This window comes from Gopherus evgoodei, chromosome 7, assembly GCF_007399415.2.
Source record: "Gopherus evgoodei ecotype Sinaloan lineage chromosome 7, rGopEvg1_v1.p, whole genome shotgun sequence".
NCBI classification, from domain to species: Eukaryota; Metazoa; Chordata; order Testudines; family Testudinidae; genus Gopherus; species Gopherus evgoodei.
The window spans coordinates 27000649-27072737 of NC_044328.1; positions in this window are offsets into that span (position 1 = coordinate 27000649).

Here is a 72089-nt window from a genome sequence, read left to right on the forward strand (position 1 = left end):
TCCAAATATGGAGAAAACATGCTCTCAGATGTTAACACTCATTTCTACATATGGATTTTAAAGTCTTTAGCGATTATATGTTCTGGGCAGGTGTCTCTTCTGATCCTCTGAGTTGGACTTCCAGAGAAGACTGGAAATGTGGGCTACTGGCTGCTGTAGTCTCTGGGCAGAGACTTCCCTCCTGGGTGCATTTAACATTCCTGAGCGGAAGGTCATTTACAGTTCCTTTGGCCCCTAACAGGCTATCTGTCAGAACACTGTACTGAGCAGAAATAAGCATAATGGGGATGACGGGAAGAAAGCACAGTCAGGGCCCTGACACAATAGTACTGCAGCCCTTTTCATTATTTCAGGATATCTTTTCTGACAGCCTGGAGTCCTGCTTCACTTGAGTGTGCAGACAAGCTGACTTTCAGAGAAAAGGAAAGCGGAGGCTGTCCTGAAGGCAAGCCACAGGGACACATGCCTGATGGTTGCCAGGGACTAGTTTCTCTCACAGCCAACTACTCAATACAACATGACATACATTAGATGCAAGATTCTTGCCAGCTCATCAATGTATCTTCCCCTCAGTCTATTTCACTGTATTGGATAGTACAAAGGACTGCATTCAGTTACCCTGTTAGTGGCTCAGAGCTGCTCTGTCATAACCCTCTATTCTATGGCATCTCTATCTAGGGCCAAGTGCACAGGTAAGAATTGAGTAGAGTTGATCAAAATTTTTCATTTAAAACTTTGTTTTCAAAAGATCAGGGAGTGGGGGGCTGATCTTCTATCACTTCTTATATTTCTTCAGTGTACCACAAGTTTCTTTTTGAATACAGCCTTTCCTTTTTCATTCACCCACAAGTTATTTAGCACTCTCCAATATATTTGTTATAAAATTGCAGTTTACCCACTCCTTCCACATGTGGTGCTCACCTCCATTACCAATTCCCCCAAATCCTTCTGTGTAGTTAGCCTGTAGTTTTTGTCATCTTATCTTTGGTGATAATCACATTGCCCACTGATTTTCTCTGTACTTTCATTATAAGAAACATGTCTAAGATGCCTTGCTGTCTTTTATTTTCCAGTGGTCTCTAGTACTTAATATAAGAACATAAGAATGGCCCTACTGGGTCAGACCAAAAGTCCATCTAGCCCAGTATCCTGTCTTCCAACAATGGCCAGTGCCCAGGGCCCCAGAGGAAATGAACAGAACAGGTAATCATCAAGTGATCCATCCCCTGTTGCTCATTCCCAGCTTCTGGCAAGCAGAGGCTAGGGACACCATTCCTGTCCATCCTGGCTAATAGCCATTGAGTAGCTATTATCCTCCATGAATTTATCTAGTTCTTTTTTTAACCCAGTTATGATCTTGGCCTTCACAACATCCTCCGGCAAGGAGTTCCACAGGTTGACTGTGCATTGTGTGAAGAAATACTTCCTTTTGTTTGTTTTAAACCTGCCTATTAATTTCATTTGGTGACCCCTAATTCTTGTGTTATGAGAAGTAGTAAACAACACTTTCTTATCTACTTTCTCTAGACCAGTCATGATTTTATAGATCTCAATCATATTTCCCCATTGTCATTTCTTTTACAAGCTGAAAAGTCCCAGTCTTACTAATCTCTCCTCATATGGAAGCTGTTCCATACCCCTAATAATTTTTGCTGCCCTTTTCTGAACCTTTTCCAATTCCAGTATATCTTTTTTGAGATGGGGCGATCACATCTGCACACAGTATTCAAGATGTGGGCGTACCATGGATTTATATAAAGGCAACATGATATTTTTTGTCCTATTATCTATTCCTTTCTTAATTATTCCCAGCATTCTTTTAGCTTTTTTGACTGCCGCTGCACATTGAGTGAATGTTGTCAGAGAACTATCCATAATGATTCCAAGATCTCTTTCTTGAGGTAACAGCTAATTTAGACCCCATCATTTTATATGTATAGTTCGGATTATGCTTTCCAATGTGCATTACTTTGCATTTATCAACATTATATTACATCTGCTTTTTGTTGCCCAGTTACCCAGTTTTGAGAGATCCTTTTGTAGCTCTTCACAGTCTGCCTGGGACTTAACTATCTTTAGTAATTTTGCCACCTCACTGTTTATTCCTTTTTGCAGATCATTTATGAATATATTGAATAGGACTGGTCCCTGAACAGAGCCCTGGAGGACACCACTATTTACCTCTCTCCATTCTGAAAACTGACCATTTATACCTACTCTTTGTTTCCTATCTTTTAACTAGTTACCAGTCCATGAGAGTACCTTCCCTCTTATCCCATGGCAGCTAACTTTGCATAAGAGCCTTTGGTGAGGAACCTTGTTAAAGGCTTTCTGAAAATCTAAATACACTATATCCACTGGATCCCTTTGGTCCACATGCTTGTTGACCCCCTCAACAAATTCTAGTAGACTGGTGAGGCATGATTTCCCTTCCCTAAAACTATGTTGACTCTTCCTCAACACATTTTGTTCATCTATATGTCTGACTATATTGTTCTTTATTATAGTTTCAACCAGTGTGCTTGGTACTGAAGTGAGGCTTATAGGCCTGTAATTGCCAGGATCACCTCTGGAGCCCTTTTTAAAAATTGGTTCACATTAGCTATCCTTCAGTTTTCTGGTACAGAAGATTATTTAAATGACGGTTGGCATTAGGTTGGCAGCCGTCTGTAAAAATTGTCCTCAAATGAATAAAGTAAATTAGGGGTATTCTAAGAAGGATGCACAGTGCCCCCATCCAAGTGTTGTGGAAAGTAAGTGAGGGCTACTGTACAACTTTTTACATGTGCATTTAAAGAAGTTAGCCCAGGAAACTAATAGCAGACTGTTAAATTGAAATGTTGGCACATTAACTGGCTGTAGCATAGTACTGAAGAGGAGGAAAGTATGGCTAGCAAGTATCCAGGAAACAAAATTGAAAGGGGTGAAGGCCAAAGAGGTTGGGGAATGATACAAATAATTTACTGAGGGGCCTCCAACTCAAGAAATGAAGTAATCATAGCTCTTGATAAAATAAAGGAACAAGTGGTGCCAGTAAGTAGAATTAGCACCAGGGTTTAGTTGGCTTTTGAATGTGGCTTACTAAACATTAGCTAGAGCATATGCACCCCAGTCTGGCTGTGACAAGGATGAGAAGACAAGTTTCTGGGAAATGTTAGACACTGCTCTTCAACAAATTCCAGGAAATGAGGACATAGTTATTGGCACTGACTTAAAAAGACATTTTGGAAGAGACAGACATGAGTATAATAGAATACATGGTGGCCAGGGCTTATGGAACTTTAAATGATGAATGAGAAAGCATATTGCAGCTAGCAAAAACTTATGACCTAGCGGTATCAAACACATTCTTTATAAAAAGAGATGAACATCGTAGTACTTACAAGAAATTAAGAAACTTTTTAAAGACACCATAATAGAGATTCAATTTAATGTATACCACAAATTAAAAAACATAGTAAGAGAACCAGAAAAGAGCCACTGTGAGTAAACAACAAAGTAAAAGAAGCAGTAAGAGGCCAAAAGGCATCCTTTAAAAAGTGGAAGTTAAATCCTAAGGAGGAAAATAGAAAGGAGCATAAACACTCATATCAAAGTTAGGCGGACTGGTCTATAATTCCATGGGTCACCTTTGCTCCCCTTTTTAAAGATAAGTACTATGTTTGTCCTTCTCCAGTCCTCACCCATCCCTCATAAATTATCAGAGTTATTCACTAATGGTTCCAAAATTGCTTCAGCTAGTTCCTTACGTACCCTAAAATAAATGTCATCAGGCCCAGATGACTTGAAGACATCTAACTTATCTAAATATTCTTTAACCTGTTCTTTTCCCTATTTTGGCTTGTGTTCCTTCCTCTTTGTTGTCAATATCAATTAACCTTTTTAATGAAGACTGAAGCAAAATTGGTATTAAACACCTCAGCCTTTTTGATATGTTATTGGTGTTCCTTCCCCGCCAAGTAGGGAACCTACCCTTTCCCTCACCTTTCTCTTGCTCCAAATGTATTTGTAGAACGTCTTAGAACCTTGTCTTATTGCCTGTTATGTCCATATTCAAATTACAACTTGTTTTGCCTATTCCTGCTGTAAAAAAACAAACCAATTTTCCTAGGCCTCACCTGCATCTGTTAACATAAGAGATGCCTGCATTTCATTGTTATATGCATTTAGAATGAAAAAACACTTAGGGCCTGATCCAAAACCCATATAAGGTTAATAGAAAGACTCCCATTGACTTCATGATCTTTGAATCAGACTCTGAGAGAGCTTTTGTGATTCAAGGTACTATGAAAATCATCACTTATGTATTCTATGCAGGAGATGGAAAAAGAGCAGTGAAAAGGATGATGAGAATACAAACAGAAGAATGAAAACTCTTGTGATGTTAGTCTGTTTTTTATTATTCTTTGCTGGTATTTGTGGTGAATGTTTAAAAAGAGTGCCACATAAAAAGGGCAATACAAGGAAAAGAGAAGAAGAGAAAAAGAGACAGTAAATGTCTGAATGAATGAAAAAAAGGGAACCAAGAATATGGAGCCAATTCTAACGTATGAGGCACTGCAAGATGCAATGCCACTCCTGAATTCAAGAGAAAAAGTAAAGAAAGTATCTCAGGCATATGAAATTAAATAACAGATCCCTGAATCACACGTCATACCGTACATCCTCAAGATTTTCCCAGCGTGTTTGAGACCGTTCATGAATAGACAGCATCTGGGGAAGTTAAAAGAAAATGGGAACATTCACACTGAATATAAAGCAATAATATTGGAAACACATAAATCAGTGTTTATGCAGTTGTGTGGTAAAAGTGTCTGTGATGCAGTAAAGGTGTTAACACTTATAAAAGGATATTTTGTTCACTGTGTATGATGTGGAGATTGGATTCAATCTCAGACAAATTGGTGACAGAATGCAAGACAAGCTTTTTGAGCCAGATTAAAAATGTCTCTGTGCCATTTTCAAGTAGTTGCACTTTTCAACAATTCTCAGATATCTAGCTGTGCCAGAAGCTAAAATAATGACCCATGCTAGTGATATGCCAGGAAGATGAACGAAACATAGACAATGGGATGCATTTCAATGGCAGGCCACAATTTATTAAATTAACAGTGAGGAAGGACATTATTCTCTCACTTCCTTCACATACTAGGCTTTTAAGTGGGTCCAGTGTGTGGTAAATGGCCTCACACCATATAACTTGGAGTAAATCCTCAACAGTCCAACACCTAGAATTCAGCCCACTTCTTAATCCTCCTGCTTTTCCCCCTGAAAGTTTGTTTGAGGGTACATAGAGACTGCAAAGGCTTAAGGCCTTCCCTTCTTACAAGAAAATCCCACTAGCAATCTCTGGGAGATGGCTGTTTTAGCCTTCATTGGCATTAGACTGCCTAATTTCTAATTAGAATTTATTAGCTTCCGGTCATTGATTCTTATTTTGCCTTTCTGTGCTAGATTAAAGAGTTCTTAATACTCAGTATTTTCTCTCCACGAAAGTACTTACACACTGTAAGTCAAGTTACCATTCAATCTTTTTGATAGACTAAGTTTTTTGGGCTAACAGAAGTTTTGGAGCATGAGCTTTCGTGGGTGAATACCCACTTCGTCAGATGCATGCACCCATGAAAGCTCATGCTCCAAAACTTCTGTTAGTCTATAAGGTACCACAGGACTCTTTGCTGCTTTTACAGATCCAGACTAACATGGCTAGCCCTCTGATATTTAAGTTTTTTTGAGTCACTTATTAAGGCATTTTCTCCAGCCTAAAATATTTTTGTGGCACTTTCAAATTTTTCAATATCCTTTTTAAAATGTGGGTGCAGAACTGCTTGCAGTATGCCAGTATTGGCCTCACCAATGCTGGATACAAAAGTAAAATCATATTTCTACTCCAGCTCACTACTACCCTGTTTATATATGCAAGGGGGAAGGAGAGCTTAATGGTTTGAGCATTGGCCTGCTAAACCCAAGGTTGTAAATTCAGTCCTTGAGGGGGCCATTTAAGGAACTGCAGTAAAAAGCTGTCTGGGGATTGGTCCCGTTTGAGCAGGGAGTTGGACTAGATGACCTTCTGAGGTCCCTTCCAATCCTAACCTTCTATGAAGATTCACGTTAGTGACTTTTACTATAGCATCAGACTGAGAGTTCATTTTCAGTTGCTTATCCACCATGACCCCAAAACCCTTCTGAGTCATTGCTCGCCAGGATACAGTCCCCTATTCTGTAGGCCTATAGTCATTGCCCCTACATGTATAACTTTGCACTAGGCTCATTTTGTTTGAATAGGCCCAGATTATCAAATGATCCAGGCTCCTCTGTATGACAATCTTGTCCTTATATCTATTTTATTATTCCACAAACCTTAGTGTCATCCACACATTTTTCAGTGGGGATTTAACAATTACTTCCAGATCATTGATGAAAATATTGAATAGTATCAGCCCTAGTACTAATCCCTGTGCAATCCCACTAGAAACATCCCTTTCAATAATGTTGAAGAATAAGTTTTTAATCCGTTTAACAAGTACTCTATTGCTATTGTATTACATTTTTTTAAATCTAAATGTACTGTGGTACTAAGTCAAATACCTTTCAAAAGTATAAGCAGATTACATCTGCATAGATCTATTTTTATATAACCATGTAGACTGGCATTAATTATAGTGTTAGACTTTAATTTTTTACTAATAGAATCCTGTATGAGCTTTTTCATTATTTTGTCTGGGATTGATGTCAGGCTAATAGTTACCTAGGTCATCCCTTTTGACCCTTTTTGATTATTGACACATCATTAGCACTCTTTCAATCTTCTGGAACTTCCTGGCCTTTCAAGATTTATTAACAATGAACATCCGTAGGCCAGAGACTTCCTCAGCCAAGTATTTTAGGACTCTTGTGCAAGTCATCCAACCCAGCCAATTTAAAAATGTTTTTCCTAAGAGATGTGTAACATCCTCCTTAGTTAATAAAGGACCGGAAAGAACTTCATTTTCATATGATAGGAAACCATCCTATTTCTTTTAAAATACAGAGAAAATATTTATTGAACACTTTTTTTCTTTTATGCATCATTATTAATAATTTTACCACTTCCTTTTAGTAATGGGCCTATGCCAATAATAGGATTTTTGTTTCTAATGTAATTAAACTCTTCCTTAATTTCCTTAGCTCTGCAAGCCATGGATTTTCCCCTGATGTCCTTAGATTTCCTTTTCAGTTTTCTCTATTTCATAACTTCTAATATATAGCAATAGCTATTTCCCCCTTTTTCCATGTTATAAATTGTTGGGTTTTTTTATTTCTACTTGCTGCCTTCCTTTTGCTACTGAACCAGGATGGGCTTTGGGCCAAAGTTGTAATCTTTCTTGATTGTGGGTTTGGGGTTTGCTGGCCACCTAAGAAACTCTTTAAAAAAAAGCCTTCCAATTTTCATTCACATTTTTGTCTAATATTTTCCTCCCAATTAATTTTGCTTATAATTTCCCTCAATTTAGGGTAATTAGCCCCTTGAAGCATGAGTCCTCTATTTGCCAATATTTAATGTAATCAGATCATGAACACTAGTCTCTAGGCAACCACCAATCTCCAGTCCAATGATTAATTGATCTTTATTAATCCAAATAGAGATCCAAAGTAGTTACCGCATGTTAAGTGCACTACTTTTTGTGTTAAGAACTTATCTATAATTTTTAGAAACTCTGCAGTATATCTCTTTCAAACTGAAGTCCTTCATAACTACACCATTTTACTTTCCACACATTATAGACAGGTGATTATAGAGTAACTCAGCCTGCTCTCTGGTTTGAACTGGTTGTTTGTAACAGATCCCCGCCAGTCCCCATTCTCCAACTGGGTTTTTTTAGTTACTACAGTGATCCATATGCATTTAAGAGCCTGTGTTTGAGTTATCACTAACTCTAAAACAGGTAATGGAGTTTCTATGCGGAGTGTCACCCTCACTTTTTCCCCACTCTATCCTTCTTGAGCCGGTTATAACCAGTGAATTTAATTCTAATAATGTGATTCATCCTATCATGTTTCAGTAATGCCAATTAGATGAGAAGAAATCTGATATATTTACTTCAGCTACAGGGAGGCAGAATGGGCTAGTAATAGTGGCAAGATTGTCCCTGGATGTCTGGGAAGGCTTTAAATTGGGAGGTGGGATGAGAAGTAATCAGCTCTCCATTTCCTCTCCACCATGGGGTAGGCAGAGAAGCTCCTTCCCTCATGTGTACTTTGAGGTACAAAGAAAGGCTAGGAGAAGCACTTCCCCTACATTTCAGGTGAGTTCTTGGACACTGAGTCTGGGTGGACCATGTTCAATCTTTGAGGCAGCCGTGAAAAGCTGTGGCTTGAAGGCAGTTGCTGCCTGTCATGATGGCAACCCTAGGACCCACTGGTGGACTCCAGGGGTGAGGGAAGCTGTCAAGAAGCCTTCCTAGCAATGTTCATGAACCGGGCTCCTGAGAGTTGCCAGCTAAGAGGCTGGCTAAGAGGGCTGCGACTGTGGTGGTCATTGAAGTGAAAGCCCAGGCTTTGGAGGAATTTGGAGAGATCATGGATAATGAGTACCAGGCAGCCTCAAAAGATGTTCTGGCAAACCATTTCTCATGTTAGGAAGAGTTGCCGTGAGGTTTCCCTGGCTGTAGTCAGCAAGGGTGGTGACACGCTAACCTCGAGTGAAGAAATCATTGAGAGGTGGAAGGAGCACTTTGAGGAACTCCTCAACCCAATTGACACACACCCCTTCCAGGAGGAAGCACCAGAAATCTCTGGTGACATCGGATCTATTTCTGATGCTGAGGCCAATATGGTGTTAAAGTGCCGTCATAGAGGTAAGGCAGCAGGGGTGGATGAGATTCGTTCAGAGATGTAAGCACTGGACATCTTGGGGTGTTGTGATTAACGTGCCTCTTCAGTGTTGCATGGAAGGCGGGTGCAGTACCTCTGGATTGGCAAACTGGAGTGGTGGTCCCACTCTTTAAGAAAGGAGACCAGAGGATGTGTTCCAATTACAGAAAGATCACACTCCTCACCCTTCCTGGCAAAGCCTATGCCACAATGCTGGAGAGGAGATTACACTAGTTAGTTGAACCTCAGATTCAGGCGGAACAACAAGGATTCCATCCCGGCAGTGGAACAACGGATCAGTTCTTTGCTCTCTCACCGATATTCGAGGGGTCATGGGAGTTTGCTAATCTGGCCTACCTTTGTTTTGTAGATCTGGAGAAAGCATATGACTGTGTTCCCAGAGATGTCTTGCGGGAAGTGCTGCTGGAGTATGAAGTGCCGGTGCCACTTTTGCATGCTTTCCAGTCCCCTCTATTCTTGGAATGAGTTGCGCTACTATTCTAAGCATTATGTCAATTTTGTTCCAGGTGGGCATTAAACTCTACCAAGCTTGTCCCCACTCCTGTTCATAATTTTCATGCACAGGATATCAAGGCACAGCCGAGCAGTGGAGTGAATCTGGTACAGGGACTCAGAGGTGGCATCTCTGCTGTGTGCAGATGACGATTTCCTTCCTGTTTCTTCAGACTGCGATCCCCAACACACCCTCAAACATTTTGCTGCAGAGTGTGAAGGAGCTGGGCTGGGAATCAGCACCTCCAAATCAGAGGTTATGGTCTTCTCCTGGAAAAAAAGTGGACTGCTCTCTCCATGTGAGGGGGAAGCAGCTGCTCTTAGTGTAAGAGTTCAAGTATCTAGGGGTTTTGTTCACAAGTGATGGTGAGCAGGAGTGTGAGATTGGTGTGGTGGCAGGGATGCGGGCGCTGTACCAATCCATGGTGGTGAAGCAGGAGCTGTGTTCTTGGACAAAGTTCTCAGTTTATGGGTCACTCTACATCCCCATCCTCACCTATTTTCATGAACTTTGTATAATGCCCAAAAGGAAGCGATCACAGGTACAAGCAGTGAAAATGAGGTTTCTCCGCATGGTTGCTGGGCTTACTCTCTTGAGATAAGGTGAGGAGTTTGGCTATATGGGAGGTCCTAGGGGTACAGCTGCTACTCCTGCAGAGTGAGAGGAGCCAGAGAAGGTAGTTCTGGCACCTGATAACAATGCCTCCTGGGAGACTTCTGTTGGAACTATACCAGGCACATCTCACTGGGTGGAGGCCCCAACGCAAATCCAGGACATACTGGAGGGTTTATATCTCCTGGGTGGCCTGGGAATGCTGGGGATTCCCCCCAGAAGGAGCTGGAACCTATTACAAAGGAAAAGGAAGTCCAGTCCTCCCCTACTCTCCATGCTGCTGCCATGACTCTCATCAGGAAAAGTGGCATAAAGGAAAAAGAAGAAGAGGGGCTAGGCTTTAGCATGCCCATACTCCTCCTCCCATGAGTTGGCCATTCCCCTGCTGATACAATCAAATTATCCTCTTCTGCAAAATAGGGAGGAGTTTTTAGATTATTATAAATGTCTCTGGGCTTGTATCAAAATCTTTTTCGCACCCATCTACTGGAAATGTTGCCCTTTTAAGGAAATCATTAGTCATCTTTGGAAATCTGGACTCTGAATATCCTGAGTATGGATTACGTGCATATTTCTTTTTCATTGAATATTTTTCATCTTCCCTTTTTCCACATTTCCCTACTCTCTTTCTGACTTCCTGGCCCCTCCCCTACCATGATATTTACACACAGATGAAATTCAAGTTGGAGTCAAACTCTCAAAAACACAATATTCAAAGGAATTTGAAAAATTATGCAGAATGAGTTTACTTATTTTTCATTAATAAAAATCAGGTATACTGCCATAGTAAATTCATAATTTTGGCTGGATGCTTAGCCTATAACACTTTCCTTCTCATACCTCCATCCAAACTTTATACAGTGCACATCAGCAAGTAACTGAACCATGACTTTTTCTTTCTTTTTTTTTAAATGAGTGAAGAACAGGAATTCTGATTTCCTACGTGAAATATTTCTTCTGGCTATCAGTTCTGTTGAGAATTCAAACCTTGCTCATGCAAGTGATCCCACTTGCTTCAGCTGGACCATAAGTAAGTAGGGAGAAAGAATTGTTCCCTTTGGGATAATTCCTTAAAATGTGTTAGGAATAAATAATGTTCAGAAATGCACAAAGGATCTTCAAGTATGTGAATATGCAAGGAATCTAGAGTTAAGCCTGACATAAGTAAACACTTTGGAAAGTCCACAAGGTCTTATAATACCCTTCCCCATCCAGCTTTTTAAAAATTTTGTTAGACATCTGGGGTAATAAGCTAGCACATTGACTGCTTCTATTCTCCAAACAAAATGCTGCCAATTTGGACCATGTTAAGATACAATGTATCAGAGCCTCAGCACTCTGACAACGTATTTCACTCATATGTTATCAGAGCCACACTGATCATAGCTGACAGATGATATACTGTTGTACTTCACGCACAGTGCCATTTCTTTAAGGTGTAATAGTGTAGTAGATCCTAAGAATGATATTAATCTACTGAGGTATAGTACAAATCTCTAACACAACCCCCACTCCTGCTCCTGCAAGACACACACACTCACCCACTGAAAGAAACACCATTCTGGGAGGATTCTGTCTTAATAAACATTTTTAGTTTAAAGATTCGCTAGACCAAAAAAATAATAAAAGTACATAAAACATACTGTACATTAAGGTGCTGCTGCTGCTGCATATTGTTAATACAGATTTTGATTTGCACATGAAAAGAAACTTCTAGTTAAACTGTATTTTGGCTTGTATGCTCAGATAGTTCAGCATGCACATACCAGCAGTGTATGAGTTAACATTTGGTATAATATTTGTGGACTGGTAGGACTACTCAACTTGTGACCCTAACTATGGGAAAGTACATACAAATTTATAAAGTGTCACAATAACTTATAACAATATGTAGATAGATAGGAAAAGGTGCAACAGGGATACAAATTTAATTTGTCCAAACAAAAAGGAGTATTGATAATTCAAGGACTGAGACCATGCCTCAGAAACAAAGGCAGTATGGGACTGGAAATTAATGGACCAAAATTGGTGTGTTGGAAATTAAGCCTAATTAGTGGACAAAATAATGAGAGGCTGGGCTATTCTTCCTTTCCAGCATCCTCAGAAAGAGGCTTTGTGAGTGAAAATTGGAGTAGGTGAACGGAAGCATTGCTGACTGAAACTCTACCATCATTACTTTCTCCATAAATTCCACTGTGTCTCCTGGATCCCCAAGATACATTGTAACACTGTCTGACCTTTGTTCTAATCCTGAGACATACCCTGACCAGACTGGGACAGATGGTGATGTCATCTATGTCCCTCTATCTCCAACAGCTCTGTCTAAATCCTGAACACCATATGGGACATGAGACTTTGTACTCTCACTGCTCCTTGTGTGTCCTATTACATTCCCCACTTCATTTCTTCTGTTTCCTGTCCCTCTCTTTTTGACTTCTATCTAAAAAGTCTGGCTTAATTGGCCAAAACTGCATATTTTGCAACACTGATGTAAGCTTGTGACCAGAAAGGCAACTAAGAGCAATGCCCTGGTCTTAGAGTGGCCAATAAGAACATGTGCCATGTCTGTGTTTTTCCAGCAGCAAGGTTGCAAGCAAGAGTCAACACTAGAGACAGCAGCTGCATTTTCAATCTTTGCTGTTATTTTCTCTCTCATCTTGTGTGCGTGTGTTTTTCCCCCTAGGAAATGGAATCAGACTTCAACATCTCCAGCCCATCTCAACTTACTTTTTCTCTTTTCACCCAAAAGACCAGTTATTATCATGTAAAGAGGCTGTCAAACAAGTTTTTTCCTTCTTCTAAGGGTTCTTTACAGCTAAAGAGCACAAGAGCTTTCAAAATGAAAGTCTTAGGCCATGTCTACATCTAAAATTTTGCAGCGCTGGTTGTTACAGCTGTATTAGTACAGCTGTATAGGGCCAGCGCTGCAGAGTGGCCACACTTACAGCAACCAGCGCTGCAAGTGGTGTTAGATGTGGCCACACTGCAGCGCTGTTGGGCGGCTTCAAGGGGGGTTCGGGGAACGCAGGAGCAAACCGGGAAAGGAGACCAGCTTCGCCGCGGTTTGCTCTCGCGTTCCCCGAACCACCCTGCAAACCGCAGGGAAGGAGACCTGCTTGCTCGGCGGTTCGGGGAACGAGAGAGCAAACCGGGAAAGGAGACCAGCTTGATTACCAGAGGCTTCCTCAGGTATGCTGGGATACCTGCTTATTCCACGGAGGTCAAGAAAAGTGCTGGTAAGTGTCTATACTTGGTTACCAGCGCTGGATCACCAGTGCTGGATCCTCTACACCCGAGACAAACCGGGAGTACGGCCAGCGCTGCAAACAGGGAGTTGCAGCGCTGGTGGTGCCCTGCAGATGTGTACACCTCCTAAGTTGCAGCGCTGTAACTCCCTCACCAGCGCTGCAACTTTCTGATGTAGACAAGCCCTTACTTAATGCTTTAAGTTTCAAATGCTCAAACTGTTTTCTCTTCTTTTCTGTATCTTTAAAAAAAAGGGAAAAAGATTTGTAATAATGTCTGCCACGGTACTAAGCAGGCTGAAGTCTCAAATGTTGTTTAATGATATTTAATGAAGGACATTGACAGGGGTTACATTAACACCTTTATCTCTTTGGCCCATGTATGCCATCTTAATGAACATAACACATTTTTGTGGATATGTGATTTCAGATAAAATTATGAAACATGAGAGAAAAATATCAAGTATGATTAGATTTTTAATAGGTTCATTTATACATATATAAAAGAACAAACAATGAAAAGTAATAGTTGTTCTGTATTATAAGTACTGGAATAGTGAACATATTGCTCCTGGTGATCACAATTTTAATTTTATCATCACCAGTTGAGCTGCAAATTGCTCTGCTTTTACTATATTTCTACATTTTTGTGCAGTGGCCATGGAGTTTATTATTCAGAGCAGTTGCCTGAATAATGGAAAAATGAGCAACCTGAGGGACACAGACAGCTATTTTATAATTTCACATATTGCTGTGGGTTGCCTCCTTATTATCTGATAGCATCAGGTGCTTAGATGTATGCAAAATATACTCTGTATTGTGGCTACACACTTATCAAGGTTGATATTCCTGGTCTCTGACAGGAAATTTAACAGAGAAAAAGCTAAATAGATCAAATACCTTTTGTCTTGGTTTTTCCTTCATACATGATATAATATCAGTGTTACTGCAGTATTGCACAAGTGCTAGTTTTTTGAAAGATTGTACTAAGAAATTGATTCAGTTTAATTATAGGCTTTCATATCAATTTCTGTAGGCATATTGGGGGGTCTAAGACATAGAAATATGACTCATAACCCATTTTCTGCATAAAAGTGTACCTAATGGGACATATTCATCTCTGGTGTAACTCCACTGAGGTCAAAGAAGCTCCAGCAGGAATGAATTTCTCCAGTATTCTCAAAAGTCAACTCCCTAGTGTTTCAAATCATCTGAATAAGTCTTCAATCTGTAGAATTTTATAAATAACTGAAGAATCATCCAACAGGTTTCATTTTTGTATGTACCCTAAACACACCAGAACACTTGTAGCCTTTAAACCACATGCTTGGCAATACATATCAATATATTATGCTCTTTTATATTAGTTGACTAAAGTAATGTTTACTTAATAATATTTAGATTTACATATGTAGGGATATTAAAGAAGGTACTAACAGTGATTCCCCCAAGTGACAGTGACCCCCCCCCAGTTTCACCAAGTACAAAAATCTGTTAGTTCTTCTGTTAAAACTTGTAAGCTCCTGTCTGCAGAAAACATTGATTGTATCTGTCCTGTGAAAGATACTCTATTACTATGTAGAATTTACAAACAAGTTAATTGACTTTGTTCTTGAAGTGGACACTATGTTACCACCCCTGCTGTGAGCCTTAAGAGGTTAATAGGCTCTGCCTAAGACATGGAATGTATGTTGATGAATGCTTGATATACATGAATGATTAGGGAGGCGCCAGCCTAGAAAGGATCCATTGGCCAAAGAATGACAACCCCTGGAGGGTAAACTGGGATCCACCCCAAACACCTGGAAGGAATGTGCCACTTTAGACAGTGTGGAGCCACCAGGAAACTGCCATCTGCTGACTGAGTCAGCAACAGCAGGATGAAATGGTTCCCATAAACTAACATAGGAATTAATTCCTATAAGAATGAACTCCAAAGACTGAGGACTTCGAGTCTCTGGTTCTGCTGCCAGCCTCCAGGAGCATCAGGTGCATCTGACACAGACTTAGCTCCATCCTCATGACCAAGATACCTGGCCAGTAACTTGGCATGAGCAACATCTAGGCTGGTAATTATAACACCTATACAGAACCTGAATGAATGATTGTGTGAATGAATATATATGTGTTTGTGTGTGTTTGTGTGTATAAGGAATAAGTAGTAAAAAGAATTAGTCAAACAACATTGTTTACTTTTGCCTTTTGCTTTATTATATTTACAATAAATGTGACACCTTTGCCTTATCCCTCTTAAGAAGATCCTGTTGGTTTTTATTATATCAGTATAACACATAGACTTCATATTAGAGTTGGTTGAAAATTTTTAATGGTAAACTTTTTTTGACAAAGTGGCTTTTCGACAGTATCAAAATTTTGCTTCTGTCAAAATGTTTCAGTTTTTGATATTTTTTAAACTAAAAGGAATTTGCCACCAAAAAAAAACAAAGAGAAAAAGCAAAATGTGGGGGGGAACAAAAGAAATGAAATATTTTGGTTCATTTTGCTACAGATTTTCACTGATTTAAAAATCTAATGAAACATTTGAACAGATTTGTTGAAACCAGTCTGTCACCATCACATCAGCTGTTTCGTTGTAAATATATTGCTGTCTATCCTGCTTGGGTGGGTCCCTGATTATGGAGAAAGCCATTGTTCAGATGAAGGGTGAGATACTCAAAGCTATGATAATGATCTGATGCTGACATCACCTATATGGTCACTGGCCACACCAGAGCAGGGCCACTTTAAGAAGGAACATGAAAAATAGTATCTTTCAGTAAGCCACCTTTGACTTCAGCATCTTATAATAAGGAAATAAAAGGTTTCAAAATACCCTTCCCAGATGGTTTGGAATATCTTTAAATTCTGTGGAAAATTATAATAAATTATTAATGATAGCAGCTACGTGCTCCTCACTGAATGAGAGATGGTACAAAAGTAAGAGCTGCCTTTTGTAAAAATGGGCAGAAGTCTTGCAGAAGCCCAAACCGACATTTTCTGGGACACGTAATTAACAACTATATACATGTTTAAGGTATACATTCACTATTTTGTCCAAATCCAACCAGAATCTGTGTGTCCTGATTCTTTACTAATAAGAATCTCTGCTTCTTCTCACATCTTAAATGTACCCTAGAGACATGCTTAATGGGCATGTTATAAACAACAATCCCATCCTAAAGCTCATGAGGGTTAACCATAAGATTAACCTTAAGATTTTTGAAAGCACAGATGACAAATTCCGTTATGTCTGCTAAGCAAGTGATGTGTTTTGAGTTCTCCTGGAAGGTCATGAGGAAGAATTTTCTTTATACATGAGATATTGTCTGTGTCAAATATTAGCATGCCCTTACAGTCAATTCAACATTTTAACAGATTTCTGGATGTTCAGAGTAAGCAAAAATGTAGAGAAATACAGTGTTTATTTATTTTTTGCCAAAAGATAAACATGTCCTTTTTTGTCTCCTCACAAGGAGTTCTTTCAGTTTGAGCATATTACTTGTATTATCCACAAAAACACAACCTCTTAGGCCCCTAAGTTTGCTAAATTTATTTTCTTTGACAACTTGTTTAATGATCTGGCAAGCTCAGGCCATGTCTACACTTACAGTTTTGCAGCACTGGTAGTTACAGCTGTGTTCGTACAGCTGTGTAGGGCCAGCGCTGCAGTGTGGCCACACTGACAGCTACCAGCGCTGCAGTGTGGCCACACTGACAGCTACCAGCGCTGCAGTGTGGCCACATTTGCAGCACTTGCAGCACTGTTGGGAGTGGTGCATTGTGGGCAGCTATCCCAGCATTCAAGTGGCTGCAACGTGCTTTTCAAAAGAGGGGGGTGGGGTGGAATGTGACACGGAGCGTGGAGGAGACAGACAGAATGGATTTTTGGAGTTGACACTGTTCTCAGCTCCCTGCCTTGCAAGTTCTAAAGACTGGAAGACACACAGTGCTTACCTTCAATCATTTTAAAAGTTCTAACTCCCTTCCCCCACTCCTCTCTCATTCACTAAATGCAAATTATGCACTCCTAAATACCCGTCAGACCAGATAAGCAACTCCTCCCCCTCTGCCGTGTGAGAGTGCTGTTTCTCTCTTCAAGCAAACAGCTGTGAACATTCCAAAGTAATTCCCCTGCCTGCCTCCACTCGCTCAGCAAACAGGAGCTATGTTTGTTTTTTAAATAAGCAGTTTGGCTGAACTCTGAGCTCTCCCTTTCTTCCGGTTTGTTGTGGACAGGAATTCTGGGATACCTCCTTATACCCCGGAGGTCAATAAAAGCGCTGGTGGGCGTCCACACTTGCTGACCAGCGCTGGATCACCAGCGCTGGAATCCCTACACCCGAGGCTCGACCGGGTGTACAGCCAGCGCTGCAACCAGGGAGTTGCAGCGCTGGCCGTGCTTTGCAAGTGTGGCCACATCCTAAGTTGCAGCGCTGTAACCCCCTCACCAGCGCTGCAACTCTCTAGTGTAGCCATGGCCTTAGATTTCTCAGATGCTCTACACTACAAACCTCTCGTTTTTATGTGTGTGTTTATCAAAGGCCACACACAAGTGTCATTTACCTTTTAAAGAAACAAGTTTTCCAAAGTTGTATTAAATTATAAACACATATCCCCATTATCTAATTTTTCTGTCATTCTGTTAACAATACTTTGAAATTTCCAGTTTCCAAGTCATTAATGGGCTGTTTCACCACTTATATTATTTTACACTACAACGGCAAAGGGTATTCACTCATCATTCTGTCAGTTATAGATGGGACAGGGAAGGTTACTGGGACTGTGGAAAGAGGAAGCGTGTAAATAAAGGAAAAAATATAGGAGTAATTGATGAGCTCATAATTAAGAGGAGTCAAGGACATACGTAGAACATAGTCACTCATTATGCAGTCATGTAATCAGGGCCGATGCAAGGAAGTTTCATGCCTTGGGCGAAACTTCCATCATACACCCCCCCCCAGCCCTGCGGCAGCTCCCCGTCCCCCCTCCGCCCTGAGGCAGACCCCCCCTGCAGTAGCTCCCCCCCCCAGGGAACCGTGCAGCACCTCCCCACCCCAGCTCACCTCTGCTCCACATCCTCCTCGAGCACACTGCCCCGCTTTAATTTTCCTCCCCTCCCAGGCTTGCGGCACCAAACAGCTGATTGGCACTGCAAGCCTGGGAGATGGGACAAGTGGAGCAGGGTCTGCATGCTCGGGGAGGAACTGCTGTAAAAAAAAAAATTGGGGGCACCGCTTTTTGGTACCCCAAATCTTGGTGCTCTAGGCAACCTCCTAGTTCGCCTTAATGGCAGCACCAGCCCTGCATGTAATTCCATGTTTCTTTGTCTGAGTCAGTGTTATACTGTGTGCTATCAAATTAAACAAAGAGACAGAAAATACTACTGCTGCAAAGTGGAAGGTTAGCTTAGAGGCTCTGGCAATATTAATTTATTAATGAAATTATTATTATTATTATGAGCATTACAGTAATGCCTAGGATGACCAGATGTCCCAATTTTATAGAGACACTCCTGATGTTTTGGTCTTTTTCTTATATAGGCTCCTATTACCCCGTACTCCCGTCCTAATTTTTCACATTTGCTGTCTGGTCACCCTAGTAATGCGTAAGAGCTCATTGTAGTAGGAACTATACAAACACATAGTGAAAGGCCTAGGGCTGCTGGAACTAGGGATGCTGCAGGCGGAGCAGCAACCCCCAATGCTGAAGTGGTTTCCATCATATGCAGGGTTTACAGTTTTAGTCAATGACTTTCAACACTCCCACTATAAAAATTGTTCCAATGCCACTGAAAGGATAGTCCCAACCTCGAATAGCTTAAAAGATTGCCAAAGGGTGGCAGAGGAAAGAGGTGCAAAGTGTTAAATATCTCAAAGTTAAGAGCACACAACTGAGGATACAAGAATGTGTGAATCAGATCCTCATCTGGGATATATCAGCATTGCTTGTTGTTCCTGCGATTTTCTGGGTGCCTAAAGGGCATTGTGCCATGGAGCACTGAAATGCCTTAGTCACTTTGTAGATCTAGGCCTTGTGGCTAACGGTGAGTACCCCCAAAGATTCATATCATTTAAATTCACAGGTATGGCTTTCATGGGGCTGTCAGCTTAAAGTGAGAATACTTTTCTGAGTGACTGAACAACAATAGAGAGTATTTCAGTGGTGGGTGGCAAAAATGAATCCAAACCTTTAATTTACTTGCAGGTACATCACCATTTAACAGATTTATGCTAATTTACAACTGACGATCTGGATCATTCTCTCAACTTTTGGGTGGCATTGAAAGCAATGTTTTTTGAGTGCACAAAATAAATTCACTAAAAACAAGAATAGAAAAATGTACTTTTTGATTAAGACGTATAGACAAATGATGAGATTACTAACAACCCATTAAGGTGTGATAGTAAAATTTGCCAGTTTTAAAGAAGTCTTTCAAATAATTGTGGCATTAGCTCCAAGTTTCATTTTTACTCAGGTTAAGACATAGCTGATTGAAAGTGACCTAAGGTTACATTTGAATGAGATTATCTAATGAAGAATCCTAACTACAGCATCTGTGACAGTACAGTGAATCTAAGTTTTTATCAACATAAAATATCATTAACAATGTGTTCTCAAGGCAAAAGATAAATACATGCACAAAATAAATGTCAGTCAAGAAATCCTATAGCACACTCTAGAAAAGTTTGATTACTTTACAGAAAAAATAATTAGAAATATCAATGCAACCAACTAAGTTTTGAAACTCTGAAATAAGATTATTGTGGTAAAAATGAAGGAGACTTTAAGGTATAATAAACATTCATGCTCTTGCCATACTTAATAGGTTAAACTGAAACAGAGGAAATGGAGCTGATAATGAATATCATTTTCAGAACTTTTGAAAATGTTAGAGGAATTTTATAAGAAATGAGAATTTTTTAAATGATCAACTTACAAGAGATTGTTAAAAAATCAGGAAAGAAAAGTTATCAACTCTGAGTAAGTGGGCATCTGTCATAACCTTAGTCCCAGATTTGGACCTTAGCGTCCAAAATATGGGGGTTAGCATGAAAACCTCCAAGCTTAGTTACCAGCTTGGACCTGGTACTTGCTGCCACCACCCAAAAGATTAGAGTGTTTTGGGGCACTCTGGTCCCCCTGAAAACCTTCCCTGGGGACCCCAAGACCCAAATCCCTTGAGTCTCACAACCAAGGGAAATAATTCTTTTTCCCTTCCCCCCTCCAGGTGCTCCTGGAGAGATACACAGACACAAGCTCTGTGAATCCAAACAGAGTGACTCCCCCTCTCCGTTCCCAGTCCTGGAAACAAAAAGCACTTTCCTCTACCCAGAGGAAATGCAAAATCAGGCTAGCAAATTCAACACACACAGATCTCCCCTGATTTCTTCCTCCCACCAATTCCCTGGTGAGTACAGACTCAATTTCCCTGAAGTAAAGAAAAACTCCAACAGGTCTTAAAAGAAAGCTTTATATAAAAAGAAAGAAAAATACATACAAATGGTCTCTCTGTATTAAGGTGATGAAATACAGGGTCAATTGCTTAAAAGAATATTGAATAAACAGCCTTATTCAAAAAGAATACAAATCAAAGCACTCCAGCACTTATATTCATGCAAATACCAAAGAAAAGAAACCATATAACTTACTATCTGATCTCTTTGTCCTTACACTTAGAAACAGAAGATTAAAAGTAGAAACTACTTCTCCAAAGCTCAGAGAAAGCAGGCAGACAGAAAACAAAGACCTCAGACACAAATTCCCTCCACCCAAAGTTGAAAAAATCCGGTTTCCTGATTGGTCCTCTGGTCAGGTGCTTCAGGTGAAAGAGACATTAACCCTTAGCTATCTGTTTATGACAGCATCATAATAAATTATTCAATATTTTGTGTTACAATTGCATGGTGTCAATGTACATGAAAGGCATCAGATAAATAATAAAGCACTTGATTTTGTTCCCACTTTAGAACAGTGCGAGCTTGTGTGCTATTAGAAACAATCCCTTCACAATATGCATGAGACACTGACATTGCACCCCATAAGGCTTTATGGAAATATGCTTACAAATGTATGTATATGACATAACTGGAATATGTTTTATGCTACATATGTCATGTGACATATCTCTAAAGATGTTCTACTGAATCTATTCATTCTATTTGCATAAGTGTGTCGTTGTATTCGAAGTTATGAATATTGGCTGTGTACTTGCTTGATTTCTAAGTAGCCTTAGTATAGCATTTGGTCAGCTGCTTGTGAAAGGCATGTGCAAATTAATTGTCCAATCAACAAACCCTGAAAGGACAATGAATCTTGGAAAGCTCCAATCCACATAAGAAGTCTACCCGAGGACGTTCAGGGTAGCTTGTAAACAATGGCAGCTGCCTGTAAAAACTGACATGCATGGACATATGACTTGCCCATGTGACTCCAAAACTCATCTTGGAGCTGGACTTTGCATGGAAGAGAGGAGGGGGTCTCTACTCACAAGAGAAAGTCTATTTAAACCCCTGAGAGACTTCTCCTTTTTGTCTTCAGCTGGCTAAAGAGAGAGCTTCTCCACTCCCAAGACAGAAACTGGAACAAATGACAGTAACTACAGGGGGCGTGGATAATTTCTGGACCCAGCCTAGAAAGAGACTAGTCTGTAAAAGGAATCCCTCTGAGGGGGAGGGTTTTATCTGTATTCAGTCTTCTGACTGTATTAGACATAGACTTGAGTTCTATTTTATTTTGCTTGGTAATTCACTTTGTTCTGTCTGCTATTACTAGGATTAAAGTGGTTCCAACTTTCTGTATTTAATAAAATCACCTTTTACTTATTAATTAACCCAGGTATGTATTGATATCTGGGGGGGGGGAGCGAACAGCTGTGCATGCCTCTCTCAGTGTTATAGAGGGAAAACAATTTATGCTTATACAGGGAAAAATGGATTTATTTGGGGTTTGTATCCCATTGAGAGTTGGGCATCTGAGTGTTAAAGACAGGAACACTTCTTAAACTGCTTTCAGTTTAAGCCTACAGCTGTTAGAGGATGTGGTTCAGACGTGGGTCTGGGACTGCAGCAGACTAGCGAGTCTGGCTCGAACCAGGAAGGGCACTGTAGTCCCAAGCTGGGAGGGCAGGGAAAGCAGGGGCAGAAGTAGTCTTGGTACATCAGTTGGCAGCCCCTTACAATGTTAGTGTGACAAAGGAATTTGAAACCTCAAATAGCACAATTAAAATGCATGCTCTGGTAACTGACTAAGTAGCTTTTTTTGTGGAAATGCAGGAATTCAAGAGTGCCTCTGAATTCACTGCTGTCCTTTTTCAAGGCCTGAAGAAAAAGGAGTGAAATAATTTGAGTAGTTCTTCTATACAGTCAGGAGTGCATAAGGTTGAGTTAGAGAGATGATTGAAGTGGTCTGCAGTTTAAAGAAAGTGTGTAACTGAAGACTTTTCACTGGAATATGATTCTCAGATCATTTATAAAGGCACAAATAAATATGGAAGTAACTATAAAGATTTTCATCAAAGCTTCATAATATTTTCCCACATAGATTTTTTTCATTTTTTGACAAAAAAAAGATGCAGCACCCTCCATGCTATTGCTGATAATTGTTTTCTTCTTACAAATGCTTTTTTACTTTTTTCAGTTCATGTCCAACATATCAGATAAACACTTATGTTACTTGATTGTTTCAAAGAATGCCAAGTAGATTTGGAATAAGAACATGGAGGCAACTAGAGTTGCACTGAAATCCCTGCTCCAGAGGATCACCTACATTCCCAGTGAATGCCTTACAATTGGGCTAAATGTTATGGGGTGGGGGGCCCTCCTCATCCTCATTTTGTGAACATCATCTAAATCTCCTTAAAAAAATGTTTTTGGCCTAAGGTATTTGGGAAATTCATATAAAATCTGTCATTCAGGTCACAATTTTGGTTTGGTTCAAGCTGCATTTTTCAGTGAATACATTATTCATTCAGACAATTTTGCCCAGATCTAGTCAACCTGCACAGACCTTCATCTCTTCACTATGCCCCAGTACTTTCTGTACATAGCTGAAGCGCTCCATAAGGGATGCAAACTTTTTCTTTCTTCCCCTTTGTAGTAGGATAGTATAAAAGTAAGTGCATGTAAAAGTCTGTAATGAACAGCACACTGGCATACACAAAGTAAGGTTATGGCAAAAATGTTTTAAAATGTCGTCTTTGAAATGGGCAAACAGTTGTGCTATACAACCTCACAATTATAATTTTAATTGTATATCTTCTCTCACCCTTTGGGGATGTTCCCAGTGACCTGCCAACAACAAAGAACATTTTTGTTTTGTAAAAAGTAATAATTGCTAGATTGCTTCCTTTCTACTGTTCACTGGGAAACTTCATTCTGTATAACTGTGTCCTCTTGCACAGTCAAGAATTTGTCATTGGGGCCTGAGTCAAAGGACCACTGAAGTCTATGGAAAACTTTAGACCAAGCCAGTAGGGAATGCAGTTTGGGCTTCAGTTTTCATGTTTGCTTCCTTCCTAAAGTGCTTAATTTAAAATGAATTTTGCCATCTCTTCACTGGTGAAACAGACCTGTCCAATGTCCTTCCAGCACTGAATCCATTCATATGACTTGATTAATAAATATACAAGTGGTGAAATCAAGTGAACAGCTCTGGAGGTTCATCTCTTTATAGAGTTAGATGATATTTTGAAAAAGTACAGTAAGTCTTTTTACACAAGAAGCAATCACCTGATTTTTCAATATATCAGCATTGGCATCGTTTAGAAACAGCATGTATTTCGGAAAGTAATTTCTCTCTTTCAAGGCTCTGATATTTACAGAAGCTGGTTGAGTTTCACATCAAAAGGAAACCTAGGGACTCAAGGATAAGATGTAGAAGAACACAGCTGAGCTGGAAGAAAATCATCAAACTTTTATTTAATTTATTTATTTTAAGAGTGTGACTGTACAAAGAAGTCAGTTCATTAACATTTAATTCCAGGACTGAATGTATTCTGCATTTCATCTACTTCACAAGATGCTAAGATGTTTTCAGACACCATATCAGATAAACAACTCAGATAGTTTTTTCTTGTACTGTCACTAAAGTTGATCTTAGCTCTCTTGTATCTTCTGGAAATGATCTTTAATAACCAACATGCCGCAAACTACAATTCTTGTTTGTTTAGCAAGAATGACCTGGATAGTCCTTATTTCTCAAGCAGTTACCTGGATATTCTGAACTCTAGATACCATTTCTTAAAGTTGGAGGAGAAACTTTCTTCTCCAATCTGATTTTAAAATTTGACCTATGCCTGGATTAAATAAGTGATATTGGTGAAACATATGAGTGACTGAAAGATAGTGAGCCTGCAAACTACTGAGCACCTTAGTGGCTGAGAGTATTCAGCATCTTACAGGACTGGTCTCAGCACAGAATATCAGGGTTGGAAGGGACCTCAGGAGGTCATCTAGTCCAATCCCCTGCTCAAAGCAGGACCAATTCCCAACTAAATCATCCTAGCCAGGGCTTTGTCAAGCTTGACCTTAAAAACCTCTAAGGAAGCAGATTCCACCACCTCCCTAGGTAACCCATTCCAGTGCTTCATCACTCTGATTGAAAAAGTTTTTCCTAATATCCAGCCTAAACCTCCCTCAGTGCAACCTGAGACCATTACTCTTTGTTCTGTCATCTGGTACCACTGAGAACAGTATAGATTCATCCTCTTTGGAACCCCCTTTCAGGTAGTTGAAAACAGCTATCAAATCCCCCTTCATTCTTCTCTTCTGCAGACTAAACAATTCCAGTTCCCTCAGCCTTTCCTCATAAGTCATGTGCTTCAGGCCTCTAATCATTTTTGTTGCCTCTGCTGGATGCTTTCCAATTTTTCCACATCCTTCTTGTAGTGTGGGGCCCAAAACTGGACACAGTAGTCCAGATGAGGCCTCACCAATGTCAAATAGAGGGAAATCACATCCCTCGATCTGCTGGCAATGCCCCTACTTATACAGCTCAAAATGGTCATTAGCCTTCTTAGCAACAAGGGCACACTGTTGACTCATATCTAGCTTCTCGTCCACTGTAACCCCTAGGTCCTTTTCTGCAGAACTGCTTCCTAGCCATTTGGTCCCTAGTCTGTAACAGTGAATGGGATTCTTCCGTCCTAAGTGCATGTCTGTCTCCATAATATGTAGTGGCAGTGAGTTCCACAGATTAATCATTTAAAATTATTTTTCCCCACATAGATGGATATATTCTGACTAAATCAAGGACATCTGAAATGATAAATAATACAGTTAAGATAAATTGAAGTAATAAATTGAATACATTATTCAGGAAATGTTTGTTTGTTTTACTTTTGAGATCAAAGTAATCACTCTGCACTGTTTTAATTTCAGCACATAAAAAAAGCACCCCATGTTTTTACATGGAGAACATTTTGATATATGAATGTTCAGATCTAGTTAAAGTTCATTTGCTGTGATCTGTGGTGACCTCCTAGGGCATATATTTATTGTTCTGCAAATCCAGCATATGGCAGTACAATTGTCAAGTGTCTGATATTCATTAAAAACAAACAAAAAATTACTGCTTACAGCTGCATGCCAACATCTGACCAGATATTTCATTACAAACTTCAAATATAAGATTGACGAAGGGAAACCATTTTTAATTTACTACTTTACCATAAAGTAATAATTTTAAAATTTATTTTGTTATATAATTTGTCAGAATAGCTCTTAGCAAGGTGCAATACACATCAATTGGTCAGGTTCATAGTCTAGTATGTCAGAACTGCTCATAAGGAAGTAAAGTATTACAAAAAAAAACTATTTGCATGTTCTCTGCATTCAGTGCCACTGCATACATTTGAGAAATGGATTAAAAAAAACATACATTGATAAGGACCTTATTTTTTCCTGAGTTATTCAGATGGGGACTAATCAAAAGCCCATGGACGTCAAGAGAAAGGCTCCCAATGGGCTTTGGGTGAGAGCCATTGGCTCAATCCTACAACTGCTGGAAGTGAAGATGCTCAGAATCTGCTGGAGTTGCTCAGCACTGGAGCTCTGCAAAATAACCAGTTTTTTGGTTGGGTAACCAAGAAAAAAAAATAAAAAAAATAGGTGCATGCTTGGCCAATCCAGAAACAAAACCAAAATCTTTTGAATTTCTCAAGAACACCAAAGGCCTACAAAAAAATTAATTTCATGTCATGTGTGTGCATGCCCCCTCCCAATGGGGATCTAAATCTGAAATGCTCCTGACTTTACATAGTAGAAGATACTTTACCTCCTCGCGGCATAGCAGTGGTTGAATGTTGCTCCCCCACAGGGTTTTACATGGGATCGGTGGGTCCACATACAAGGAAACGAGATGTTAGAAGCTTGTGGGTGGTCATGCTGCAGGCAGCATTGCTACTATCGTAATATATAATGATATTTCCATACTAGCATCACAGGCCTCTGATCATTTTCATATTTAGAGGGAAAGCTTGGAAACTATTAGACTTATTTCTAATTTCAGTGCAGCAGGGGACCTGCTATTTCCTCTGTTAGTACAAATGGAATGAGTAGCAAAATATTCTTCCTGCCCTCATTTTTATATATATTATCATTCTAGAAGGGAAGTAAATATATTATAGTTATTAGGGTTTATATTAAGCAGGTTTTTTTTTAAAAGCCTAGCAAAACAATATCGGAAAGTTTGTTTTATGAAGAATATAAATATGAATTGAATAGTGTTCTTGCAAAGTTTGTACTGAATTATCCGAATAAAAAAGAAAAAGGCAAACTGTCACTTGTTGCTAAGTAACCAACAGAAGCTCATTTCTCTTCAAGGGAAAGCAATTAGGCCTTTTAACCTATTTTAATGGGAAAAAAATCCATAAAATTTAGACTTGCTTGCTGGCTTTCGAGTCTGCAAAGTGCTTGTTTCCAGACGCACCCTTAAAGTTAATTTCAAGTGCATTGTAGAAAGCAAATGTTTCCTAGTCCATCCTCTTCTCATGCTAATTGCCTAGGGAATAGGAATCCCAAGGATACTGCCAAACTCATTCTCCTTTAGGACCAGTGTCATTTCACATGAAACATTATAAAACACATCTTGACATTGCAAACAATTACAACACATAAACAGCAGCTATGGTCAGTTAGTGGTATGGAAATCCAAAATTAACTATACATTTGCGAATGGGTTTTTCATTTTTTTTAAAAGCCAGAAGTAGTGTATTATTCTGTGCAGATATAGCAGAGTTTTTAAACCAACAGAGCCCTAATTTCTTGGATATTTGGAACAGTAATATATTTTTACCAGGTAAATACTCGATTAAACTTTTTTCCAGTCGAGACTTGGCTTGGCTTGACATAGCCATGAATAGCCCCTTCTTAAGGTCCAATCCTGCTCCCATTGAGCACAATAGCAAAACTGCCATTCTTTTCAGCAGAGCAGGATCAACAACTTATTCTCCAGGACAAGTGTGAAAGAAAGGACTACTCCCATGTGTAGATGTTTGAAAGAGCAGGATTTGGCCTATATAAAGTGAAATACTGCACTTTTTGACGGTAAACAGAATAGCAGGATTAGGACTAGTTGTTTTTATTATTTATCCAAACACCACAGAGGTGACCAATATTTCTGAATAACTAATTCAGACAGAAAACTCTGAAATTCTTTTACATTTAATTTCAAATCAATTTCATGATAGCATACCAGCTAAAAACAAATACCATACAAGTAATCCAAGAATGACACCAAAAAACATTCAGAATATATGTGCAGAGAGGATTAGAGGACTTGCATGTGGGCAAGGATTCAGCATAGTGATGTGACATCACACCCCATATTCTTCATAGAAATAGGGTTTGGTATTTATATGGCATAACTAAGATTACTTTATGTAAGATGTACAGTATCATTGGAAAGTTTATAATTTACTAAATGTGATTATCCAATTCGTATGCATTTCTGTATCTAAGGTTAGGAATATTGACTATTTAACAATTACAACTGTGTGTGTATTTGGGAAACACCCACCAGACAACCAGCCATCACGAAGAACCAATAAGACTGTGAAAAATAGTAATCTCTCCTTCCTGAGAAGCATCCTGGGATTTAGCTGTGACACTACCAGGTCAGATGGTAAGATCACCTGATATAAAATACCACCTTGGACACTGTTGGTATTTTTCCTCTATAGGAGCATGGGGATCAAACAAAGGTTTCCCACCTTAGGAATATTCTTTTTAAGGTTAGGGAGGGGGTTAATCTGGACTCTCGTCCATTGCCTACCCAAGAAGAAAGACTGCTGAAAGTTCCTAAGGGGAAAGGCTGGGATGAGTCCAGAATGAGACAGAGGTCCAGTCTGTAAGAAGAAATAACTGGAACTCTAAGCTACAGAAACTCTGCATCTTCCCTAATTCAAAATTTAGGGTGAGAAATTATATTTTGTAGTCTGTTTGCATGTTTTGTTTTATTTGCTTAGTAATCTGCTGTGTTCTGTTTGCTATCCTTTATAATCACTTAAAACATGTCTTTTGTAGTTAACACGTGTATTTCTTGTTTATAACACAACCCAGTTTATGTAATCCATATGTATGTGGGGGTGGGGAAGATGTTGTGCATGTCTCTTCATATTGAGGGAGAGGGCAATTTTTATGAGTTGTGCTGTTCAGATTTTTCTATACATGCAAGACAATATACCTTGGGTCTGCACTCCAAGGGAGGTGGGCACCTGAGTGCTGGGGCAAGTCCCTTAAGCTGAGTCTTCCCAAAGCTGATCTCAGTGTCTGTCTTTCTGCGGCTGTGTGGGTGCTAGGGGAGGCTTAAGAGTTTGGCTCAGAAAGAAAAGGTAAAGGGTGTCCAGGCTGGTGGAACAGGTGGCCTCAGTGCCATGCCAGTACATCAGATGGCATCTTAAAGAGCGGCAATTCATCACAGGTGAATGGTGAAGAATTTTCTTCAATTGAATGCAAAATATCTCTGTCACATTGTACCATAGAAGTTAGTTAAACTTCTGAAGAAAGAAATTCATTGAGTTAACAATGAAGATAAGTAATTATTGGTTCGATGTAATTTATCAAAGAATATGGAGTTTTCTTCATCACTAGCAGTCTTTAAATAAAAATTGGATGCAAACTAGAAATCAGAATTTTGTAAGGTGTCTGGACAGGTTAAACATATAATTATTTGGTTTTGTGTGACCAGAAAGTTGGCAACCCTAACTCCTCTGCCCCGCCTCCTTTCCCACTCTTGCCCTGAGGCCATGACCTTGCCCTGCTCCTTTTGTGAGGCCCCACCCCCACTCTCTCCAACCCCCCTCTGGCCATCACTCACTCTTCACCACCTCATTCACTTTCACTGGGCTGGGACAGGGGTGAGGTCTCTAGAGTGGGGCCAGGGATGAAGGGTTTGGGAGGAGGCTCTGGACTGGGGTGTGGACTCTGGGCAGGGCCAGAAATGTGGATTTCAGGGTGTGGAAGAGGGTTTCAGGCTGAGGCAGGCGTATTGGCGTGTGGGAGGGCTCGGTGAGGGGCTTGGGGTGAAGTAGAAGGCAGGATATGTGGAAGGTTCCAGTCTCTGAGAGGGCGTTTAGGCTACAAGAGGAGACTCAGGGCTGGGGTGCAGGAGAGGGTCAGGGCTCCAGGAGGGAGTTTGGTGCAGAAGTGGGCCTCAGGGGGTCCTGGTGGCACTTACCATGGCTCCCAGTATTTGGCCACCAGGTCTCTGAAGCTCCTAGGTGCATGGGCAGCCAGGGGGATCTGCAAGCTGCCTCGCCCCCCACAGGCACACCCCTAAAGGCCCATTGGTCATGGTACATGTGGAACAAGCACTCGGGGCAGGGGTAGTGTACGGAGTCTCCCTGGCCACCCGTGCCTATGGGCCACAAGGACTGGTGGCTACTTCCAGGAGCCGCCTAGAGCTAGAGCATGAAGGGAGCCTGTCTTAGACCCAGGCCCCCACTGCACCACCGACAGGACTTTTAACGGCCCGGTCAGCAGCGTCAACTGGAGTTGCCAGGGTCCTTTTTCAACCGGGCATTCCATTCGAAACCCAGATGTCTGGCACTCCTAAACTTTATATGTAGCACCTGAAATGGGAAGGCGATGGACGATGGCTAGATTAACATTCAGAGGAAATGCTAACACTTGATTTTCTTTTTCATGCCTGTTCCCTCTCAACTTCTTCACAGGGCAACTGAAAACCTCTTCTGTTACTATTTCATACTCTAATTGGTCCAGGCATTTGTCTCAACTACTGCTGAAGGGTTTTGATTTTTTAATGTATTGTTTTCTTTATTCCTATTCTGTGGTATGAAGTACATCTCTGTGAAATAATTACTTTTTTTCTGCTTCAAAGGAACAATGTTGGCCCTATAAACATGGAGGTGATTGGCAGGAACAGCCCTGAAACTTTGAAAAGAGGAGCAAAGGCAAAAATCACATTGTTCCTTGTTCTCTTGCAAGCAAAGTCTGTGCATCGCTAGGGCCACCCAGATTTTGGAGAGTGAATGGAGCCTGGGGACAGTTGCTCTACATGACATTGTCCCCTGGAGATAACAGAAGGATTTCAACACGTGTCCATGTTGTTTCTCACACCATAGACAGTGAGCCAGTGCCAGCTATACTTTCAGGGTTAGAGTCTAGAAGCAGTTTACAAAAACTCTCTGGGTTCAGGAAATGAATCTTTAAATATCACTGCACTTAGTCCTTTCCCCTCCATCTACAGAGAAATCTCCATCTGTTCAACAGTATGATGGCTTCCTTTCTCAGGGTTTTTTTCTGCGAATCAGGTTCGTTGTGCCCCCCCAACTTTGTTCTTATCATATTTAGTAGTGGAAAAAACTATTCTTATTTTTAATTCCTATTTATGGTAGGAGGTCTTCAAAAAAAAACAAACCAAAGTCACATTTAGGAGCCACCAACAATCTAAGATGGTGTAATTTACACTCTGAGAAAGAGGTATAAAAACAAACAAAAAACAGGGAGATAATAGGTGTAACTTGAAGAAGGTCACTCACTAACATAACTTCCACCTATTTACATCCGGTTAGTTGCTTTCCCTGATATAGCTCACTGCCCATGTTACTAGGCATGTAAATTATACCAGTTTATAATCCTTGAGATTCAGTGTGCCAATTCTGAAGGTGCTATGAGAGTTATACCTCAATAAATGTGCATGAATTTAAAGGAATCCAAGTGTCAATTGGTGCAATTTATACGTTGAGGGATTTGGAAGAAGGAGTTTAGACAGACCTTTGAATTTGGCCTATAGTCTACACCAGGAAACATATATAAAAAGTGATCTGCAACTGTTTAAAAGCCTTGTAGTAGTTTCTTCTTGGTTCTCCAACTGGAGAGTTGGGCTCTTCATCAGAAGCTCTTCCAACATTCCAAGGAACGTCTGAGCTGCACAAACCTTCCCATCATGGCTTGCTCATTGGGGTTATTTTGTCATTTCAGCTTCTGAGATAATAAACTACTTCAGACTGTAATGAGGCTGAAGGAAAAATAGGAGCTCGGGAAGTCTTATGCACACATGAAAGAGGATTGACAACAGAGGTGGGGATCCATAGTATGGATCAAGATGGTAGTGTACCTAGATCTTGAGCTATTAGTCCCCCTTTCATAACCTCATGTCCATAAGTACAAAACTTTTTCTAATCCAATTCAGCAACTATAGAACCACAGAGTCAGAAGGGACTGCAAGGGTCATCTAATTTAACCCCCATTAGATGTTTGCTATAAAATGTGCAAACTAAGTACAAATGGAATTTGTTCTACTTGTACTTTTGACTCTTTATTCTAGCCTTCCTGTCCTAGTAAGTCATTTCATAATGTCACATTATAACAAATATCAAATTCAATCTTCAACTTTCAACCTGGAGTTATAAAATCTATTGCTCTGCATGACTGGAAAAGTATTTACCACAGATAATGGGTCTAAATTTTCCTCACCCAATATGACTGCTGATCATTAGACTGGTCTTGACAGGGCCCTGCAGCATTCTACTGATTCATACACTGTTGTTTGGTCTCATGCCAAACAAGCTGAATTCATTATTCATTTGCAGATGTACTGTAGCTATTGTGTTCACTCTACCATTTTTTCCCAGACCTTTTTTAAATAAAAACCCTGATGAAAATTGCTTTCTTGATTTTTAAAACCACTCTAAGTTGAGAATTGACTTAAAATTAATAAAGAAATAAAAGGGGGAAAAGATAAGGGGAAAAAACATAAGGGGAAAAAAAGGCCAATTGAGATACCAGAGAGAGAGAGGAAAAGTAAAAACACATGAACAGGTTTAAAGGCAAAGCTTCAGGGACCAGAGGAGGGGAAAGAATGAAGGAACTCTATTCAAGCTGCAATCACTATTGCTAGTCCCATCCGACTCCTCCTTTGGCACTGTCTACTCTCCATGGTGGATTCTATTGCCCATCCCTTCCCCTTCCCCAATAGCTGCTACCTCCCTTCCTCTTCTCCAAGTTGTCTAGCTGCTATGTTGCTTTCCCTCACTCATCCCTTGCTCTCATGACTGCTGCTTACCCCTTAGTCCAGTTAATTTAGCAGTCTTGTTGGAGAAAAAAAGATAAGAGGGCCTTAGCCAATGCAAGAGGGTTGGCAAGGAGCAGGAAAGCAGAGAAGCTTTGAAAAAGCCACACTCCACTGTCCCCTCTCCAGACATCGAAATAGGTACAGGGAGAGGCACTGAGGAATCTGAGTTCTGTTTCTGGCTCTGCACAGACTTCCTGTATCATCCTAGATAACTCACAGTCTCTCAAGCCTCTTTCACTCAGATTCAGACAAACAGCTCTCTGTCCTCTTTCAAGAAGGAGAGGCAGTCATCTCCATGGCATTTTCCCCCTACCCTACTTTGATCTCCTGGTCATTCTAGGAGTCAAAGCTGCATGCTAAAGAAACACAGAGTTGATAGGCTGGGGGACACAAAGTATTCACCCTCTGGTCACACAGACACTTCCCAGATAACACAAATCCAGCTGTATTATCTTAACTTGTCCATAAAAGCTCCACTGAATCACCAAGATGGTAGTCAGACCTTGTGAGGAGAGACGAAGTCTCTGTCTGGATAGTTTTGGCCAGATGTGGATCCCTGAGGATACACCAGGTTACAGAGAGCTGGTGCTTATTGTGTGTGAAACAACTCCCATCTGCACTGAGAAGATCCTCTCAAATTTTCTCCCCAGAACCTCTCACTGGTTTTGCCACAGAAGCGAATGTGCTTAACTTTTCTATTTGTTAGATGAGGATAACACTTCCTTACCTAACAGGAGGTTGTGAGAATAATTCTTAATGCAATTTCGCAGCTGGAAAGAAATACTAGAGACAACTTCAGAGAAGACCAGCAAATGCTCCATGGATTATTTGGGGAAGTGGGTAACTAAATTTGTTTTTGGTAATTGGTGCAATGGAGAATCCATGCTGTAAATAAACACAACACAAGGTTGAGGAGGCAGATCATGCAGTAGAAACTGATTACTCATCAGTCCTGGGACTAGTTCCCAGTTCTGTCTAATACACATTATCAATACTGAACCAGTGACTCAAAGAGGGAAGAGAAATTTTCCTTGCTAGTTTGCATCAAGTACTGACCCAGCCAGACCTTTTATAGTGAGATCTGACAGCATAATATTACAGGGTGTTAGAGTTGTTACAGCTTTTGCTATCTTTTTTTCTAGGATTTCCCATTTCCAGTAGGCTCTGTCATCCTGGAATCCTGTTCTTTTGCATCCCTCCATTTTCTACTGCTGTTCCAATGGGCTACCATTCAACTATTCTGTTTCTCCAGTGGCACTCTGACTGTACCAGTGAGTGCATTCATAGGGTCTGAGTCTCCTCTCATTTTGGCTTCTGTGGGGTTACTCATGATGTACAGCAGGGTGGGAGAAGATCCTGACCTGAACATTAGGTCTATTTACACTTTTAAAGAAAGACATATGTGAATTTTTCAGTCTGAACCAAGTTCTCTAAAGGGTTGGAGTCAATCATCCTTAACTTCCTCATTCTTATTCTCAGTCAGGTAAGATGTGTTCATTGGATTATGTGCAGTATTTTTCATAGAGATGTTTTACATTTTGTACTTTACAGTTTTTTTTTCAATAAGATCCTCAGAATAAAGTTATGTCTTAACTGGGAAAAATGCAAATAATTTTAAATTAAATAGAGGATTCGATGCTATTTTGAACCAGAAGAGATTTTGCTTTATGACTATTTTAATGGGAATTTAGGTATTCACTAGAGGGAGTATAGGGACCGATAAGTTTTTTTCCCAGCAACTTCTCCCTGTAATTTTTGGGTACCATATGTATATGGCTGTTCAAAATGCAGGTTTGTGATGGCGTACAGTGGTGTACCTGCCTACAGTCTGACTAGATATAAATTTTTCAGTTTAGTCACAGATGTTTCCGTATGTAAAAACAATTTTAAAAGTTGGTTATATGATCATTTCTCTACACAACTTATGGATGGCTCAATTTCAGTGCTTAATTTGTGCCAGAGCTTGCCAGAGCTGAGCCTCGGCAGCTCTAGGCTTGCTGTATCAGTTATGAATGTTTTAAAAAAAAAAAATGTTGCTTAAGCCATGGCATCTTTCATTACAAATTAAACACAGTTTAAATTGAATCACTGATTCATGTTCTATTTCTAAACAGAAGTTACCATTTTGGTCAGTTGTGTGTGTTAATTTGTAATTAAGTGCACAGTGTGTGGGCAAGTCAGAAAGATAAATGATCAGCATATTGAACGCATAGGAGAATCTGGATGGAACTGTGGAGCACACTTTAAAAAAAAAAAGCAACTTCTAATATTCTGGCATCTCTCTGATAGAGAAATTTGTGCAGTACATTCCCCCCAGCCCACATTAAGCACAAGGACTGCCACGATGATTTACCATTGTGCAGATTAAGTGATACTTTGAGTCATCCCCACCCCTGTGCCTTTGTGAAAGGGTTAATCATAGTTTGGCCGTGCATTTACCAGTGCATTTACCAGATGAATGATTCACTTCATGCTGTTAATGTCTCTGCAGCCTCACTGAAAAGGTATGATGTAAAAGTTGTCACTTTTTTTGTAGTAAAACAAAATGACATTTGCCATGCCAAGACATCTTAAAGTGATATAAAACTCCTATTTAATATATACTAAACTGACTGGTCCATTGGGGCTCAGTACAGTCTTTAGATGTGAGCCTATAACTCCTTATTCCCATGAGCGGGTTTTATTTATGCAAGGGCTTTGGTAGAACTGTTTATCTGAGTAAAGGTTTGCAGGTTTGGTACCTTTGATGGGTCCCTTTTTCAAACATACATTTGAACCCTCTGAAAAGAGGGGTGAGAACAAAAATATTAATATAACGCAGACATTCAGATTAAGAATTAAGCTTGCATTCATGAACTCTACTACAGACAACATATGTATATTGTTCAACAGAAAAAGACATTAACGGAAATTTTATGTTCATTGTCGTCACTGCAAGAAAAGACATCTGAGCAAATGTAATGTTTTGTAATTATTAATTCATTAGGAATCTTGAAAGAGGATAGAAGAGAAGAGAACAGTTTAATAGATATCTTTATCTAAATGATAAAGTATGGTTCCATAACTTATAGTGCTTGTTTGAGGAAACAGTTATTATGATACTAGTCAAAACTGTCATTCAAAGAAAGGCTATGTCGTACTCAGAGGCAGGCTGAAAAAAAAATCTGTTTTGTCATTTACATTATAGCTAGAGAAGTTCTGGAGCATAATACAGCAATATCAAGAATGGTAAAAAAAAAATCCATTATTTTTGTAGTTTCTCAGCAGTGCAAGATTGCTCCATACAGAACATGTCATTATTTAGGGGAAGACAAGCTATCCATAGACTAATGAAGCAAATCTGATATTTGAAAGGTTGGTGATAATGCTTCAGAACTTTTTTAAAAAATATATTAATCCACATGAAAGTCACAAAGGGAAGAGATGAACATTTGAAAGTTGCAAAAGGAAGCTGAGACTTTTTGGAACAATATATAAAGAGCTGGTAAATACAGCTGTCCTCTTTTCTATTGAGAACTTCTGATTACTCTATTGTAATGTTTGATGTTTTTCTAAGAAAGGACAATGAACATTGCGAGTATGTACCATAAAATAGAATTCAACTGTCAAATTAAAAAGCATCAAGAGATAGGAGGATGGTTGTCTATATTTACTTACTCTTTGTATACACAGTGTGAGTTTTAACTCTACTGAAGTCACTGGAGATATAACAATATAAAAACTAATAAGATCAGATTCAAGTACTTTGGTTTCTGCAAAAAATAAAAAAACACTAAGAATCATTGGGGAAAGACTTGACTTTGGGGAAGAGAGTTCAAATTGCAAACTAAGAGCCAGATCTTGCAGATGTCTGTCTCATATCACAAGCCATTGGAACAGCCTGACTCTGAACTCCCCTGAACGGTGGAGGTTTTGAAATCAAGATCCATTTGCCCCCTTTCCCATGCCACCCCCACCTCACAAACCCTCACACATTCAATCATTCATGACTAAGTAAATAAAAAGGAATTACAAGTGGAGAACGGACAGATTTGCAAGTATATTCATGAATACTTGTTTGCTGTAATTACCCATCTCTAAACATGACTGACACCACAGTAAAAGTCCTCCTTTTAACCATATAAAAGTATGAGTCACAGAGCTGGCATCAATACCATCCTCCCATGTCTCTGCAAGCATGCCTCCATTTTGTTTTGGAAGTATAATTCTATAATATTAAGCTCTGTTTCCATTGTTGGCCTTTGTGCTCAGGAATCCAACAAGCCTACACTGACGATTACATTCTTGCTTGTTTATAGACACACCAGTCTATTAGCATCAGGACTGAGGCCATTATGCATTTCATATAAGAAAAAAAAAAACCTCCCTCATTTTTAACAGTCTTTAGACGTCCTATATCACCACTTTCTCTGTTCACTAGAAATGAGTAAAAAAAAAAAAAAAAAAAAAAAAAAAAAAAACTTTCAGAACCCTAAATGAGGGCCATTATACAAATCATAAATCTTGTATAAAGTTCTTAAGCTGTCAGCAACAAAACTACATTTTTCTTGGTGGAAGTGAACATAATTTCCAGTGGACGTTGATGTGAAAACATTTTCAGAGATATTGACAATCTCATTTCATGGGCTCCTTTTACTCACATGGGTCACATGAAAAGCAGTTCATTTAGATCCTACTTATCAGAAATTAAACTCTGGTTAGCAAACCTCTAAACTCATTGTCCTTAAGCTACTTGGCTCAGTATGAAAAGATTAAAAGCTGTCAACATTCATAGATTTTGCTTGCTTGTTTTGGTCTGACTGGGACTATCCAGCAAGAGTGGATCCAGAACAAATACAATACATTTAAGTGCCTCCCTTTTTGCCCCTGCCTCCCCAACAGGGACATTTCTCCCATAACTTTAATTAAAATTCTTAGCAGGACCATAGACTTAGAGAGCTTTAAAAGCATTACTTATCAAGTGGGCTTTTTCCAAACTCTCCATTCATTAAAAACATCTGTAAGCAAGCTGATCATTGTCACAAAAGACTGAGAATATTTTCTGAGAACAATCACCTTATCACAAATTTTCTTTTGAACTTTACCAGATGGGATTTTGACATGCATAAAATATTCTTCTTTGACTGCATTATCCAATGAATATACAAATATTTGATTTCTGAATTCGAAAGACACCACAGGGAGTTATTTTGCAATATCCCTGTTTTATAACATCTCAGACTTACTCTTCCAGCAGATATACAAACCAATTCATTCTGGATGCCAGAAAAAACAAATATCAGCCAACAACCTGTTTTCTAGTGACAGATTAGTGCCATTTCAGTGGCATATGAAAAGGACAGCAATACGCTCTGTTTCTCCAAAGCAACCGGAAGGGCCAGCTCATTACATCTTTTCCAACTTGTTCTAAAGACCAGCTGCTCATCCTGTCCAGTCTAAGTAAAACAATGGCTAGCTTGTTAACTGCAGCCAGTTTGGAAGAAACTTTGGGATTCACTGCCTGAATGCGTACATGAAACTTGGATATCTTTTGCAGTCAGTCAAGTCAAAAGGCTCAGCCACAAATAAAAGAGTAGTAACAGAGTTTATTGCTTTTGTCTCCTATACAAAGGATTTCTGGAATCTCCTATGAGCAACATGGATTAGTCCTAGAAACTTTTAAGTTCAAGTCATTAGTCATGTTTTTATAAATTTTGTGGAAGTGCACTCTTTTTTGCAGAGCAGATGAATCTCTATTCAAAACTTACCCACAGGCATAACGATCTCTGTCATCTGATACAGATGAGTACTTTGAGCATCAATAACACTTATCAAGTCCGTTATGACTGCAGAAGAAAAAACCCTTATTCCAATATAGATCACAATATAAAAGCATAGATTATAAACCCCAGTCAAGAAATTTGGTCACTGAATAAGATAATAGGCTTGCAATATATCAGCTCTATTCAAGATCTTAAAATAACTCCCAAGACAGTGCAAGTTGCTAAATTGAAAGCCTCTAATGAGTCCATAAAAATTAACACCGGAGAGATGTGTTAGATACCATTACACATCACTGAACTAGTTTCAAAAATATATTGCTAAATATATCTAATATTAAAAGAAAACTGGATCATGTTTTAGATTTGTCAGTTTAAGTTTCAAGCTTTTCAAATTTATATATAAAACATTTTGCTAAAGAATATTAATCTGTCACATTCTGGGGTGCAATTCACACCAGTGTGAGGTTTGTCATTGTTTATTCTGTAACCTTGGGTACCTTAAAATGCTTTGCTGCTGTAACTCCCTGTCAGCATATACTCAGTGAATGCTTGTGTGTTGAGCAACCTGGTTCAGCAACTCTGACTCAGCAGTCACATTCTGATCTTCACCAGCCAGGTGACCCCAACACACTCCAAATTCCCCCAAAGCCATCTGCCCTGAAGTGTCCAGCCCTTTCCTGGAACATTCCTCTTTCTTTCCAGCCATGATTGACTCTCAGTCAGGACCACCACAGGTGCTGGTTTCCCTTATCTTCCTAGGTGAAGGTACCTTTGCCTCAGCATGTTTGTCACCTATATTCAGTTCCCCAAAACTTCAACCCTCTCAGATGAAGGACCCATCTTTCTCAGTTTGCATGAGCTCTCTGGTTTGTTGTGTCAGTCTAGTGACAGATCCCAAGACAGCTTCTTCTCTCTCCTTATATCTTCCCTCCTGCCCCCAGTCAGGATGACCTCATGCTGTTCTTCCCTTCCCATTTACATGCAAATCAGCAGGTGGAGGGGGCTTGTATTATTTTGATTCCACCATACTTAATTTACATAGGAGACATGTAGCTAGGTGGCAGAAAACCTGTTTCTCTCCCTTTGTTTGGTCACTGACTTTAAAGCATAATATTGAGTATCCATAATCCTTCACATAAGGTTAATACATCCATTTCACAATATTAACGACAGTGTCACTCGTTCACATAGGATACCTTACATAGCCCATTTTAGATACAGTGAGCTGGGGTGCACTAGGCTAGTCAAGCCAGATAAAACTCACTGCTACATACGAGGGAGTCCTTTGCCATTTGACAATGAAGTGCTCTTAGGGTCATGATATCACAAGTAATTGAAGTTTACATAAACATTTAGTCTTGATTCTTTACACTCTTAATATAGCTACCCAAAGGGTAAGAACTCTAGCCTGGGGCAGCGAGGGAAGGGAAGTGCTTTTGCAACCTTCAGATTCTGCACTGCTCCACTGGCCAGGGTGGCTTTCCTCATAATTCACACAATAATGGAGGGCTCGGCAAGTTATTTTATCTTGTTACCATTTATGGCCAGCAGTGCCTCCCAGCACCACTATAGGTTTTGGCTCCACCCCCTTCTGCAGTTGCCACACCATTCCTACTGGCCAGTCCTACCCTGGCATGCTTCTGAGGAAAATCTAGGGTTGTCTTCATCAGTTCCTGTACCAGGGTAGTATTCTTGCAGCTGGATCTGGGAGTTTTAGACCCTCTTTACACCACTCAATCCTTGTACATAAGGGCAGAGGGTGGGAGTGGGGGATCAGGGTCTCACCAGAGGATCTTCCCACCCTTATTAGAATATGAGGAGGATACGAGCTGTTGGTTGAGACTAAAGCTAGTGGAGTGACTATTTATATCTCTGTCATAAACAGATAGCTAAGGGTTAATGTCTCTTTCACCTGAAACACCTGAACAGAGAACCAATCAGGAAACCGGATTTTTTCAACTTTGGGTGGAGGGAAGTGTGTCTCTGAGTCTTTTGTCAGTCTTCCTGCTGTCTCTGAGCTTTGGAGAAGTACTTTCTACTTTCTAGTCTTCTGTTTCTAAGTGTAAGGACAAAGAGATCAGATAGTAAGTTCTATGGTTTCTTTTCTTTGGTATTTGCATGAATATAAGTGCTGGAAATGCTTTGATTTGTATTCTTTTTGAATAAGGCTGTTTATTCAATATTCTTTTAAGCAATTGACCCTGTGTTGTATCATCTTAATACAGAGAGAACATTTGTATTTTTTCTTTCTTTTTTATATAAAGTTTTCTTTTAAGACCTGTTGGAGTTTTTCTTTACTTCAGGGAAATTAAGTCTGTACTCACCAGGGAATTGGTGGGAGGAAGAAATCAGGGGAAAGCTGTGTGTTGGATTGCTAGCCTGATTTGGCATTTCCTCTGGGTGAAGAGGAAAGTGCTTTTGTTCCAGGATTGGGAACGGAGAGGGGGACTCACTCTGCGTAGTTTCACAGAGCTTGTGTCTGTGTATCTCTCCAGGAGCACCTGGAGGGGGGAAGGGAATCAGGATTATTTCCCTTTGTTGTGAGACTCAAGGGATTTGGGTCTTGTGGTCCCCAGGGAAGGTTTTTCAGGGGGACCAGAGTGCCCCAAAACACTCTAATTTTTTGGGTGGTGGCAGCAGTACCAGGTCCAAGCTGGTAACTAAGCTTGGAGGTTTTCATGCTAACCCCCAAATTTTGGACGCTAAGGTCCAGAATCTGGGAATAAGGTTATGTCATGAGTGGCAGCGGCGGGATCTAGACAGAATCCAGAAGCCAGTAGGAATATTATATTTTTCTTTTCTCTGCTAAGGGCTTTTTAGCAGAGAGAAACAGTTTGGTTTTAAAAGGGAACCAGAGAGAATTTTTTTTTTTCTGCTCTCTCTAGCAGTTTGTGGTTTGCATGTTAAGCGAGAAGACTGTGAGGGTCTTTTGTCATGCAATAGCCCTCCCATTAGGAGGCAAGTAGCAGCACTTATATGCATGCAAATAAAGTGGTTTTTCTGGTTTCCCTTCATTGAACATTAGCTAGAGAGAGAAAAGGAAAAAAGCACTGTTGCTAGGCAGACTCCAGGAGGGAACAGAGCCTGCAGTGCAGAAGATAAACACCGGAGGGCACCCCAACACAAGAAAACAGGAATCATGACTTCTAAGGCAAAAATGAGGGCCGAAGACCAATTCAAAGAAGCTGAACATAGGCGACAAATGGAGATGAAAGAAAGAGAAGAACAAGCCAAAGAGGCAGCACACAAAAGAAAACTAGAAGAAGAAGAGTTAGCCCACAGAAGACAGATAGAACTCCAGAGGGAAGCCCACCAACAGGCCATGGAATTAGAAAAGGCTAAGCAACAGACTCCAGCCAATCCTAACAACCCATCGCCCATTATTGCTCCACAGCACAGGAAATTTCCCACCTACAAGGCAGGTGATGACACCGAGGCCTTCTTGGAAAATTTTGAAAGAGCCTGTCTTGGGTACAGCATCCCCGAAGACCAGTACATGGTAGAATTAAGGCCACACCTCAGTGGACCTTTAGCAGAGGTGGCAGCTGAAATGCCCAAGCCGCAAATGAATGACTATAAACTTTTTCAAACCAAGGCCAGATACCGGATGGGGATAACCCCAGATCATGCCCGTCGGCGCTTCAGAACCCAAAAGTGGAAACCAGAGGTGTCATTTCCCAAACACGCCTACTACATTGCAAAAAACTATGAGGCCTGGTTAACAGGAAACAACATTCAAACCTTGGAAGACGTGAACCTCCTCATACAAATGGAGCAGTTCTTGGATGGTGTTCCTGAAGACATCACACGGTACATACAAGATAGAAATCCCAAAACTATCGCTGAGGCGGGGGAGATTGGAGCCAAATGGATGGAACTGGCAGAAAGCAAAAAAGCTACTGTCAAGGGGAACGATTACCCCAGGGGGCACACAGACCATAAACCCTACAACCGAGGACAGCCAAAGACCCCACATACCACCCAAGTAAAGCCACAGATATCCTACCCTTCAACCTCACCAGTCTCCAGTAACTCCCCTCGGCCCAGTGAACCATCAGATGGAAGATGCTTTAAGTGTAATGAACCGGGACATATCAAGGCCAACTGTCCCAAGAACACCATGCGAGTGCAATTCATTACACCACCATCACACCAAAGATCCCCAGGCCCGGATGCCTCTCAAATACCCTTGAAGCGAAGGGAAAACTTGAGAGTGGGCGGAAAGAAGGTTACTGCGTGGAGAGACACGGGGGCACAAGTGTCAGCTATCCACCAATCCTTCGTTGACCCCAAATTCATCAACCCAAAGGCCAAAGTTACAATTTACCCCTTCATGTCACAAGCTGTAGACTTGCCTACAGCTGAACTGCCTGTCCAGTACAAAGGCTGGTCAGGAATGTGGACTTTTGCAGTCTATGACAATTATCCTATCCCCATGTTACTGGGGGAAGACTTGGCCAACCAGGTGAGGCGGGCCAAGAGAGTGGGAATGGTTACACGTAGCCAAACCAGGCAAGCTTCCAGACCCATTCCTGTTCCTGAGCCGTCCACAGAGGCCCCGTCTGTGTTACCAGAAACCCAGACAGAGGTAGTGGACCCGGATTCCATGCCTACCACTGAAACAGCCACAGCATCTCCAGTCCCAGGCCCGGAACTGGAACAGCAACCAGCACCAGCAAGTGCAACCACATCTTCAAACTCAACGCCAGAGGGCGCCAGCGAGCCAGAACTGGCAGAAGCACACGACAGCCATACCCAAAAGGCTCAGCCAGAGCCTGAAATACCCTCAGGTGCACCAGCGGAGAGCGGTTCACCAGCAACGGAAACAACCCCATCACCTACATCGCTTCCAGAGGGACCAAGCCCAAGTCCACGGTCTGAGGAAGAACTGGTGACCCCAGCCTCAAGGGAACAGTTCCAGGCTGAGCAGGAAGCAGATGACAGCCTTCAGAAAGCGTGGGCGGCGGCACGGAGCACCCCACCGCCTCTCAGCTCTTCTAATCGATCCCGATTTGTTATAGACCAAGGACTTTTATACAAGGAAATTCTTTCTGGTGGACACCGGGAAGAATGGCAGCCGCAAAAACAGTTGGTGGTTCCAACTAAGTACCGGGGGAAGCTCTTAAGCTTAGCCCATGATCATCCCAGTGGCCATGCTGGGGTGAACAGAACCAAGGACCGGTTGGGAAAGTCCTTCCACTGGGAGGGGATGGGCAAGGATGTTGCCAAGTATGTCCGGTCTTGTGAGGTATGCCAAAGAGTGGGTAAGCCTCAAGATCAGGTCAAGGCCCCTCTCCAGCCACTCCCCATAATTGAGGTCCCATTTCAGCGAGTAGCTGTGGATATTCTGGGCCCGTTTCCAAAAAAGACGCCCAGAGGAAAGCAGTACGTACTGACTTTAGTGGACTTTGCTACCCGATGGCCAGAAGCAGTAGCTCTAGGCAACACCAGGGCTAACACTGTGTGCCTGGCCCTAACAGACATCTTTGCCAGGGTAGGTTGGCCCTCTGACATCCTTACAGATTCAGGGTCTAATTTCCTGGCAGGGACCATGGAAAAACTGTGGGAAACTCATGGGGTGAATCACTTGGTTGCCACCCCGTACCACCATCAAACCAATGGCCTGGTGGAAAGGTTCAATGGAACTTTGGGGGCCATGATAAGAAAATTCATCAACGAATTATCCAATAATTGGGACCTAGTGTTGCAGCAGTTGCTGTTTGCCTACAGGGCTGTACCACATCCCAGTTTAGGGTTTTCACCATTTGAACTTGTGTATGGTCACGAGGTTAAGGGGCCATTACAGTTGGTGAAGCAGCAATGGGAGGGGTTACGCCTTCTCCAGAAACTAACATTCTGGACTTTGTAAGCAACCTACAAAGCACCCTCCGACACTCTTTAGCCCTTGCTAGAGAGAACCTAAAGGATGCTCAAGAAGAGCAAAAGGCCTGGTATGACAGACATGCCAGAGAACGTTCCTTCAAGGTAGGAGACCAGGTTATGGTCTTGAAGGCGCAACAGGCCCATAAGATGGAAGCATCATGGGAAGGGCCATTCACGGTCCAAGAGCGCCTGGGAGCTGTAAACTACCTCATAGCATTTCCCAATTCCTCACTAAAGCCTAAAGTGTACCATGTTAATTCTCTCAAGCCTTTCTATTCCAGAGACTTACAGGTTTGTCAGTTTACAGTCCAGGGAGATGATGCTGAGTGGCCTGACGGTGTCTACTACGACGGGAAAAAAGACGGTGGCGTGGAAGAGGTGAACCTCTCAACCACCCTGGAACGTCTGCAGCGGCAACAAATCAAGGAGCTGTGCACTAGCTTCGCCCCATTGTTCTCAGCCACCCCAGGACGGACTGAACGGGCATACCACTCCATTGATACAGGTAATGCTCACCCAATCAGAACCCCACCCTACCGGGTGTCTCCTCATGCCCAAGCTGCTATAGAACGGGAGATCCAAAACATGCTACAGATGGGTATAATCCGCCCATCTACCAGTGCATGGGCATCTCCAGTGGTTCTGGTACCCAAACCAGATGGGGAAATACGCTTTTGCGTGGACTACCGTAAGCTAAATGCTGTAACTCGTCCGGACAACTATCCAATGCCACGTACCGATGAGCTATTGCAAAAGTTGGGACGTGCCCAGTTCATCTCTACAATAGACTTAACCAAGGGGTACTGGCAAGTACCGCTAGATGAACCTGCCAAGGAGAGGTCAGCATTCGTCACCCATGCGGGGGTGTATGAATTCAATGTCCTTCCTTTCGGCCTTCGAAATGCACCCGCCACCTTCCAGAGGCTGGTAGACGGTCTACTAGCTGGACTGGGAGAATTTGCAGTTGCCTACCTTGATGATGTGGCCATTTTTTCAGACTCCTGGCCCGAACACCTACTCCACCTGGAAAAGGTCTTTGAGCGCATCAGGCAGGCAGGACTAACTGTTAAGGCCAAAAAGTGTCAAATAGGCCAAAACAGAGTGACTTACCTGGGGCACCAGGTGGGTCGAGGAACCATAAACCCCCTACAGGCCAAGGTGGATGCTATCCAAAAGTGGCCTGTCCCAAGGTCAAAGAAACAGGTCCAATCCTTCTTAGGCTTGGCCGGATACTACAGGCGATTTGTACCACACTACAGCCAAATCGCTGCCCCATTGACCGACCTAACCAAAAAGACCCAGCCAAATGCCGTTAAGTGGACTGATCAGTGTCAAAAAGCCTTTACCCAACTTAAGGCAACACTCATGTCTGACCCTGTACTCAGGGCCCCGGATTTTGACAAGCCATTCCTAGTAACCACAGATGCATCTGAGCGTGGTATAGGAGCAGTGCTCATGCAGGAAGCAACAGATCACAACTTCCATCCTGTCGTGTTTCTCAGCAAGAAACTGTCTGAGAGGGAAAGTCACTGGTCAGTCAGTGAAAAGGAATGCTATGCCATTGTGTACGCCCTGGAAAAGCTACGCCCATATGTTTGGGGACGGCGGTTCAAACTACAAACTGACCATGCTGCACTCAAGTGGCTTCATACTGCCAAGGGGAACAACAAGAAACTTCTTCGTTGGAGTTTAGCTCTCCAAGATTTTGATTTTGACATTCAACACATCACAGGAGCTTCTAACAAAGTTGCTGATGCACTCTCCCGTGAGAGTTTCCCAGAATCCAGTAGTTAAAAAGTGTTCTTAACATGTAAAAGTCTGTTAGTTATATACTTAGTAGTATATGTAAAGGTGCATGTGTTGTATTAATCTGTTTATTTTCAAGTTCTAGAAGGAAATTGCCGCCAGTGAGCTTCCCCACTGTCTGCAATTTGGGGGGCGTGTCATAAACAGATAGCTAAGGGTTAATGTCTCTTTCACCTGAAACACCTGAACAGAGAACCAATCAGGAAACCGGATTTTTTCAACTTTGGGTGGAGGGAAGTGTGTCTCTGAGTCTTTTGTCAGTCTTCCTGCTGTCTCTGAGCTTTGGAGAAGTACTTTCTAGTCTTCTGTTTCTAAGTGTAAGGACAAAGAGATCAGATAGTAAGTTCTATGGTTTCTTTTCTTTGGTATTTGCATGAATATAAGTGCTGGAAATGCTTTGATTTGTATTCTTTTTGAATAAGGCTGTTTATTCAATATTCTTTTAAGCAATTGACCCTGTGTTGTATCATCTTAATACAGAGAGAACATTTGTATTTTTTCTTTCTTTTTTATATAAAGTTTTCTTTTAAGACCTGTTGGAGTTTTTCTTTACTTCAGGGAAATTAAGTCTGTACTCACCAGGGAATTGGTGGGAGGAAGAAATCAGGGGAAAGCTGTGTGTTGGATTGCTAGCCTGATTTGGCATTTCCTCTGGGTGAAGAGGAAAGTGCTTTTGTTCCAGGATTGGGAACGGAGAGGGGGACTCACTCTGCGTAGTTTCACAGAGCTTGTGTCTGTGTATCTCTCCAGGAGCACCTGGAGGGGGGAAGGGAATCAGGATTATTTCCCTTTGTTGTGAGACTCAAGGGATTTGGGTCTTGTGGTCCCCAGGGAAGGTTTTTCAGGGGGACCAGAGTGCCCCAAAACACTCTAATTTTTTGGGTGGTGGCAGCAGTACCAGGTCCAAGCTGGTAACTAAGCTTGGAGGTTTTCATGCTAACCCCCAAATTTTGGACGCTAAGGTCCAGAATCTGGGAATAAGGTTATGTCAATCTCATACAAGATTCCAATTCTGCAAACTTTTGCATGTATAACTGCATTCATGTGAGTAGCTCCACTCAAATAAATGAGAGTATTCTTCTGAGCAAGTGTTCACTGATGCAGGGCTTAATACTGAACAGTTACTAAGATGATATGGCGAGAATGCTATGGAAGTGTGTTACAAAGAATATTATAAAGTTCTTCAGGTCTTTTTTTAATCAGTTAACAGAATATCAGTTTTTTAAAAATAGTGATGTGTCACTGGCCTGCCAGTGACACTGACATATTTCATGGCCATGCAGTTGTACAAAGCTATGCTCTCCAAAAATATACCTCTTCAGATACACCATCTAATAGATTTGTGATTTATTCCATGTTGCCTTAAAGTTAGTTCTGAGAGGCATGAAGGAATATCCTGCAGGAGGAAATTGAGAACCAAAAAACCAGACAGCCCCAGGAAAATATACAAGTTTCCTTCTAGTCTTCTTGGAGAAAAATTTAGGAGCCTTCCAACCATAAGGATCTGTAGATAAATGAAATTTCAGGTCCATGCTGGGTCAGCTGTGCATGTACAGTACTCCACTGATCACCCCTGCCTTCTGTGGCCATGTCTAAACTTACCAGAGATCAACACTGCTGTAATTGATGCACTAGGGGGAGGTTTGATTTAGTAGGTCTGATGAAGACCCACTAAATCTACGGCAGAGCGCTCTCTGGTCTACTCTGGTACTCCACCAGAATGAGAAGAGTAAGGTAAGTCGATGGGAGAATGTCTTCTGTCAATGCAGTGTGGTGTAGACAGTGGTAAGTCGACCTAAGCTACATTATGTTATTCACATAGCTGGAGTAGCATAACTTAGGTTGACTTACTGCACTAGCGTAGACAGGGCTGAGAAGCAGAACTTCCTTCTTGTTGCTATTCACCAGATACCCATGCTGTACAATCCACCTCCAACACCCATGCCTTACTTCACACACCCTTATGAAAGGCAAGCACACATCCTAAGCAAATGGTGCTTCTGGTACCATCTACTTAGTAAGAAATCTAAGATAGCCAGTCTCTGGAGAAGGAAGTCGGGAGGGGAAGAAAAAAGGAATCCTAGGTCCTTTCTACAAAAATTAAAGGGCCTAAACTCCAATGGAGGAACTGTCACAGGGTTCTGGAAAAAGGAAGATGTTACACAGCCAACAATTCATCTTTTTTCTATCCTGCTCAGACCAAATCTGTTCAATATTGCTGCCCTTCTATTTACAGGAATGGAAAGGATAATCCAGTCCTTTGAAATATTGTGCATCAGAACTCAGTTGCACTGAATAATCTATAAAGGGGATAAAATGGTTCTATTATCTTAGACTCTGCCTGGCTCTGGAGGATACATACTGGTATGTTATGAAAGGTTTAACAATTTTTATCTATGGATGATGAAAGACATCTAGGAGATGTTTCCTAATTTCAATAGGTCTGGAAGTCTTTTTATTCTCTATGAATCTAAAATAAAAAAAATCAAGACATTCTTTTGAGACTGCTAAGTACAGCATCTAACAGAATCCGATGAAAGATTTTGCACCAGTTTTTACATCTATTGACCACAACTCACTCTTCACATCCCATGAGATTCTGAAACAGAATTTTAAAGATAGGATTAATAACTCATTTTAATAGACATGGCTGAGTAATAAGAAGATAATAAACTTTGCTTTTCAAAGCACTGTGGTTCAGAAAGGTGCCATTTTGACAAAAGTGGAAACTTCGTTAACAGAAGTATTTTAACTTAGGGCAGTGCGATGTACTTCATATTACCTCATCACTTGTGTGAGGCACATGAAGCTTCTGAGGTTATTCAGTCCCTGGTCTCCCTGCTAAGGCTGCCAACAAGGGTGCACATTGTGATCAGTTTTTAAATACAGACACGTGTATATTAGTAACCAGACTGAAGCTGCCAACCAACCTCCTCATGTAACCCAATAAGCTGTTTGATCACGTTAAAGAACTTCAGGCTCTACTGACAGCTTTTGAATGAATATTCATGGACATTTTGCTGCACTAACCAGCACTCTATAATAAGTCAGAGCTAATTGCTGGAAGTTTATGTAATTAAAAACAACTGAGATATTTTTCGTGCCCAAGCCAAGTGAAGCCTTTGCTGATGGACCTCACAATCTTCAAGGTGATGCACTGTATTTTCAGGAAACCCATTTGGCTTATTTTACAAGCTTTAAATTCCCTAAGCATTAAAAAAGTTAACATTCAGCAGGGGAATGTGGTAAAAACTATGTTGCAGTCTGCAACACATTTTCAAGGAGAAAGCAAAAAATAAACGAATTAGTCATACAAGAAGGAACAAGTTCAAAGGTATTAAAGTCAGGCAATGCTAATGTTCTTGACTATGTATACTGAGTAATACTAATGAGTATTAAAAGGAAGCAGATACTGCTCACCAGCAAGAGGAGAAGTACCTATAGACTGGTGGGAGGTTACCTTACACTAAGAAACATACCATTAAGTCTAACTAGGTTTTCAGAAGCCTTTGATTAAAATCCAAGAAAGCTGCAGGATTGATACTGAATATCTAATTCGTGATAGAACTAAGAGACAGAAAACAAGGTTTAGGAATCAATTTTCAAGATTGTAAGAGGCAGTGAAATTTTCTCTGTTTAGGACTGAAGTTCTTTATGTTCTGGATTAGGTGTTGGACAGTGAGGTGGGAAAAAACTGACAATGACAAATTTAAACCAGTCAAACTTGAGAAATATAAAGAACGTTGGCGGTATGTAACAAAGCAAAAGCAGTTGGTAGCATAATAGCAGATGAAATTCACCATTTTCAAATGCAAAGTAAGGAATAATCTGATCTATACACAATGAGGCATTCTACATGAGCAGTAAAACACCCAGGAATGTATTTGTAACAATGGCCTCAGTGAAAACATCTGCTCAATGTATAGTGTTGATCACCATTTTTAAGCGTTAGGGTGTTTAAAAAGGGAATAGAAGACAGAGTGTTACAAATAATGTAGTGTCCTTACAGACACCAACTGTATGACTTTATCTAGAATACTATATTCAGTTTTGGTCATTGTCTCAGAGAGGTTGGGCAGAAATAGGTGACAATCACTGGAGACCTGAGAAATTAAAAAAAATTAGGAAAGTTTATTTAGAAGAGATGAATAAAATGGGATATCCTAGAGTTATGCAAAATAAATTATAAAGAGAAGAAATACAGGTGCTTCTAGACATAGCATAATACAGAACAATGAGAAAGTCAGTGAAATGTATACACCATTTTTACACAATGCACAATTGACCTTAGGAATTCATAGTAACAAGATATCATTGAGGCTCAGGGCTTAGTAGGAATCAAAAATGATTAATCATGTATATTGAAAATGAAAACATCTATATTTACATTGCATAGAATTTAGAAAAATAAGGGCTATGGACAGGCCTAAACCAACCACAAAGTGGTCATATCAGGGTAACCTTTTAGGCAAGTTATTCATAGGTAATTGTCTATACTGAAGTTTCTTGCACCTTTTCTGAAGCATCTGGTACTGTTCTTTTTCAGAGACAGAATAATGAACCAAATGGACTTTTAGTCTCATGTGGTAGGGCAATTCCTGTGTTAAAGGAAATTCATAGTTGTGAGGGCAGGGCTCACCTTTTGAGCACCTGCTGCTGCATCTCATACTGCAGCCTCTTCCTGCCCCTTGCACACCCTGTAGGTTGTCAGCCTTGCTTGACAGGTCTTCAGTGACTCAACCCTCTCACCGAGTCACACAATCAAAAGTGGACTCCTTCCTGGGTAGCAAAGAGTTCACCAAACTGTCTGCCCCCATCAGAGTCTTTAGTCTCACCTCTGGGCTCTTTAAATCCAGCCCGTCATTTGGGCATTCAAGAAATTTTATCCCCTTCACCAGGCTTAGGCCACTTCGCCAGTGAGGGTAACCAGGGCCCATCCAGTACTCCAGATTCCAACCCAGGGCCCACAATCAGCAGCCACATACTGTTACCCTTAATTAATTCCTACTGCATTCCCTGGCCCTCTTCCTGCCTGTCCCCTTTATCTTTCTCCTTTACCTTTAGGGCTAGAGTTCAGGTCCTCCTTCTCCCAGTTTAAGGAAATGCAACCAGTCAAGCACACACCCTTCTGCTGCCAGTCAAGAACTGCCTTGCTCCCTGCACCTCCTTTTATTGAGCCTGCTGGGTTTTAATTGGTTGCTTCCATGAGACCTCTCTGGGAAGGTCTGGAGGATACAACTCTGCTGCTCCTTCATGGGGTGGTGTGTAGTGGGACCACAGGGCCTCCAATAGGGGGCCACAAAAGGCCAGGTACACTCTGTCAGAGTGGGGTATGAATCAGTGGTGGATTTGGCCAACACAGACCAATCAAATACACATAGTGTTTTATGTTTGTTCAAACACAAATCAGAAAAGTGGAAAGATGAGGTGGTAACAATACAGAATTTATTTTCCACTCATTTAACGACAGAAAAATAAGTGGTGTGGATTGTGTCAAAGAGTTGGAATACTGACTATATTTTCAACATGCCTATACAGCAAATAAGCAGCAGAAGGATTTAAGATTGCTTCAGATCTCAGCTAAACTAAGTGTTATTCTAGATGGCAGTCAAGAAAACTAACAGGATCTTTGAATATATAGTGGGAAGTGAGAGCAAAACTACACTGCATCCATCATTAAAAGTAACTCTGGGCTATTGTGCACACCTTTAGGTGCCATACTAAAAGGAAAGCTTTGAACATATCATAGGGCAACAAGCACAATTAAAAGACTCAGAGTTACCACTATGAATGGGGATTAAAAATACCTAAGGGGCAGATTTTCAAAGGCCAAGGTGGAAGATGGGTGTCTAATTCCCCATTGTGAAAATCTCCCCCTAAGTTTAGAAAACGAGCTACAATGAGGGATAAGGCTGGCATACAGAAGAGAAGAGGGATTCTGATAGCAGGACCTTCTGAGGTCATATCAAGCAGTAGGGAAAAAATAAGAGGAGCCCAGGGAATTTAGAAACAACTATATTCAGAGAAGCCTCATTCTTGCAAATGCTTATGTACATACTTAACTTTTTGCATGTGCATAATTTAATTGGACTCAATCGGACTGAATGGATGTATAAATATTTGCAGGATCAGATCTTTGGTACATCCCCCACTAGCAGGGCTACACTTACTCTTGCTGTAATACCCAAGACAACCACTTTTCCTCCTGCGGGGTGAATTCCCTGTGAAGACCAGTGATTCTGGTCCAACATAATGGGGTGCAAAAATTCAATGCAAAATGACAACCTGACAATGCCAATAATATTTCTTTATATTTGATACCAGGCATCTGAAGACTGCAAAGTACTTTTCAAACCATGAATAAATTTAGCCTCCTTTGAATGAACAGGTACGTCATTAGCCATCACCATTTGGCAGATCAAGAAATTGATGCTCAGAGGAATCAAGTGTCACAAGGCTTCCTACCATTTTATTCAATAGAAAAACAAGTTCATAAACTAGTTCTAATATTCTCTTTATTCTGTCTACAGGTTGCTTGACTTCAATAGATGGCAACCACCATATAGCTTGATAAATCAGCTAACATGCGCAAGAGCTGATATGGCAAGATTGTAGCATTCTTGAGATCAGGATGAAATGGACATTCATTTCTCAAATTTCTCTCTCATTGTGCAACTATGCTAACTTTTACCTTGGCCTAGAATAATTTCCTTGCTTATAGGTGAGTTTAAATCCTTGAAAAAAATTACAGCCCTAGCTGTTTAATTTTACTTGGCAGCTTAAATATTCAACATGAGATCATATTATAGTTTACTGGAAAAGAGAACTACAATTTTAATAGTTCTGAAACACACACACACCTTATGTACCATCCATTCAGGGTTCTAGACAAAAACCTGTCATATCATTCTATCAATTAATCTGAAATTCATTCTCTCCCATATAAAAGAATGCATAAAAACCATTCACAGCAGCTGGGCTAGGAATGGAGGTGCAAATATTAGAAGGCTTATGTTCAAAAGCTAAACATCCTTGAATACAATATTGCTTATGATATTGCTTTAAAAACTATTACAGCCACACAAATAAAAATTAACTCATTTAGAGTCTACCATTGCAGATGAAATATTGCATGTGCAAGCTTTACTGTATATATGTTAATCAGTATTGCTACTGCCTTTGCCGTTAACAACTTTTTTTTTTTTTTTTACTGTTGTCGTTCTTGATCACACTGTTTGGAATGGATGACTTTGATAGCAGAGGGCTGTCAGTTTTTTCACCGTGACTGTCTTTTGGATCAATTCCCCAATTACAGGTAAAGTATATTTTGCTGATTAATTACCAGCCTATTTTATAGTTTTTAGAATTAACAGTAATGCTCCCAAGCAGATAATTTGAGCTTTAAAAAACCCTATAAAGAAATATTGTTAAAAGGCTAAAGAAATGCAATAGACTTCTTGAATTTTCTGCTTCAAGTAGCATGCAGAACTGAATGATTCTTTTTGAATTCCATTTCAGCAGTTCATAGAAGTAAAATCCTGCTCACCTTTGGTGTTTGCAATCTACCAAGAACTCTTCATGGAAAAGATTATAATGCAAGTCTTTGAGAAATAGGAGGTCACATAATAATTTTACAATGTATTTCCATTTATGAAATTTACGATCATCATCATCTCAATATGGTTTCAGTCTGATTGTGATTCTTGCAAATTTTTTTGTTTATATATTTTGTTACTTTATTTCTGGTGTTAACATCCTCCTCTTTTTTCAAAACTATCAAAAAAGCAAGAGTACCTTTTTGAATAGCTAGAGTAGTAAGTTTTTAATGCACATAGTGGAGCTTTGTTTTACTGTGTACATTTTTTTAAATTGTGGTAATAGTTCTTTTGCATTCTTTTGCCTACAAAACTAAAAAAAATGGACAAAAAGTGAGAATTGACAGGAAAGAAACCCCTGCTTCCTGTTAAGCCATAATGTCCAATTGCTTTATTTTATTAAAAATAGCAAGTACATTTTCTATAATTACTATTGTGAGGTTTTATCAAAATGCAACCCACCATCAACAACAGATTAAAAACCCTGTATGGTCAATAACAATGAGAAGTCATTCCATTTAGATATATCTGTGGCTCCTGTGTTAACCCGCAAATCTTACATCCTACCTCTTTGGCTGACCAGTGAATGCCATATTATGTACATTCCTGTTATGAGCCCATAGGACCCCGATCCTGCAATGAATTCTGCCTGGGCAGATCCCTATGGCCACTTAGGGCCCTGCTGAAGTAAGAGGTTGACCTGCTGCAGAACTTGTTAAATGATCACAGACATGCTTAGGATTCTTGCTTCAGTGCCTCAGCACTTTTAGATGTGTTGGTATGAGCTGTGAGAGACTTCAGCAAAGAACCCATTTCTCTGTACCCTGCCAAATAGACCAAAATGGAATGAAAGCCACTCAGAAGTGATAATTACACCATAAAACTCAGTTACTATGGTGACAGGTGGTACTATAAACCCTTAAGACAAATACAGTCTCTTGTGCTAGTTTACTTTGTCTTGATGTTTCATTGTTAGCATAAAAAATGCTCAGTTAAATTACTACCTTTACCTCTATTTTGGGGGCTTCATTTTGTGCTTGGAAAATGGGCTTCCTGTCCCATTGTAGGTGCTAGTACTATTTCATATAGATTCAGTGGGACTCTCCCACTGAGAAAAAAAAGCCAAAAACTGATAGTGGCTACTGAAGATGCAGCAGTCAGCAAGAGGTGATTAGTAGACTGATGAGAAACTTTGAGAGGCCCAGCTGTGATCTGAGTACAAAACCACCACCTGGTTCTTCCTTCACTGCTGCTACAATCCTCATGTATTGGCCAGAATTGCAATTACCTGAAACACATGAGCAAATCTTGGGACAGTCCCTGCCAAAGTGAGATAGTAAATGAATTTTTAAAGTAAGGGGGATAAATTAACTGTTGAGATATATAGAGGCAGATTTTGACTTTCATGCATGTTACTAAAATACATAATGTAAAGGAATTATTTGGTCCTTATTGTGTCTTGCACAATGAAATCAATATAATGTACTGGGACCTGAATGTATGTCAAGGGACATAAATATCTGCAAGTCCCATCCACAACACAAATAAAACAAACAGCATCAGGGAACAGTTCTTCCCCCCAGTCTCCAACCACAAAAAGTGGCAGGAAGGGCCCCTTCTTTCCCTTTGAGAAGTAGACGGGCTACAGAATCCTCCCTGGCATTTACTACTTATCCCAGAAGTCAGGATGTATCTGGCTGTATTTAGGTGGGCAAACCAAATTTGCTGCACTCTTCTCCCACCAGAGTCCTTTCTTGGGATGGTGTTGGCAGGGCTCTGGAACAGTGGATGTTGGCATTAACCCTGGATTGAAATGATTGGGATAGTTCATGTCATTCAGATTTATTGTTTCAGGCTGTTTGTAGATTCAGGCAAATGGCACTGCTTTAGTTACAGACAGTTCATATTTTGAAGGTTTCTTTCATAAACTTTTAGAACTTACTTTTAATATAGGAAAGCTAAGAATCTGATGTAATCACATGACTCCAGGAGCCAGGGTGCCAGAGACTGGTCTATAGTCTGAATCCAGCCCTGCACATAGAGTGCATATAAAATAATCTAATCTTGAGATGACAGAGATATGATACCAGTAGCAAGGGTCAGCCAAGTACAGATTGGCCACTACTCTCCTTTGACATTACTATCTGAAGCAGTTGGAAATTCATTAAGACTACCAACCTTGCAAACGTATGTCACAAACAGTGTGCAAACCCTCAAACAAAGGAGACAAAATAACTTGTTCCAGTTCTTTCAGCTGTTCCCCCCCCCTTCTACAAGTGTGATGCAAGACTGCCAAGACAAACACCTGTAGTCCGAGATTTATCATTGCAAGTGGAATTGAGTGGCAAAAGTTTAAAATCCCTCTCTTTTGAGGAAACATGTAATTTAAAAATAGTTCTTTGTACGTTGAGGAGAGAAGCAGAGACTTTGCTTGAAAGAAAAGACTTGCATAATTTTAAGGGCAGAACAGATGCCATTTTGATAATAAATTTGACCAAAATTCTACCAGTGTTCATCAAATAATTTGTTCGGTGATTTTTTTTTAGCAGTAGTGTTCAGTCAATTCTGTGACTGGGCAAATACTATTTTTTTCAATATATTGTTCAGCAAATGACGACATTTTTGGTGGACTTTGTCCATATTTGACCAGGTCTACTCTATTAACTGTGATTCTTCTGGAAATATCTGGGTGGTAAACCCTTTTTTCAGAGAGATCTATGGATACTTCAATATTATATTTAAAATTGTTAGAGAAAATCAACATTTTTGGCTTTTGTGAATCCTGTATTTGTACCAATTTCCTTACGGGGATAGGTCCACCCTCCTTTTATTTTATCTTAATATTCAGCATGATCCACATCTTCTAACCAGAAAGTATGGACCTGATGTGGATCTCACTTACACTTATATAAGTCAGGAATAGCTTATTGAAGTCAACTGTGTTAAACTGATGTAAGAGATTAGATATATGCCCTGTGAGTTTTTCCAGCTCACGATCCCTCTTAGTAAGTAGGTCCCAGTGACTGTATTTTATAAGTATTAGAATACTTTAATTTCAAGAATACATTTAAATATGTCCCCAAATGTCTGTAAAAATATCTTTGTAACTTATCTACTGCAAATTAACTACTTCCTTCATTCTATATTTATTTTACATATTTTGATTTAGGAATTGTGAGTGAGAAATGGGCTGATTTGAAATATATACTTTCATTGTAGCATTTGTGGCACCCAAATCCCCTCCCTTCCTGACTCAGACATGCTAAGGCTGCTGCATAAACCCACTTATGGTCTGCTAGCTTGGCTACTTTTAGCAAAAAGCAGTAGCAGTGCCAAGATCTCCCCATACACAGTGAGTGGACAAACATTACAGATCGTCCATCATATAGATGTGCAGGGTGTTTGTGAAAAGCTCCTGTTATGGTGTTTGCGCCTACTATATTATACACAAACAAAATGAGACCACTTTCAGAAAAGTAGGCACTGAATGACTTGAGTTCAGAAGTTCTCATGTTTCCCCATAACATGGACAACATATGAATAGAGAAACTCTGTCTCATGTCCTCCTCTTCTATTCATATTCATGTAGACCAGCTCCTCTCCCTTTCAGAATTACGTAACTTCCCTATGGCAGCTATTGCTCATTCAGGTTAGAAATGTCTATAATTAAAGCTTGCTTCACCCTTTTCATTATACACCTTTTCTGGTTACTTATAATGTTTCAAAACTTTAGCTGAAACTTCCCCTGCCAGGTATCTGCCTCTGGCTGAATATTTTGGAAAATTTTCTGCAAAAACTGTACAGCTGTTTCACAAAACAATATTAGGGAAAAATTCGTTGTTAAAGTCAGAGATTAGAAGATCTGATGTCCCTTCTGGATGTAGACTAACCTCCTGGTTCTCACACGCCACCAACACCACCGTGTACTGGCACACTAACCCCAACATTAGACTGAAGTATTGTAGACCACAGGAAACTAAATTATTATGTGTAACATTGTAGTGGGGCAGTCACCATGCTCCAGCTAAGAAGGCGTTAAGAGCCAGCCCTTGGAGAGGGCCAAGGCCAGGAGGAAAGGCTAGATTGATTGGGGAAAACAGCCACAGCTGCAGCCACAGCCCAATCAGGCCACAACTTGCCCTATAAAAGGGCTGTGAGCCAGGAGCTCAGACATACTCTCTAGCTTATGAGAGAGAGAAGGACCTGGCTGCCTGGGAACTGAACAGGGTACCAGAGGTAGAGCAGTGCTGGGGAAGGGCAGAGGGAGATCCAGCCTAGCAAAACTTAAGCTGCAGGCCTAGTCAAGGGCCCACAAAGGGTACTAGGGCTTCAGAAGGGCAGCCCTGGAATAGGTAGAGGCAACTGGTCCAATCCCCCTTGCCGATGATGAGTGGTTTACAGACTGCTGTGAGACTGCCAATAGCCACTGAAGCAAGGTGGGGATAGAGGGTTGGGGGTTCCCCTGGGAGGGGAGACCCAGAGTGAGAGGGTACTGCAGTAGGTAGAACCTCTGGGCAAAGGGCATCAGGGTCTGAAGGACATGGGGCCAGCAGTAGGCGAAACACCAGCCTGCAGAGAGTGCTCTGGGCTGGAAAGAGCTCATTCCCTGGATGACCAGCAGGAGGTGCTGCACTGGAGTCATCATCCTGCCACAAACATGCAGAGAAAAGGAGGGGCTATGGTGCACCAATGCCTGAGGCAGGGAATTGATTGAGTGCCTCAGTGCATTGGAGCAGGGACTTGAAGATTGACACCAGGGCAATGGCAAGGATGTGCCTTTTGCTGTGAAAAAAATCTACCCAAACTTAACCAAGTTATGAGCATCTGGAAATCTTAATTCGTACATGCTCAGAGACTTAGATTATAGCTGCTAAATTCTCTGAAGATTCTGCCTGCACAGAGCATTCTCCAACCAAGGGCTTCAGGGGCTGAGAAGAACATTTCCTGTAATTGCTTCTGCACTATGCTGCTGAACACACTGTCTGTGCTACTGGTTTCTGTCTCTCCAGTGCTTTCAGTGCTCCTCTGGCGATTCCTAAATTTTGAATGCTTGACTTTTGAAACCTTTGCATTGTTTTAATGTGGTTTTTTATAAGTTATTACTTATTAAGAGAAAGTAATGACAAGCTGATCTGGCTCTAAACATTTTCTTGATAAGTCAATGGCGCTACACCAATTAATAGCAGCTGATAAGGCCCCTACTATACATTTAGCTATAGTTATTAAATTTAGCAGCTGGAAAAGGGTAGTAGAACTGACAAAAGTTAAAAAAGCTAACAGCATGTTAGGAATAATTAGAAAAGGGATAGCTAATAAGACAAAATATGCCACTATATAAATCCAGGGTATGCCCACATCTTGAATACTGCATGCAGCTCTGGTCACCCCATCTCAAAAAAGATTAGAATTGGAAAAGATACAGAGAAGGGCAACAAAAATGATTAAGGGAATAGAATAGCTTCCATATGAGGAGAGATTAAAAAGCCTGACTCTTCAGCTTGGAAAAGAAACTATTAAGAAGAGATGTGACAGAGGTCTATACAATCATGAATAGTAAAGTAACAGGATTCACTCACCACTCTGGTGCCTCCTGCTGGCTGTCATGGGAATTAGCTCTGCATGTTAATACACCCTCTTCAGGTTGTGCCTTGCTTCCACCACTCCTGCTCTAGGACCCACATCTCTCCAAGAACTGCAGCATCCACTTCAGCAACACAACCCTCCAGCCATGTCATGCACTGTGCTGCCCCATTCTAGGTTACCTGCAATCCCACTGTTCAGCCACTTCCCTTAGTGACTACTGCAGCAAATTGTCTGGCCACTTCCTCATGGCCTCAGCATCCTCTTTGCCCTTGCCTCATGGCTTTAACATGCAAACTCCAGGAGCTGTCTCTCACTCCCCTGGTCCCCGCTAGCAGCACTGCTCCATCCAGGGCACTGGTAGTTCTCTCAGTCCTCCAGGGACACAATCCTTCCTCTATGGGCTCCCAGCAGAGAACTGCCTTCCTCTGCCCTTCAGCTCCCTTTTTATATGGGCCTGCTTGACCTTGATTGGCTTCTCCCTTCAGCCCTTATCTGATTGGCTGCCTCCTGTGCAGCATCCCTATGACTTTATTAACCCCTTAGAGCCCAGTGTGGGCCAGGGGACCCATCACAGGTATGTAGAAAATGAATAAGGAAGTGTTATTTATTCCTGCACATAACACTACCAATTAATAGACAGTAGGTTTAACACAAACAAAAGGAAGTGCTTCTTCACACAACACACAGTCAGTGGAACAAGTTGCCAAGGGATATTGTGAAGGCCAAAACTATAACAGGGATGCAACCCCATGTTCTGGGTGTCCCAAGCCTCTGATGGCCAGAAGCTGGGACTGGATGACAGAGGATAGATCACACAGTGATTGCCTGTTCTTTTCATTCCCTCAGAAACACCAGGCTTTGGACACTGTCAGAAGACATGATACAGGGCTAGAGGGTCCATTCATCTGACCCAGTATGGCCATTCTTATGGCACCATAAGATCAGCTAGTTTTCCATCTACCATCAGCCAGTCTCTGCCAACCTTTATTTTAGGTGAATTCTTATAAGGTCTTTTGGTGAAAATGTAGATACTCATGTGCCAGAAGGAACCATAACATTGTGAAAGTAATTTTAAAGCAATTTCACATACTTATTGTATTGTACAGTAAGAAAGAAACATTACGACTGTACAGTACTAGACAGGTCTAGTGCATATGATGCTGTCCGTGTAATACAATTTTTGCCAGTATCTGATGGTGCCTTAATAGTTTAGATGTGTGTGAGCTTTTCCCCTTAGAAGACCCTTTTTCAGCATTTAGTTGTTCACTCATTTCAAAATGTGATTTCTGATTCTGATTTCTCACATCACAAAGTAAATTTCAACAGTGTGTCATGTACTTAATTCACAGCACTACAGAGACTTCGGTGGGAGTTTGCCCATATAAGAATTTTGCTTGTGGTACCAAATCAATATGCCCTTCCCAAAAGGTTTTCGTTTGTTTTTTTAATTAAACAATATTTTTATATATTAAAATATTGCAGATTTACAGTGTTATAGTAACATCAGTCACATATGCAACAGCGCATTGACAAGTCTTTATGAGGTCCCTTAAGCCTCCCTCCTCCTTCTTCTCCCTGCTCCTACTTTCTTCTAACTTCTTCCTCTACCTTTTCTGCCCTCTAGTTTCCCCCTCTTCTTCCTTCTTCTCCTCCTCATTTCCCTGGGGCAGTCTCTCTCCCACTCCTGCATTGAAATGTTACTGAATGATTGCCCATTCTGTTATACTCCTCTGAAGAAAGTTACTAGCCACTGTCAGGATTAGATGGACCACTGGGCTGATCTGCTAGACCATTCCTATGTCCTGTTCATTATTTTGCTTATATTATCTATTTATCACGTTGTACAGGAATTAGTCTTACAAATATCTTAGCAAATCTTAAATGGTTTGCACACTTATGGTAGCTCCTATATTCCTTGGGAATGAGTATTTTGTCATGCATTGTAAATTATGGCCCAAATCCTGTGCCCTGTACTCAGTCAGTTTAACAGGCTGTGCAAAGATGAGTTATAGAAGGTCAGGAGGTGAATGGAATTCTCTGTACAGGCTGCAGAATGGTAAAAAAGTCACTTTGTGGCTACTACAAATCTCAGTAGATCCAGTGAGGTTCTTGCTTGGGAAGAGCTGCATTAAGGAGTTGGGTGGTGGTGGTCGGGGACTCCCTCCTCAGGTGAACTAAGTCATCTATCTGCCATCCCTACAGGGAAAACCGAGAGGGGTGCTGCTTGCCAGGAGCTAGGATTCATGATGTGACGGAGAGACTGCCAAGACTCATCAAGCCCTCGGATCGCTACCCCTTCCTGTTTCTCCATGTGGGCACCAATGATACTGCCAAGAATGACCTTGAGCAGATCACTGCAGACAATGTGGCTCCAGGAAGAAGGAAAAAGGAGTTTGAGGTGTAAGTGGTGTTCTCGTCCATACTCCCTGTTGAAGGAAAAGGTCTGGGTAGAGACAATCGAATCGTGGAAGTCAATGAATTGCTACACAGGTGGTGTAGGAGAGAAGGCTTTGGATTCTTTGTCCATGGGATGGTGTTCCAAGAAAGAGGAATGCTAGGCAGAGATGGGTTCCATGTAACACAGAGAGGGAAGAGCATCTTCACAAGCAGGCTGGCTAACCTAGTGAGGAGGGCTTTAAACTAAGTTCACTAGGGGAAGGAGACCAAAGCTCTGAGGTAAGTGGAGAAGTGGGATACCGGGAGGAAGCATGAGCAGGAGAGTACAAGAGTGGAGGACTCCTGCCTCATACTGAAAAAGCAGGATGATCAGTGAGTTATCTTAAATGCCTATACACAAATGCAAGAAGCCTGGGAAACAAGCAGGGAGAACTGGAACTCCTGGCGCAGTCAAGGAATTATGATGTGACTGCAATAACAGAGACTTGGTGGAATAACTCACATGACTGGAATACTGTCATGAATGGATATAAACTGTTTAGGAAGGACAGGCAGGGCAGAAAAGGTGGTGGAGTTGCATTTAATGTAAGAGAGCAGTATGACTGCTCAGAGCTCTGGTACGAAACTCGAGAAAAAACTGAGAGTCTCTAGATTAAGTTTAGAAGTGTGAGCAACAAGAGTGATGTCCTGATGGAAGTCTGCTATAGACCACCAGACCAGGATGAAGTGGATGAGGCTTTCTTCCAGTAACTAACAGAAGTTACTAGATCGCAGGCCCTGGTTCATGTGGGAGACTTCAATCACCCTGATATCTTCTGGGAGAGCAATACAGCGGTGCACAGACAATCCAGGAAGTTTTTGGAAAGTGTAGGGGACAATTTCCTCCAAGTGCTGGAGGAACCAACTAGGGGCAGAGCTCTTCTTGACCTGCTGCTCAGAAACAAGGAAGAATTAGTAGGGGAAGCAAAAGTGAATGGGAACCTGGGAGGCAGTGATCATGAGATGGTTGTTATACCAATATAATAAAAACCAACAGGATCTTATTAAGAGGGATAAGGCAAAGATGCCACATTTATTGCAAATATAATAATAAAGCAACAGATAAAAATAAACAACGTTGTTTGACCACTTATTCCTATTACTACTTATTCCCTATACACACACATAGAGAGAGAGAGAGAGAGAGAGAGAGAGAGTGTAAGCGGGGACGTTGCCGGGGTTCGACCCTCCCAGATGAGGAGGGGAGCCACACCAGCCTCGACCTGTCATCTGAGGGTCTAGGTCCTTGGAACTGTAGCCCACCGTCTGGGTGGCTCGGTCCCTGGGGATAGAACCAGGTGGCGGCACAGTCAAAGGGGGCCCAAACCTTGGTTCGGGTGGGGCACCAATACACAGTTATCTCAGCTCCGGCCCTCTGGGTTCAGGGATGGGCTGGCAAGGGTGCGGGTCGCTCAGGCCCTTTGGGACAGGACCGAGCGGTGGCACAGTCAGAGGGGGCCCAGCCCTTGGTTCGGGCGGGGCATCACTACACAGTTATCTCCGTTTAGCTGGCCTCTTCAGGCCAACAGGGGAGGGGGATTCTGCCACCTGTGGATGGGTGGCAGGGGGAACTCAGGCCCGCCCACTCCTCTGCGTTCCAGCCCGGGGCCCTAGAAGCGGTGATCACCGCTGCAGGTGGTCAGTGGGGATCCTGACCGCAACACACTGCCATGGGTATCGGGAAATCTGCAGCCTGACTCAGGTCGGCTGCCCTGGGGCTACTTCCAGTATCCCCCTCCTAGCCTACCTGGTTCGTGGGACCCGCTTCGGGGACATCTCACCACGGAGGCTCCTCATGGCCAGGGCTGGGCGGCAAGTCTGGCAGCTCCTCCGGGAAGTCCGGCCAGGCCTATTCCGGGTGTCCTCCGGGCCGCAGCAGGGGCGGGACTGTTCTGGCGGCTCCTCATTGTAGCGGGCACAGGGAAGCTCTGGCAATTCCTCATTATAGTGTGTGCAGGGAAGCTCTGGCAGCTCCTTGGTATAGCGAGCGTCAGGAGGCCCCGGCCAGTCCAGACATCGGCCTGCGGCCTCAGCAGCTTCCCAGTCAGGAGCTCCCGCTGACAGGTCTGCTCCTGATGGTGGTTGGGCCCCAACTGAGGGCTGAAGGCCAGCTTTTATCCTTCTGGGTCGCCGCTTGACCCTTTGAGGGGCGGGACTTCTGCTTAGTGGCCCCGCCCCTCTGGGTGAGTGATGGGGCTCGACCGTCCCGCATGAGGAGGGGAGCCACACCACCTCGTTACTACATATATATAGTATAAATATATATATTCATTGACACAATCATTCATTCAGGTTCTGTGTAGATGTTATAGTTACCAGCCTAGATGTTGCTCATGCCAAGTTACTGGCCAGGTATCTTGGTCATGAGGATGGAGCTAAGTCTGTGTCAGATGCGCCTGATGCTCCTGGAGGCTGCCAGCAGAACCAGAGACTCAAAGTTCTCAGTTTTTAGAGTCCATTTTTATAGGAATTAATTCCTATGTTAGTCTATGGGAACCATTTCATCCTGCTGTTGCTGGCTCAATCAACAGATGGCACATTCCTGGTGGCTCCACACTGTCTAAAGTGGCACATTCCTTCCAGGTGTTTGGGGTGGATCCCAGTTTACCCTCTGGAGGTTGTCTGGTGGTCCACTTGACACATTCTTTGGCCGATGGATCCTTTCTAGGCTGGCACCTCCCTAATCATTCATGTACATCAAACATTCATCAACATACATTCCATATCTTAACCATATTTTAATTTACTGTCTCCACCACTTTTGGGGTGTGTGTTAATTCCTATCAATTACAGCTTAAGGCTAGCATAGTGTTTACTTCAAGAACAAAGTCAATTAACTTGTTTGTAAGTTTTACATAGTAATAGAGTATCTTTCATAGGACTGATACAATCAGTGTTTTCTGCAGACAGGAGCCCACAAGCCCCAACAGAAGAACTAAAAGACCTCTGCACTTGGTGAAACTGGGGTAGGGGTCATTGTCACTTGAGGGAATCACTGTTAGTACCTTCTTTAATATCTCTACATGGTCAAGTTCAGGATCTTGAAACAAGGAAGAAAGGAGAGCAGCAAAATACAGACCCTGGACTTCAGAAAAGCAGACTTTGACTCCCTCAGGGAACTGATGGGCAGGATCCCCTGGGAGAATAACATGAGGGGAAAAGGAGTCCAGGAGAGCTGGCTGAATTTTAAAGAATCCCTATTGAGGCTCCAGGAACAAACCATTCCGATATGTAGAAAGAATAGTAAATATGGCAGGTGACCAACTTGGCATAACAGTGAAATCCTTTCTGATCTGAAACACAAAAAAGAAGCTTACAAGAAGTGGAAGATTGGACAAATGACCAGGGAGGAGTATAAAAATATTGCTCAGGCATCCAGGAGTGAAATCAGGGAGGCCAAATAACACTTTGAGTTGCAGCTAGCAAGAGATGTTAAGAGTAACAAGAAGGGCTTCTTCAGGTATATTAGCAACAAGAAGAAAGTCAAGGAAAGTGTGGGGCCCTTACTGAATGAAGGAGGCAACCTACTGACAGAGGATGTGGACAAAGCTAATGTACTTAGTGATTTTTTTTTTGCCTCTGTCTTCCTGAATACGGTCAGCTCCAAGACTGCTGCACTGGGAGACACAGTATGGGGAGGACCAGCCCTCTGTGGAGAAAGAAGTGATTCAGGACTATTTAGAAAAACTGGATGAGCACAAGTCCATGGGGCCATATGCACTGCATCATAGGGTGCTAAAGGAGTTGGCAGATGTGATTGCAGAGCCATTGGTCATTATCTTTGAAAACTCATGGTGACTGGGGGAGGTCCCAGATGACTGGAAAAGGCTAATGTAGTGCCCATCTTTAGAAAAGGGAAGGAGGAGGATCCGGGGAACTACAGGCCAGTTAGCTTCACCTCAGTGTCTGGAAACATCATGGATCAGGTCCTCAAGGAATCAATTCTGAAGTACTTAGAGAAGAGGAAAGTGATCAGGAACAGTCATCATGCATCCACCAAGGGCAAGTCATGCCTGACTAACCTAACTGCCTTCTATAATGAGATAACTGACTCTGTGGATGAGGAAAAAACAGTGGACATGTTATTCCTTGACTTTAGCAAAGCTTTTGATACTGTCTCCCACAGAATTCTTGCCAGCAAGTTAAAGAAGTATGGGCTGGATGAATGGACTATAAGGTAGATAGAAAGCTGCTAGATCGTAGGGTTCAACGGGTAGTGATCAATGGTTCCATGTCTAGTTGGCAGCCGGTTTCAAGTGGAGTGCCCCAAGGGTCAGTCCTGGGGCCGGTTTTGTTCAATATCTTCATTAATGATCTGGAGGATGGCATGGACTGCACCCTTAGCAAGTTTGCAGATGACAGTAAACTAGGAGGAGTGTTAGATTCATTGAAGGGTAGGGATAGGATACAGAGGGACCCAGACAAATTGGAGGATTGGGCCAAAAGAAATCTAATGGTGTTCAGCAAAGACAAGTGCAGAGTCCTGCACTTAGGAAGGAAGAATCCCATGCACTGCTACAGGCTGAGGACTGACTGGCTAAGCAACAGTTCTGCAGAAAAGGACCTGGGGTTGCTGTGGATGAGAAGCTGGATATGAGTCAACAGTGTGCCCATGTTGCCAAGAAGGCTAATAGCATTTTGGGCTGTATAAATAGGGGCATTGCCAGCAGATCAAGGGACGTGATCATTCCCCTCTATTTGACATTAGTGAGGCCTCATCTGGAGTTCTGTGTCCAATTATGGGCCCCCACTACAAGAAGGATGTGGAAAAATTGGAAAGATTCCAGGGGAAGGCAACAAAAATGATTAGGGAGCTGGAGCAAATGACTTATGAGAAGAGGCTGAGGGAACTGGGATTGTTTAGGCTGCAGAAGAGAAGAATGAGGGGGGATTTGATAGCTGCTTCCAACTACCTGAAAGGAGGTTCCAAAGAGGATGGATCTAGACTGTTCTCAGTGGTACCACCTGATAGAACAAAGAGTAATGGTCTCAAATTGCAGTGTGGGGGAGGTTTAGGCTGGATATTAGGAAAAATTATTTCACTAAGAGGATGGTAAAACACTGGAATGGGTTACCTAGGGAGGTGGTGGAATCTCCTTCCTTAGCGAGTTTTAAAGTCAGGCTCGACAAAGCCCTGGCTGGGATGATTTAGCTGGGGATTGGTCCTGCTTTGAGCAGGGGGTTGGATTAGATGCCTTCTGAGGTCCCTTCCAACCCTGTATATTCTATGGCAGCTGTACTATCCCCTCACCTGTAAATTCACTCTCCATGCTGTGGCAGAGAGATGCATCAAACAGAAGAGCAGCACAGCATGTAGGTGGTACAGAGTTATGTACTCTGCTTGGCACAGAGGCTTTATAGCTTGCCCCAGTGAGCATGCAACCATGGAAGCTACAGTGTGATTAAATTCTCCTATGTGCAGAGTGGGTGTGGGGGAAACATTTGGCCCATACATACTAGTTACACACCTCTGAATAAAAAGATCCATTTTCAGGTTTTTGTCATTTTCAGGTAATGTTGTTACAGTGTGTTTCTGTGACAGGAGAATTAAAAGCCTGATTTGGAATATTTTCATGGGGATGTTTTAGCTTAAATGTAAATAGATTTGGTATTGTGAAGCTAATCCTTTCAAGGCATATTTAACTATGTCCCCAAGGAATAACTCAGGAAGCATATATTTCAAAGTTTACCAACAAGTCATTTTGTTCCCAGTATACATCATGCTTCCACAGTGTGACATGAGGACCTACATGTAACCCCCTTTCTCCACCTCCAGACAAACACATTTACCAGGCTCCTTTGTTATTTTTGTTTTGTCATAATTTTGCATTCATGACTGAAGAGTAGATAAAATAATAAAAGATATGGGCCTGTGTGGTTTTTATCAATGTGGTGGGATTATTACAGAAGTTGAAATCAATGGATTTATGCCAGCTGGGAGCTTCGCCCAATCATAGAATTGTAGGACTGGAATGGACCTCAGGAGGTCACCTAGTTCAATCCCTTGCACTCAGGGCAGGACTAAGCATTATCTACTCCCTCCCTGACAGGTGTTTGTCTAACCTGATTTTAAAAATATCTGATGATGGAGATTCCACAACCTCCCTATGCAATTTATTCCAGTGCTTAACCACCCTGATAGTTAGGACATTTTTCCTAATGTCTAACCTAAACTGCCCTTGCTGCAATTTAAGCCCATTAATTCTTGTTCTACCCTCAGAGATTAAAGAAAACAATTTTTCTTCCTTCTCCTTGTAACAATCTTTTATGTACTTGAAAACAGTTATCATGTCCTCCCTGAGTCTTCTCTTCTCCAGAGTAAACCAACCAATTTTTTTTCACTCTTCCCTCATAGGTCATGTTTTCTAGAACCTGAATAATTTTTGTTGCCCTTCTCTGGACTTTCTCCAATTTGTCCATATCTTTCCTGAACTGGACACAATTCTCCAACTGAGGCCTAATCAGCACAGAGTAGAGTGGAAGAATTACTTCTCTTATCTCACTTACAACACTAGTGCTAATGTGTCCCAGAATGATGTTTGCTTTTTTTGCAACAGTGTTACACTGTTGACTCATATTTAGCTCATGATCTTCTACGACCCCCAGATCCATTTCTGCAGTACTCCTTCCTAGGCAGACATTTCCCATTTGTATGTGTGCAAAGTAGAGTATTTGCATTTGTCCTTATTGAATTTCATCCTATTTTCTTCAGACCATTTCTCCAGGTTATGCTGAATTTTAATCCTATCCTCTAAAGCATCTGCAACCCCTCTCAGCTTGCACTCTCTATTCCATTATCTAAATCATTGTTGAGGGTATTGAACAGATCCAGACCCAGAACTGATCCCTGCTGGACCCGACTTGATATGTCCTTCCAGTTTGACTGTGAACCACGGATAACTACTCTGTGGAAATGGTTTTCCAGCCAGTTATACAGCTACCTTAATGTAGCTCCATCTAGGTCAGTTGTTTGCAACCTATTTACCATTGTGGGTCACATATGCTGCTCTCTCTCTCTCTGTTATGCGGGTCGCATCCACGCAATATATATACTATCTGTATATCTACCAAAAAATAAGGTTTAGTATCTTATCATTATACTACATTTCATTTGAACACTGGAAAATGTCTACCAAGAACATTTTATTTTGCTAATTTAAGTCAAAACATTAACCATTAATTTGGTCTCACCTACATTAGGGTCCAAAAATGGCCAGTAGGGGATGGGTAGGCAGTCGCTGTCTGCTGCAGGCAGCCCAGGGCACACTGCAGCCTGGAGCATGCTCATCCACCTTGGAGGTGACACATAGCAGTGGCTAGTGGGGAGAGATGTGCCCCCACATTTCTCCAGACAGACACCCAGAAGCAAGGAGGTAGCGCTCCCCCTGGTAACAGCACTCTGAGTCATCCCCTTCTCTTCCCTCCCCTGTCCCATTCCCCTTCTTCTTCCCACCCCATCCCCTTTCTTCTCCACACTCTCCCTGGCCCCATTCCCCCTGCCCCAGAGGTAGTAGCTAGCTTAACGGAAGAATTCTCCTGTCAACCTTGAGCTGTCTACACTTGGGGTAAAGTAGGCATAGCTATATCTCTCAGGAGGTTGGATTTTTCACATCCCCTGAGAGATGTAACTATATCAATATATGTTCCTAGTGTAGACCTGACCTTAGTTTTCTTTCAAGTGTCATGTCCCGTTGCACAAAATGCCGCAATGTCACTTCACTATGTGACTTCTGATGGCCTAGTGATAAACTGCCACCAGAATGACTTAGTTTCCCTTTTTGTTTAGATCTGCTTTAATCACTGAGTTTAATCATATGATGCTGATACAAAATGCACCCTGAACAAAAATATCAGATACCATAGCAATAATACACTTGCCATCTATTATATTTTACATAGTAGCTCTTATTTTCAAATGCCTTTTTGCTTGTATAGTTGTTTCTTCTTCCCATAGCATTTACTGAGAACATTATTTTCCTGCATCCTTCTGGTCTTTTTATTGCTGCTTTTTATCTATTTTTGTATTTTCACCATCTTCTTTAAATCAAATGCTTAAAATCTATCCCCTAGGGAAGAAGCTGCCTTTGAGCCTGAGTGGAAGAACTTCTTTGCATTTCCTGAGATTTCTTCCTCCTTTGCCCTTTGTTCTTCGTTCCTGGTGCATTGAAGTTTTTTCTTTTTCTTTTTTATTCCCTGATGCACCACCTCAAAGAATTAGAATTTGTTTAAGGTGTTTTCTTGACTGCTTACTTTTACTGTCTAAAAAATATCAAAAAGCACAAATACAATGATAAACCCATGCTGCCATTCCCCTCAACTTCTTGTGCTGTGAAGTATCACTTACAGTAAGTGAGTTTAAAACTTGATTAAATCTGGAGCACTTTCTCATCAAAGGAAATTAAAACTAAGGGTTTTTTACTGAGTTAACCACCCAGGAAAGTTGAGTGGACTTCAAAATGAGTGGATGGCCTGTACTGGTGTGTAAATAATATGGGTGAGGAGCAAAGTTTAAAAACTGCAGTAGAATAGTTTGGCAAAATCTTTCATCACTCTGAAGTTGTTTAACGTACTTTGATTGCTGAGCACAAATGGAATGGAGGGAATCAAATTAGTTCTAAATATACTCCAATCAGCTGACAAGGGAAGCCCAGACCTGTTCTCTTGTATGGATGAACTGTGCTACAAAAATTTAATAAGAAAGATTTGATCTACAGGGAAAGGAAATACAGGATTTCTATTAGGAAGTCTACAGCATAACCAGATCAGCAACACCAGAGTTAATACAATATCTCTCTGTGATCCTCACAACAGAGATTAAAGCCTGCAAACACCCATAAGATTAAGAAAATTGCTTGCATGAAACATAATCTGTTACTTTTCTGGGATTTAGCTTAACCACACAGCCAGGTGGAACAAATATTTGTTTTTCGCTAAAAATAATGTTATAGTGATGCTTTGCAAAAATGAGCATTTTTATATGATAATAAATCCAATCTTCTTTGAATTGACTCCGCAGAACAGCCACAATGGAAAGTTAAAGAAAAGAGTCAGTCTGTATGTAACAAACTATTGCCCAATACTCAAGGTAGTCCCTGCTCAACTAACACATTCTGGATTTCAAGCATCTCCTCCTGATCAATGTAGAACCAAGTTTCTCCATTCTATCCTCCTCACTCTGCACACCTTTTGAGTGAGTGTTTGGCCTTGTTATCTGAAGGGCTCACAGGAGGAAGTCTATAAAGGAATTCAAGAAGCTCAGCAAAGGTAAGAGCTGGGCCCTCTGTTCTCTGTATATAACTTTATACATCTCTTCAGAGGGAGACTGTTAAGAGGAAGAGGTTAGATGAATTGCTGTTTTACCCCCATTTTCATAAGCATGGACAGTTCATCTATTAGTTCCCTGTTTATATCCATTGGCTAGCTATGCTTTTTGATACTTTTCACAGCTGTGTATGCAGTTCATAGAATTATAGACTATTATGGTTGGAAGAGACCTCAGGAGGTCATCTAGTCCAACCCCCTGCTCATAGCAGGACCAACATCAACTAAATCATCCCAGTCAGGGCTTTGTCAAGCCAGGCCTTAAAACCCTCTAAGGTAACCCATTACAGTGCTTCACCATCCTCCTAGTGAAATAATGTTTCCTAATATCCAACCTAGACCTCCCCCACTGCAATTTGAGACCATTGCTTCTTGTTCTGTCATCTGCCACCACTGAGAACAGCCTCGTTCCATCCTCTTTGGAGCCCCCCTTCAGGTAGTGGAAGGCTGCTATCAAATCCCCCCCACTCTTCTCTTTTGCAGACTAAATAACCCCAGTTCCCTCAGCCTCTCCTCATAAGTCATGTGCCCAAGCCCCCTGATAATTTTCATTGCCCTCCACTGGACTATCCCTAATTTGTCCACATCCTTTCTGTAGTGTGGGGATCAAAACTGGATGCAATAATCCAGATATGGTCTCATCAGTGCCCACTAGAGGGGAATAATCACTTCCCTAGATCTGCTGGCAATGCTCCTACTAATACAGCCCCAAATGCCCTTGGCCTTCTTGGCAACAAGGGCACACTGCTGACTCATATCCAGCTTCTCGTCCACTGTAATCCGCAGGTCCTTTTCTGCAGAACGGTTGCTTAGCCGGTTGGTCCTCAGTGTGTAGCAGTGCATGGGAGTCTTCCTTCCTAAGTGCAGGACTCTGCACATGTCTTTGTTGAACCTCATCAGATTTCTTTTGGCCCAATCCTCCAATTTGTCTAGGTCACACTGGACC